The sequence below is a fragment of the Vanessa tameamea genome, chromosome 9, assembly GCF_037043105.1.
Source record: "Vanessa tameamea isolate UH-Manoa-2023 chromosome 9, ilVanTame1 primary haplotype, whole genome shotgun sequence".
Taxonomy (NCBI): Eukaryota; Metazoa; Arthropoda; class Insecta; order Lepidoptera; family Nymphalidae; genus Vanessa; species Vanessa tameamea.
Window position 1 is genome coordinate 12932511 of NC_087317.1, and position 72089 is coordinate 13004599.

The following is a 72089-nucleotide window of genomic DNA, read 5'->3' on the forward strand; positions in this document are numbered from 1 at the left end:
CGAGTACTTTTTCGAAGAAGTTCGTCGAATTTCTCTCGTTTATTCGAAATATAAATGAGCCCATTCAAAAATAAATTCATTTCAATCGAGTAATTAAAATATAATTCGAGAAAAATATCTGAGAAAAAATGTGAGGTGCCTTTTCTTGTATAAAATTTTAAAACGAACATCGAAATAAAAAGAAACGACGATTCACCATCTTAATTAATGTTTCAAAGTAAACAGATGGACGGACCAAACGAAAAAGATTTTAAATACAGCAATTAACTCTCTTAGTTATCATGGCAATGCTTAAGAAAGGAGGTCTGGGGAATATTTTTTGAAAATAATATTTATTTCCGGCCAAAAAAAAATGTACTGGTCCTAAGTGACCTTTGCCTTATTTAAGCTGGAACAGCTCGTCAGTTAAGTAACTCATTCATAAAATTCAATCAGTTTATAAAGCGACGACGTTTTGTATGGCATGATAAATTTGGTGATTATTATTTTTGGTTAAAACCATGGATAATACACACACATGTATACACTTTCTTTGTTTTAGTATTCCCGCAATCATATTCGACGTCAATTCGATTTCAAGCATCGACGATGATGACAATATCGTTCTGACCGATTTTTTACTGAAAGAAAACAACCTGTTACGCAGGACATATTAAAGTCCAACTGGTCGCGCAAACACAGGTGCACTCTCTATTCCCTTAAGTCTCATAAGAAAGTACCCTCCAGGGGTAATATAACCGAATTCTGCATCATGTTTTTTAAACAGCGACTCTCACGTACCGGACGAAACGCGGTAGCATAGCTACGCCTATTTTAAGTGAGAGAGTGGTACTTCCCCGGGCGTGCCGGCCCATTCGGCTGCAACCCGAAGGTATGCAGCGTGGCACTACCATTATATCTGATGGGACGACTAATCCGACACGACCAGTAAGAGTTCAGGCGCAAAACCAAGGGTCTTATGGTTTTTTTGTAAGTTCGAGGTAGGTTAATGACTCCATTTCACCTTATGGTAAATGATAGTGGAGTCCAAACGCGGAGACGGCAAGTACATTCAGGAAGAATGAACTACACCGCCATGCTGGCCCACAAATTCACGCCTCGTTTTGTTTAAAATGTGCTGTCCAGGCTGTTGCTGTTTTTTTTCTACGGAAAATCTCAATAAGCTATGATGCCATCTGTACATTTGTACAATGTTTGGGTAGCGTAAACGTAAGGAAATATTTGAAATATATTTTTAAAGAGCTACGTGTGTAATCAACCATACTTTGATTATATGACTAATGTATGACTTGAAATGGATCATATGTTGATCTGTGCTAACAGAACTGATGCATATGGATTTAGTGCAACTGACCTCTAAACTGACGTTAAACAAAAACAATTTGAAGCATATGAAAAATCAGTTAAACTATTAGAGATTGAACCCGCAATCTTCGCTTAATCTTTACGACATCTAACCTCCGATGTCATCTCGACTTAATAATAAATACTTAAAAAAGAGAGCAATTATAAATCAAAAACATTACCTTATAATAACGGATGAATAATTTAATTAAGCAATCTTATTACAAGAGGATGAAACTACAGATTGTATTTATAGAGCGTTGAAACAGCCTATCGGACATCTTTACGTTGTTTCGTGTTTATTCTCGTCGCTATGTTTACTAAATGGGGATGAAAGGGGAATTTTATGTAATAGGCTTAAACGTTAACCCGAATCTCGAATTAACATCGCGGTAAATTAGAAAAGCTTTATTTATATAATTAATGACCCTAATTACAACGGTTTTGATTTTGAGACGCTAACATTATAAACTTTAAACATCTCTAACGCGAATAACTTAAAGGAAAAAAATGCATCTGTTGTAAAAAAATCTGACCCCATTCTACGGGTTCAGTTAGTTGTTTTTTTAATTCTAACAGGTAAGTCGATTGATAATGGGCCTCCTTATGGGAAATCGTCATAACCGCCATACTAGACATTGGTATTGAGAGCTAAGATTCAATCTGCAAAAATTTATAGTGCCATTTGGTGGTAGAATATATTAGGTCCTTACATATGAAATTATCGTTTTGTCGTGCTGACCACTTTGATCTGAAATATCTCCTGTTAGGTCAAAAATTCCAAATTCAAATTTACAAATTCATTTAGCTGGTACATTTGAGTTTTGAAAAAAAAAGTCGTTCTCGAGTTAAACCACCAAGTGACCAAGGGAAATGAGGATTAATTTATTTATATATTCAATACATCATTGTAACCGCGATAATTTTTTGTCTTCTTGTGTCATATTTATATTAAATATAAAAGGGTGCATATACTTCTGTACGCCTTTCAGAAGTTCAACTTGTTCTTAAATAATAAATAAATATATATATATATTCGCCACTAATATAATACTCAATCCCAAATTTAAATTAACATTTACAATTTTAATTTGTAATCAAATAAACATTGTGATATTTGACGAGGCGTCAAGTTGTCCATTTCGATTTATTTGGTGGTAGGGTTTTGTGCAACCGTCTGGGTAGGTACCACCCACTCATCAGATATTCTACCGCCAAAAAACAGTACTCTGTATTGTTGTGTTCCGGTTAGAAGGGTGAGTGAGCCATTGTAATCACAGGCACAAGGGACATAACATCTTAGTTCCCAAGGTTGGTGGCGCATAGGTGATGTAAGGAATATGGTTAATATTTCTTACAGCGCCTTTGTCTATGGGCGGTGGTGACCACTTACCATCAGGTGGCCCATATGCTCGTCCGCCAACCAATGCCATAAAAAAAATAAAAATAAAATAACTTGACACCTAATGGCGGCTTAACGAGCAACTTCATCATGTAGTTTCCTGTACGCGCGCACCAATAATAGACTCATCAAATTTTCACAAAACGACTAAAAGTATAATTTTCAAAAAACATTCCTAAAATAAATAATATATAAAGATTGCTCGTCATGATTATAAATTTTTTTCAGTACGATTTAAGGAATAAAAATACACAAAGATACGCATAAAAGGTGGACCTTACATACATACGTACAAACATACATACAGGGATGATGATATATAATAATATGATGATATAATAGTTGTGAATTTATTTGCTGATAGTTAAACTTACCCAAGTAGGCAGAAAAAAAAAAAAAAAAACTTACCCAAGTAGCCTATCGTTGCGGTCTGCCAGCAGCGTTACATGGAACAGAAAAGTATTATATAACACAGGTGTTAATAACTATGACAATATATATTTTATTTATTAAAAACAGTATTATTACTTATTAAAAATTTTCTCATCGATTTTTCCATCGTATTTCGAACGTTGACTTCGAACACGGATCAAATCCTCAAAACTTAGTCATTTAATAGTCGAGTCAGAAATTTCTTTTTGTTGCAAAGGAATCCCTTGTGATTCCATTTTGTTTTGAAGTCTGTGTTTTTTTTGTTTATATTTAATATCATGTTGTTATGTACTGTACAAGTTGATACGGTGATTATTATTTTTCTATTCTTATTGATTTTCAGTCTTTATATAATTTAGTTGTTTCGTTCTACTTAAGAAGATTAACTTCGTAATTAGACATTCGTTTCAAATCAATTGGATTGCTTGGTAATATTAATATGATAATTAATACGACTTAGCTTAGCTTTATTTATTAATTTAAAATACCTTGATTTAAAATTACACGATTCTGTCTAAGTGAAATCCGGCCACTGGTTATGAGAGTTCTTGACCTAAGGCCGAATCAAAACTGATAATTATTACAACACTCACTTATTGCCTATTTCCGAACATGAATGACGTTCAACTGCTGTGACTGTTATGAATACTGGAATCTTAACCGAAGGTTACGAGTTCAAACCCGGTCAAGCTTTACTGGAATTTCAGAATATTATATGGAACATCGACTATAGTATATATATTTATAGTATTTAGGTATCAAAATGGCGTATCACCATAAAGTGGTTGTCAACATGACAACAAGAGTGAGGTGCGAAATTCTCTGATTTAGAAATATTCTGTACTAGCTGTACCCGCGACTTCGTGCGCGTTGTTTGAATTTAAGCTATTTGGATATTGTAGCGTGATTTCATTTTTATTCTATATATAATTCTAAAATAAAAGTACGCCTAAGTTACTCCTTATTACATCCGCTATCTGCCAGTGAAAGTCCCGTCGAAATCGGTTCAGCCGTTCCAGAGATTAACCGGAACAAACAGACAGACAAAAATTTAAAAAAATATGTTATTTTGGTATATGTACCGTGTATACATACATATGCATTTAGTAAAAATGGGTTATTTTAATATTACAAACAGACACTCCAATTTTGTTATATGTATAGATGAAGAAATTCGAAACTCACATAAACTGTAATAGTTAATCGTAACTGTTAATTGACTGTCAACATTACACGAGTGACATACGACGATGTACTTACAGAAAAGCACTGCAGCCGCTTTCCCAGGCGAACGCTGCATAAGCAATTGTTACACGAAAGCAATGTACGACAGATTTGCAAATCTACAACTGTTCTAGTTCTACTGTAAAATCAGCAATAACATATTATATGCTATCTTTTTAAAGTTCACCTATTATATAATTCATTTTGAATTTAATCGTATTGACGCTTTTTAAATTAAGTTCCTAGTTTTAAGAACACGGTAAATAAATAGAGACGAAATTAAGGTAAGATGGATGTGGTCTTCCTACTTGTTGTATAATAAAACATGTTTATGTCATTATTTAAAAATATATCAATATTTCATAGAACCAAAATACCCTTATGAAGTCGAGACGGGTCTCTAGTTAACAAATATTCCTAATATTGTAAATGCAAAACTTTGAATGGATGTTCGTTAGTCAATCACGCCAGAACGGCTTAACAGATCTGAATTAACTTTGCACAGATAGATTATAGTCTAGGCTAGCAGATAGGTTATTTTTCCTTGACACCCGAACAGACACCGGACACTTCACTCACACGCAAGAGAAGCCACGGGCAGAAACTAATACAATCAAATAAATATAGTACGTCATATGTAATTATTATTAAACCATAATATGTTTTAATTGAAAAGTATATAAATAGCGACGTGGGAGTAATAAGGAATATTGAATACATAGAGCATGGAAAACGTCAAAAATTTCGCCTCGGCAGGCAATTGACACACGTTAATTGGCAGACCACTTGAGCACGTCACCCAGGGGAAGCTCGTTTAATTTCTTACCGGCGCAACTTTTGATTTGCTTTTCAAATTCCTAATTCGTATACCTCGTGGAAATTAACTTTAAATTAGTAATTATATTTTTAAATTTGCCATCGCTGTTACTGCTATATATAAATATGTTATGTATTTTCACTATGTACAAACGTTATAATTATTCCAACGTTGATGGAGAGCAATTTTAATTATTTTCAGTTGTGTAATTTTAGCTCGTTATTTTGGGTGAAAATATTTTGAAATTAATTTCGAAATAATTGATTTTGGTCAAACATTATTGAAATAATTATTGAAATAATTATTGACAAAGTATGGCAATCACTGATTAAAAATTCAGGTATGTGTGACAAGTCGTGATGATGTATCATGACTTGACGTGAAGATTGATTTATTCTTAAAACTGGGCTGAACAGAGGTTTCATTTCCTCTTTAGTACAAGATTCGAGATTTATTCTACTCCTTCAAGATACCCATCTTGAACACACGCCTGGCAAAATTTCAATCAAGGCACGAATTTGAAAAATAAATAGTAATATATAAAAATCATTGAAAATCATCATGTCAAAAAATTGGTAATTTAATTTCTCAAAACAAACCGTTTTGGAAAATTTTAAAATGAGAGCCATTTCAGTCGAGACATGAAATCGTTTTATTCTTTAATATGAAGCGTTTCTAATTGGGAATTCATTAAGGGTAATGTCGTTACGTCTTTGCAAAGACGTTAGTATAGAATTCGAGTTCATTCAGTATCAAATTTACTTTGAGTTATAAAAATATCACAGGAAAAATATGTCTTTTTAAAATTACCCGCTAATGCAAGGCACTCTTTAAATATTGCAATTATTTATGTAGTATATAATTTTAGATTTAAAAGAACATTAATTTAAGCAGGATTTAAAAAAAAGAAAAATATGATTACACATTTAACTTCAATCTGTTATACAATTCAAATAACTTGGCCGTTTATTTGCATATCTTGTGATGGTAGTCAGTGACCCAGATGCTTTGGACAGCTTTCATTTTCCACACTCCATTGGCTTTGCATAGGTAAGTCTTAAAGTTTACTTTCCAGGCTTTTTTACTTAATGTTCAATCTTGGTGATTACTTTAAAAACGTATCAGTTCGTATGAGTACTATGAGTTGTTAATTTCAAATGTTTTGTGGTAAATTGAGAGTGTTACTCTCCAATAAATAAATATAAAAATTAAATCAAGACTGTCACTTGGTCTAAGGGTTTTGTGTGATCCAGTCCGGGTGGGTGACCACCCTATTCAACAATACTTTGTATTTGGGTTTCAGGTTAAGTGAAGCAAAGCAACAACAATACGAAGTAGAAAGAAGCAATCGTGTCCAAACCGCATCAAAAAGAAATATGAAAGTTGTATTTTAAATAAAACTGTTGAAAAAAAATAAACATCCCGATGAGTAAGCTCGTAAGTCTGAAATGGTTCTTTGACTGACAGACACAAGGATCATAACATCTTAGTTCCCAAGATTTGTGGTGTGGTGTAAGGGATGGTTAATATTTCTTACAGAGTGAATATCTGTAGACAATGGTGAACGCTTACCCCCAGGTACGCTATTTACCAGTGTGGGTATTTTAAATAAAAAATAAAAAGTTCATATCAAATAGAATATATTTTTATGCAAGTTGAGTAGATTATACTTGGAAAATTGAACCTCTTATAAAACCTCATTTTTAATTTAAAGAAATAAAAAAGATGTTTATCGAACATCTTTTTTAGAAAAAACTTCGGCATCCAAGTTTACTCACGATTTTCTATCGTAGCACGTGATGAATTTAAATTTTTAGTAAATCACATTTTATATAAAAGCGGGCAAAAGTGCTGTAATATGCGGTAAGAAATATTATCCATTCATTACATCACCAATACGTCACTAACCTTGCAAAGATGTTATGTTCCTTGTGTACTGTAGTTACACTGACTCACCCTTCAAACAAGAACACAACAATACAATATATTGCTGCATTGAGTGGATGGTACCTACCTACCTAGAGTGGCTTGCACAAAACCCTCCTACCAAGTACAGTATATGGCTATTTATATTATTCTAATGATAATAACCGAGGTGGCCCAGTGGTTAGAACGCGTCCATCTTAACCGATGATTTTGGGTTCAAACGGGTTCACCTCGTGCTCGGCGGTGAAGGAAAACATCGTGAGGAAACCTGCATGTGTCTAATTTCAACGAATTTATGCCACATGTGTATTCCACTAACCCGGATTTGAGCAGTTTGGTGGAATATGCTCCAATCCTTCTCCCCAAAGGGAGAGGAGGCCTTAGCCCAGCAGTGGGAAATTAACAGGCTGCTAATGTAATGTAATGTAATGTAATGATAATATGCTGTAAATATACCAAATAATTGACCTATAAACTCTTTAAAGTCATATTCTATACTCGAAGATATTCATTATTATTATCTTTTAGTTTTCTAAGGACGATAGGGGGCACCTTGTAGATATTTATTTATTTTATTTAAGCCTCATTTATTCTTTAGTATAATAATATTAATAAGAGGGCTTTTTTTTTTTTATAAATCTAATTTTAACTAAGGACCTCTCGACGAGTATTGGCCTCCTCCATCTCACTCCATTTTTTTCTGTCTTGAGCTGTTCTCATCCAGTCTTTGTTTAAGAATTTTAAAAGTCCGTCTTCCCATCTTTCAAGGGGGCGACCTCTTTTCCTTTTTCAAGGGCCAGCCCATGCAGTGATTTTTCTAGTCCATCTCTCTTTTTCCTGACGTGCAATGTGACCAGCCCACTTCCACTTTAGTTTCTTGCAGTCGGTTAAAGCATCAATAATTTTTGTCCTGTCTCTTATTTCACTGTGTCGTTTTTTGTCTCTGAGTTTCAGTTTTAGAATGCTTCTCTCCATTGCTCTTTGGCATTTTTCAATTCTTTCCTTCGTGTGCGTATTGAAGATCCAGGTTTGACTTGCATATGAGAGGCAAGGTAAAATACATGAGTCTAGGACTGTCTTTTTTAATCTTAAAGGTAGATCCGATGTTAAAATTTCTCTGTGGCTCTAGGACTTGTTCCATGTCATTTTAATGCGTCTCTTTAGTTCGTCACGGTGTCTTGATTTTGAGAAAGATATTTGTTTTCCTAGATATATGAATTCATGAACATATTCCAATTGTCGACTATCTACAAATATGGGTGTTTGAGTTTTGTTGCACATGATTTTAGTTTTTTCGACATTTAATTCAAGTCCAATGTTGCAACTGACGTAGTTAAGTTCGTTGATCATTTCTTCAAGTTATATTGCGGTTTCTGAGAACAGTACGATGTCATCTGCAAAACGTAGCGTTGCTAATGTAGCGTCCTTTAATATTTATACCTTTTTTTGGCCAATTAAGTTGTTTCATCATGTCTTGTAAAACAGTTATAAATATAAACAATGTCGGTAACCTTGCAGGTATATATGTGGGAGATAGTATTTTTTAATCAAGTACCGATCTTATAATACGGTTGTGCTATTGACTCAAAAGGACAAGTTGCTATTAAAAGACTCGACAGATGTCAACAGATCAGAAGTGGTTCAGTGTTGAACACGGCCCAATCGGTGCTCTGAACTGTAACTAACTGTAACTAAACTGAACTGTGGTGAACCCAGGTGAGCGTATCTTTGTACTTATTCTGTAATTAAACTCAATTATTTTATATATTATATCGAATTCATTGTAATCAGTGTTTAAGAATAAGTATAATTTATTGTTATCGTTTTAAATATACAATTGTTTAATTATAAATTGGTTTTACTATTTATTTAGTCACCCGTTCTCCGACATATATGAAGTTAAATATTGCGTCAATCGCTGTGCATGTCTATCTGAAATCACTTTGGTTAACCGACATACGGTGGTTTCAATTCGGATGTATTTTTGCGATGAAGTTTTACGCGGCTTACAGTAGAGTGAACTGGCAGAATCGCAATATAAGGAGAATGCGTTATGCACCCTCCAGGCGACCAAACCCTATCACTCTGGACTATTGTATATAGTTTTGTATAAAAATAATTAAACCTATTTTTTATTACCGTTGTAGTTCACACGGCTTTTTTAATTATTATTTTATTTCTTCAAATTTAATTATAGTAATAATAAATAATAATACAATAACAGAAACAATATTGTTAATCAATTTTATATAGAGCAAGCAGCTTCTTCCCAACGGGGTGTCCCACGACACATCTTATTTTACCTCAGAACTCCATCATTTATGAACGGATTTAGAAAATATTTTTTTTGTTTGGAACGATATATTCCCATTTATTTTATACTGTTCTCTTGATGTTTTATTTAGGAAAGTTCTCACTGACGTCGATAGATTCACTATAATACTTTAATATATAGATTCTATTCGACCAAAAAGCAATACTTAATACTGCCGTATATCGTACAGGCACGAGGGACAGAAGATATAAGTTCTCAAGGTCAGTGACGTATTGGTGATATGAGTATTTATTAATAATTCTTACAGTACCAATCTGCCTTACTATATGACATATATAAAAATAAACTACTTCTTACACCATTTATGCGTTAAAGGGGTCTTATATGTCGGCATATGCATTATATAACGGCATCTTATACCCACCATTGAAATTGTAATACTTAATCAGTAAAATAGTTGGTGAGTGTACGATGCCCACTCAGGTGATCCCGCACAAGCTCAAAAACAACCATTATTATTAAACTGTTTTTTATCTCGTATAATAAAGTTCAAACAAAAAAATAACTTAATAACAGTTAATATTAGTTTCGAAATTGAACGTTCTGTTTATTTTGTGAGGTTATATTTTTCGGCAGCGTCGTCGTCTAATAGAAGTTCTTTATTGTGTTTCTTACCCCACCATCCAATGAATCGAAATTTATGAAGGTTGTCCTAAAATAAATATTCTAAGCGTCCTTATGGTGTTATCAGAGTTTCTAGCTGATTAACTATAAAATAAGGTGATATCGTATTATCGTATCGAAATCATGAAGTGTCCCTTGGGAATTCAGTAAATCAACTATATTTACGAGAACGTCGTGTGAAATTTATACGCTGTTTCAATCAATCATGTGATAATTATTTCTTTTTACAGCATACAATGGCAAACGGACAAATGGTCTACCTAATGATAAATGCTCCCGCTGCCCATAAACACGGGGCTGTAAGAAATTTTTACCATCCTTTATGTGGCCCCAACCTTGGGAACTAAAATGTTATGTCCCTTGTGCCTGTAGTTATACTAACTCACTCACCCTTTAAACTGAAATACAACAATAAAAAGCATTGCTGCTTGGCAAGAATATATGATAAATATACCCAGATGGGCTTGCACGAAGCCCTGCCAAGTGCATATTCGATTTGTTTATTAAATATATATTTGTTTTGGAAAAAGAAGCCTTTGTTTGGTTAGTGCTTATATCAGGTACTAAAAGTCCCACTTGAAATCTTAATCTAATATTTAGCTTTAGAAAATCCGATTAATGGGGAATCGACTGTATATGTTTAATCTTAAACGTTTTCTTAGGATAGGCTCATACAACTGAGCACAGCAAAGTAAAACCTAAAAGTTATGCGGCGAACCGCAGGACACAGCTAGTAAAAGTACTAACTATAAATTTTACGCTATTTTTGCTAAAAAACATTTTCCGAAAATATTTTATCATTTGAAAGACTTTAATAAATTGCTCAATCAATAACAGTATTTCGGATCGCCCTTTTACGTTATAACGATTCTTCAAATAACAATAGACATTTGCGTTTCGTCCACTTTGAACCTGTGTTCTATCACATTACTCGCCTCAACGAGTGCTCAGTAAACACGACCTCACTTATCAACGATAAAGATGTTTAAACTCAATTTCGGTCATATTACTAAGTTTGGTTCCATCATTACTTTACAAATTAACTTACTCGAAGCGCTTGGGGCGAGCCCATATTGATACTGCGAAATAACAAGTAAAGGAAATTCCTGATAACTTTTACATTTTTAAATATATTTTGAAGGTAAAGTGATTCAAGATAAAAGAAAATTATTGTTCTCAACTTTTCGGCAAAAGAATTCTCATAATGTATGCCAATTGTTTTTTTCTTTAAGGACACGATGTTAAATAAAGATGGAATAATGAAACGACATATGTCAAAATTAAGAACAAAATATCCGACATATAGACAACTTCTGCAAAATGAAAAAATATATATTATCAATTTAAATACAAAACTGTACATAAAATATTGTCGTTAGACAAAGCAGAGGAGAAAAATACTGAGGATGTTCTTCTGACATATTCAGAAGTTCTAACTGATATATTTGAAAAACGACATATGAGGTATACTATTGAATATGTACGAGAAATATGCACCAAACACAATCAAACACGGAATTTGACATGTTACGTCGTAAATACCTTTAATTAAACATGGACATTCGCCATTTAAACAGGAAACCGCGATGCAATGACTGAAACTAAGCGTATGGTCCCAGTCAGGCCTGTAAATAGCCCGCCTTTTTTCTTCACCTCTGTTCGTGTTATTAAATCAGCTATAAGCTCAGATTCAAATCCGATTCGTTTGGCAATATTAGACCATACATTTTTTATACGACATTGACATCTCTGTACGTGTTTAAAGCGACCATAAAGAAAACCCTGGTATTACGGTTCAACGGCTATGCCTTTGGATATCCGCATATAGAAATATCCAAGGATACCAATTATTTATACCATTATCTTTACTAGCTGTTTGTTTGTGTACATAATCAGCCTGTAAATTTCCCACTGCTGGGCTAAGGCCTCCTCCCCCGTTAAGGAGAAGGTATGGAGCATATTCCACCATGCTGCTCCAATGCGGGTTGGTGGAATACACACGTGGCAGAATTTCGTTGAAATTAGACACATGCAGGTTTCCTCACGATGTTTTCCTTCACCGCCGAGCACGAGATGAATTATAAACAAATTAAGCACATGTAAATTCAGTGGTGCCTGCCTTGGTTTGAACCCGAAATCATCGGTTAAGATGCACGCGTTCTAACCACTGGACCATCTCGGCTCTCATCTGTTTGTGTACAATGGATTTTAATTTGTTGTAACGTAAATATACTTTAAGTTTAACAAACTTTAAACTTCAATCCTGTAAGACTAAAATCAAATTAAATGTGATGTAGATCTGACCTACAGAAAATTAAATAATAATTGATATTACACAGACATACAGATCCCAAAATAGATTTTGTTACTTTTTGTTGATATTTGTTGGAAGTGAATTACAGAATTAATGGAAGAGCTGTTCCAGATTCCAGGTATGGTTTGTATCGTAGTAAGTATAATTAATTTCTTGTGGAGCGCTTCTTCGCAATTAGATCAGGACCATAATAACTATATGTACTTATTATATCATTGCTAAGCCGAAGCCTTTCAGGATAATACATTTAATCTAATTGTATGTTACCTATATATTTTATTGTCTCGTTGGTTAGTACTAGTGGCTAGGTAACGACCTAACTTCTGTGTATCGAACAAAATTCTGCCAAATTTGTATCCACAACATCCTTGAAACAGTTTGAAATCGTTTAAATATTTGCATCTCAAATTTTTGCTTGGTGGTAGGGTAGGGTACCACCCACTCATCAGATATTCAACCGCCAAACAACAGTACTCAGTATTGTTGTTTCCCAAGGTTGGTGGCTCATTGGCGATGAATATATCTTACAACTCCATTTTCTATGGCTGGTGGTGACCACTTACCATCAGGTGGCCCATATACTCGTCCGCCAACCTATACCATAAAAAAAAATCTATATTAAATTAAAAATTTTGGAAAACAGTAACTACTAAGTTTCTTGCCGGTTTTTCTCGGTTCAATCTACATTTGGAAACGGTGGTAGCTTCACATTTAATTCAACACTGTAACGAGACGATTCAAAAGTGCTTATAAAAGCCTACTTGAATGAAGTATATTTTGATTTAGTCGTTTTCTTTGTTTAGATAATGTTTTTGTATTTAAGAGATATTTTAACGTAATTAGCAGAATCATTGCTATTGAGTTTATTTAATGTGTTTATTTAAAACTACAAACATAAATAAATTGACTATTTATCGCGTCAACATTCGCGTCTTTATTAGCTTAGCGATATTTCTGGAACCACTATTTCTAACTCTAGATGATGCCCTGTCATAAACTAATTATGCAGTTTCAGTTGTTCTCGGAACAGCGAAAGACACGTAGAACTGCCAAGCTACGTCACTTATGAGGCATAGGGTTACCATGACAAATAATAAATACGGATATTTAAATATTACAATAAGAACAAAGATATAATGAAGTTCAGGGAGCTGACTATGACTAAAGGTTGCGACGCTTCGATCTTACTTGAAGTAAACAATAACAAGCGTAAATTATCTTTATTGTACCGATCCTACTGATATATTCCGGTAATAAAATATTTTTATGAATAAAGTTACGTGAAATAAATACGGTAATGTCTCAATTTTGCAAATCTCAAACCTTCAGAGGTGAAGAGGCTCTCCTAAGGAATGGATGGTGTTCCACGAGTGTTTCATTGTGTGTATATGGCACATCCAACACAGGAGGTTTTTACAAAACATTTTCCGTTCCTTTGAGCACGAAATCTATATTAATATTATAAATGCGAAAGTCTGTTACCTCTGCACGCTTAATCCGCTGAAACAATTTTGGTGAAATTTCGTATAGAGATAGTTTGAGTTCCGGGAAAGGATATTAGCTACTTTTTATTTAATTCACCCCTTAAGGGGGTATAATGGATTTTATATGAAATTAAATTCAGATAAAGCCGCAGATTCATTTAGTTAATTATGATTATATATATAAAATATAAATAAACCAAATAGAAGTATAGTAGTACTCAACACCTGGCCTGACGTTGGATTTTAATAATATACATACTGAAAATTTACAAAAAGAATGTTCTAAAAAAAATTCACATTAATATTTGGTCTCTGAAATTTTTATATTTCGCTATAAAGATCGTCTCAGTGTAGACTAATAAACATTTTTAATTAAGTTGCACATACCAGTCTCTGTAAAACTTAATGGCAAGTTGTGAAATTAATTCAGACTTAATTTTATTTAAATTTTACATTTGTAATAGAGTTAGGTACATACATATATAATAACTAAAACTTGTCTTCTTAATATATAGTAACTTGTATATATGTATTGTTTTATGCTGTAGACATTTGTAATACCAGGAGGCTTGCAGGTGCTTCGCCGGTCTTTGAGAAATGAGTAGGCTCTTTTCTTGAAGGTTTCCAAGTCGTATCGGTCCGTAAAAACCAACAGCGAAAACTGGCCCCACATTTCCTTGAAACTAGTTTCATTACGTTTGATTCCAGACTAGTTTATATCTCCCTGCCAAACTTCATGCAAAATCGTTCAGCCGTTCTGGCGTGATTGAGTAAGTGATCGATAAAAAGGTATTATTATTTTGCAACATCAGTTTTCACCATAACAATTTTCAACTACAGACACAGCACATAATCCTGACACCCGTAACTGCAGGTGACTTTAGGTTCGGACAATTGCGCGCTTTCTCGAGTATCCACGCAGGATAATCCGATTGGACGAAAAAACCTACACGACTGGTAAGAGTTCCGGTGCAGGACGAACGGCTTTACGTGCTTCCCGAGATACAGGAGTAGGTATACGCAAATCCAACTCTCAGACTCCGGGATTTCACTGAAAATTTTTCGACAGAAAAAACCCAAAACTTTACAACAGACCGACCTGGCTCAAGAACTTCGTGACCTTATATCTAGCCACTAGACTAACGAGGCAGTCACATCATTTCAAAAACGAAGCGGGAGAAGCTGCGGCCACAGCTAGATTTATAAAAAAGAAATATCAAACATTCTGCTTACTATAAAATATAAATGAAATGTCAAAAATTAATAAGTAAGAAAATCTAATTAGTACCAGGTAACAAATTGCATTTTATTTTCACTACAAGCTCAAGTGCAATAAGAAACTTTGCGAGGCTTAGTGTCACTGGCAAAGGAAAATAATTCAATTTCGCTTCTAGGAACGATCGAGATCAGGAAATGAAGCCGTAATTAGTTCGGTAAGAAGTCGGTTGAAGCGTCCAATTTTTATGGGACTGTAAAATAATAATATTCTATCGAAAAAGGGGCGCGTCAGATTCAATGAACACTTTCGAAGTTTTTTTAATTCTTAATGCCTCATTTCTCTGGTGGCTTATAATTATGTAAAAGTTTTGTGTTTGAATTTGGAGTTGGGAGGACATATTGGATTGGTCAGATTGGCATTCCATTGGATTATTAGAATTAGACTGCATTGATAGATATATAATACTTATAAATACGTACTTAAATTATTATATTTAATTCTAAGAGGTAATTATAGAAAAAATAATATTTCCAAGATAAAATTCCGATGACTTAAACTTTATAGTGGACGATGTCAAGTGATAATAATTGACGGTTAATATTTATTATTTTTACATTACTTTTTTATGTGTTGCATTGTATGTTTAAGTAATAAATAATTAATATATACGTAGTTAATAGTGACTGGTTATATTTTTGCCGAATATCTGGAGCTATCTTATTAATCTCAAAACAGCGCCTAGTTGGATCATCATCAGATCTTCTGTTCGTCTTTTTTTTTATCTAATCATTCATATTCGTCTTTACGTATTCCTTGAATGTCGAAGCCACTAAACTGATACATGATATTACGCAGCCATAAGACGCGAAGATAATAAAATGTTCACGGTTCAGTTTACGATACTGTTAGTAATGAGAGCCACCATGTGCCAAAAGCTCAACTTTTTTTTACGACATTTCGTAATGAAATTTGAAGCGAAATTGTTTACGGAACTAGGAAATTGATAGAGCGTGGAACGAGAGGAATAATTCTAATTGTTAAGTGTGTTCCAATCTGATACCAAGATGGTGCTAATTAATAATTCATCGTTTCTGAATCACGCTGACAAGATTTTTAAGCTAAGTGTATATAGTCACGAAGTAATTTCAGTAGCTCTTTGGTTTAATTCATGATTGAATCCCTCGATTAAATTTGATGCACAAATTTTTATACTATACTATATATATATATATATATATATATATGTTGCCAATTATAAAGTACACGTAAAGTGTACATTGTTTTTTTTTATTTAATTGATTGATTAATGTTGGTCGTCGTTGGAGTTCAAATTTGCGTCATATGAAATTTCATCGAATTCAGTTCCATAGCTTAGCTGTGAAAGAGCAACAGCCAGATAGAAACTTCGAATTTATAATATTAGTATAGATTTAAGAAATAATATGTAAATAAAATTAATAAAAAAGATTAACGTTTTAATTTCATCTTGATTCGAAATTTTAATTCATCGTTATCAATAAAAAATACTTCATATCTCATTCGTGACAAAATGAAAATCGTCTTCCGGCGATACACTATTTTGACGCCTGCCTGAAATGTTATAAATATTTCAGTCAATTTCGCATATTATAACTTTCTGACGTTTCACGATCGTGTTCCGCGTCGAGTTTCGAGTTTGTTTTAACAGAATGGCTTCGCAGTTCCAGTGAACTTTATGTGGTGATGAAAATCTATCTAACACAGTTTTCAAAGCACGACGAGAATTGAGGTTGCACATTTCCTTTATATTTTCAATTCGTTTTTTTAACCCTTTTCTAAACTCTTTATTGTGAGGATTTGATTATAAAACAAAAGGCAAACGGAGCGCAACGAACATTAAAGTGAAGCAACAAATGCGAATACAAAATAAAAGTGGTTTGTTTTGGTTTGACTTCTTGTATTGGCTTTTGTTACTTCACTCTAACGTTCCGTGCGCTCCGTACGCCTTTTGTTTTATAATCTAAGAAACTAAGTGTCTTCTATAATACGAAATCCTTTCCACGTAAGTTTGACTCTCACGAGACAGGTTTTTAAGTACATAAAACACTTTATAAAACACTTTTTCATATAACCTAACCTGTCCATAGACATGGCTACAAAAAAAAAGGGGTACCTAACGCTTGTCACGCTTAGTTATAAATGCTTGCAATGACCATACATTTCGATAATTTATCGCTACGGGGTATCTCGTGATAGCTACCTTTAAATTAATTAAAAAATGTTTTTTTTTTAAATACATGACAGGTAAATTTAACAGCTATTACTATAGAACCACTAAATATATATATCCCTTTGGAAAACAATCACGTGGTCACCCCATAACCTTAGCGATTGTTTTGTAAGCTCTGTAATGCATTAAATGCAGTCGAGTTAATTCTGGAACGATACAAAATAAACAAAGTCATTTCAATCATCGATCCCTTATCTACAACAGTTCAAATTGGTCTTGGCTAGTATCCCGTCAACGGACGCCTAAAGTCTATTCAGTATATAAGTACAGACACACATACAGACGTGCAAACGTTTATTTTATAAATAGGTAACATTTCAATATTTTCAATTCACGCTTAGAAATCACAATCCTCTATTCTCGATACTCCTTCTACTTTACAGAAGATTGCGGGCTCACTCAGACCACTGAGTTTTCATGTGCTTATATTAGGTTATAATTCACCTACTTTCACTAAGCAAGCCCCTCTGGGTAGGTACCACCTACTCGTCAGATATTCTACCGCCAAACAGTATTATTTAGTCTTCATGTGTTCCAGTTTGAAGGAAGAATGTATAAGTCTAACTACAGATACAGGGGACATAGCATCTTAACTCCTAAGATTTGTGGTGCAATGTCGATGTAAAGAATCCTTGATATTTATTACAGCGCCAGTCTTAATGGGTGGTAGTGGCGCAAATTCCCGTTCACATCCCCATATAATGTTTAAAAAAATCTTAGTGCTCAATGGGGTAAAGTATGTTCATTTGTCATATGAAATTCCTTCACCAATAATAATTATTATTATTAGGTAGTGATATTTAGTGAAATATCAGTATGACTTTAACTGTAGTGACAGTGCACAGTGCACAGGTGCAAACACAGGTGAAATCTCTATTCCTACATTATCGACAGATCCGACACGACCATGCTCTCCGAAATAGGCGAGTGTACATACATCCAACTTCTAGAGTCCAGGCTCTTACTTAGAATTTTTCGACAGAACAACCCCAATATATTATATAGGCCCGTTCTGAAATTTCAACCCGAACCCCGAGATCTGTGACTTTTTATCTAGCAAGTAGACCAACGAGGCAGACACATAGAAATGAATAAATTCTAAAATATTTTTTGATCAGCGAGATTGACTTAATTTGACATTGTACGCTAAAAGTATTTATATCCAATGGATTAACATTTCTATCAAAGGTCGGATGAATAATGACTTACTCAACCGTTAAAATTGAAATAGTTTACCAAAAAAGCTTTGTCCTAGAAAACAGACAATAAAGCGAAGAAATATATACAAATATACCATCAGATTTACTGTTTATCATTTATTTAAAAGGGTTTTTTTTTAAAGAAAATATCACCGTTACAATGCACACAGATCACTACATAAAATTTTAACAAAAAATTTCAATTAAAACTCTGAATACATGAATTAAAAATAATTCGAGCTCATAAAAATATCACTCTGTATATTTTTTTTTCATTACGGCTGGTATTTTTTTCTTCAAAATGGCGCCAAACAGGTATTATACTCTACCAAACAAAAAAAGGATTTTCGAAACCGGTTCATAAATGACGGCCTTGACAGATTAAAATTTAAAAAAAATTAATCGAATTGAGAACTCCTTCTTTTTTTGAAGTCGTTTCAAAATTCAATCAAATATAGATCTATTCAAATACGAAAACGCGCCGCCCCCCCACATTAAATTATTATCGGCGTGCATTAGTATGAGTGAGTGATGCTCGTGCCTACAAGATGTCTTAATGTGCGTGAGACGACGAGTAAGGATAACAAAAAAATAGAAATTGGATTATATTTTTAAGATTATTATTAAAAGTTAATTAATTTAACGTAATGAGGCGCTTCTTCGTTAGTGAATAGATCTATAATAATATATTCTAAAGTTGTAATGGAAAGATGTTACATAACGATCAATATCCCTAGATGTGCATGTAATATATTAGTGGCGAGAATGTTAGAACTCCATTGGATTGCAAATTCTATGCGAGAGTGACTTCATTCCATAAGTTAGATGAGATGCAATTTAAATGAAAATAGTTTGTCTAGAATTGTTCAAGGCTGCACGTATCGCAATACAGCCTTTGATATTTATGAAGGACTATAAGCTTAAATTAAACTTCTGTGCCACTGACTTCGTCTAAGTGGACGTTCGTTATGGGTGTTCTGTTTGATATGTCGGCCTTCACCTGGGATAGGTTTCATGGGAATTACTTAAATAGATATTGTTTTACAGTTTCTACCAAGTTTTCAAAGTAAGTAGAATTTTTTTTTCTCGGTTAATAATCATAACTATATATTTTGTTTTTTTCTTGTAAGTTTATTTTAAATATGGATCTATACTAATATTATAAAAGCGAAAGTAACTCTGCTTATATATCTGTCTGCTGCTGACGGGCAAACTACTGAAACGAAATTGATGAAATTTACTATAAAACAAGCTTGAACTCCAAGGACATTGGCTAAAGCCGAAGCCACGGGCGACAAGTAGTTTAAAATAAGAATCGAAGCGGTACAGTGGGTTATTCATTTATAAGGTTGATTCGAATCTGTGCAAACCAGGTAAGATTTTTTTTTTTTTTTATGTCGTAGGTGGCAAACGCGCAGGAGGCTCACCTGATGGAAAGTGACTACCACCGCCCATGGACATCTGCAACACCGGGGGGCTTGCAGGTGCGTTGCCGGCCTTTCAGGAAAGAGTACGCTCTTTTCTTGAAGGTTCCCAAGTCGTATCGGTTCGGAAAAACCGTCGGCGAAAGCTGGTTCCACAGAGTGGTTGATTTAACGGAATTTCTGTTTATAATTCTAAAAAAAAAATCCTTTATCCAACGTTAGAAGATCATGGTAGAATAGGTTGCAAGGGGTCACTTCAATAGGAGACGAGGTCATTACCTAACAATGAGTTGCTTATGAACTCACTCAAACATACTTACAGCCATATTATTATCAACATGATATATTTCATAAATTCACTGAATAATAGGTCTAAATTGAATACTTTAATAATTTATCGCTACATTTCAATTATTATCGGGATAATTTTCAAAGAATTTCCCCTAAAAACCAATCGACGCGTGCCAATTTTGTGTTAAATCAACGAGCGAGTGGAACTGTGGCTTTAAAAAGATTATTGAAGATAATTGACATCTGTTTTTATCTTTTGTAATTATTTTTTAGGGAGATGAGTTTGGGGTAAAAAAATTAACTCGACCGAAAATTTTCACAATTTAATTTTACCTACAACATTCTTATTTTTGGTGTTTATCAAACAGAACAACAATATCTTTCCTCAGTTTCATCCTATCAGACTCAATATGAGCAGTGGATATAGTTCTTGTCATCATAGAGTTGGCAAAGTTGTCTACTTGATCGTTATGAGATAAATAATTTTCTCATCAGATTTCCTACGATAAACTAAATTCACGCCAGTTAGCAGAAATGTAGGTAGAGCGTATGTCGTCTACATATCTACCTACATTTCTGCTAGTATAGTCGTAAGGATAAGCTTATAACGCCAAGTTCCTGACACCGCAAAGTCAATAAATCCTTCTTGGGGCAAGGTATTTGTTTCTATACTAAAATTCCGCAGTTATTTTTAACTTTGCCGATTCATAAAGAGAGTGTATAAACGAACTGCTTCGGCATTAATTTTGAAGTGTTTAAATATACTAGAGATATAAATAGGCAAATATACAACCTGTTTGATTATAAAACAGACAGGCACATAAAAATAAAAAACTGAAAAGAAACCACCAAAGGCGCGGACAACATAACTGTGGAGACATAAATATAAAAATTAAAAAAATTTCAGTAATTTACTGCTCCTCGACTTTTTTGTGTCTTAGTTGAGATTTTAGATTTAAAAAAAAATGCAAATAAATGCAGAAAAACACTGGGCGAGCACTAGTATGTTGTAATAATGTAAAGTAAAACTAAATACAAATAATTTGATAAATCACGGCTTAAATAAACTAAAGTGTTCGACTGGAATAAGAATTAATTCATTTGTCCAAGACAACCCGAGCTCTTAGCTGTATTGGTTCCATGGCAAATGAGAAATACTCAGAAAATTGTATAAGAGTTTAATTTATCTAGGTTAATACAATCACTGACGTTAAGGTTTTTAAATGCTCATGTACTTTTTTATTTATAGAAGGTAAGGTAAGGCCTGTCATTTGAAATTGTGGTCACCATTTTTCATTGACATCAGCACTACAATTATTATTAACAGTTCATAGTACTGTTGTAGTATGAGCCGAGATGGCCCAGTGGTTAGAACGCGTGCATCTTAACCGATGATTTCGGGTTCAAACCCAGGCAGGCACCACTGAATTTTCATGTGCTTAATTTGTGTTTATAATTCATCTCGTGCTCGGCGGTGAAGGAAAACATCGTGAGGAAACCTGCATGTGTCTAATTTCAACGAAATTCTGCCACATGTGTATTCCACCAACCCGCATTGGAACAGCGTGGTGGAATATGCTCCATACCTTCTCCTCAACGGGAGAGGAGGCCTTAGCCCAGGAGTGGGAAATTTACAGGCTGATTATGTTTATTATGTAGTACTGTTGTTAGCCGGTATAATGTGTGATGATTGGGTGGTACCTAAACTGGTCTTGCAGAAAACTCTACCACCAAGATAAGAACTTCTATGTAATAGATTTTTTTTGTATCGTCGTGGTTTAAATATATAATGAGCAGGTAATTAAAGATACGTGCGGAATCATTATTTTATGTGTGCGAAATGAAAATGTAGAAGCCTTACGTTGTTAATTACCTTGACCTCGTGCTTTTTACTCGTGTTTTCCAACTATTCATGAAAATGTCGAAAGCTTGAAACTGGGCAAGCTCGAAAAACACAGAGAAAACTCTAAGCGTTCGAGAACATTTCGAAAATTTTTCATTCTAGAATACCTTTGAAAATCAAATACAGTCGCCAGTTTTGTACATAAATATTAAACGTATAATTTGTATAGAGGAACATCTGTCAGTCCGTGACAATTTTTCTCATTAAAATGAAATTATATGTCGTTTCACTTAAAATCACAATTACTAACATTGTTCAAAAGTGACTTCAAGAGATTCAAAAGTGTAAAATATTAAAATGATAATATAATAGTTAATTATTTTACACTGTCATACGAAAATTGGGCTTAATCGTTTGATGTTCCATTCGTAACCGTTGGATGTCAAAACGAATTTGTTAATAAAAAGGAACCGGACTAGCTGACTAGAGTCGGACTCACGACTGAGGGTTCCGTATCACCATATAATACTTAAAGGTATTACAGGTTATTTTAAGAGTTACACTCTAAGATTTCACTTTAAATTGTTCGTATTTTTAGGTTGTAAGTTTCATTGTTGCTACAAGATTACTTTTTGCTAAATTTTATGATTTATTTCAATTTTATAGCTAAAAAGAGTTTTGAAGAACTGACAGACATTACAGACAGATAACGATATCTTAAAAGGGTTCCTTTTTTTCTGTAGAGGTACGAAGCTCTAAAAAGGGGATGAGACACAAAAATACGTGAATTCGATGAGCTAGATAAACTGTGTCGTATTTGACTTGTTAGCAGTGATCACAAATTCCATCTTTACTAATAATAAATATTTCGATGTCGGTGTTTCTGATACCTGATACAGTGCAGAAGACACTGTATCAGGAAAACATATGAGTTACGATCGTGACGTATGTATTCGTTTGTACGTGCATTGTTTTATAAAATGCGTGTAACACGTTCCTCGTACATTTGACTGAAGCAAAATATTTCTTATCATAAACATTACACTCGACCTTGAAATTTGACAGTGAGTTCATATGAGTATCTTTATAGAGAATTTCAATGCCATCACTATTAATTGTAAACAAACTGTGACGATTAATGTAATGTAACAGTATTTGATGCTGAAAATAATAAAATTAATTCATGCGTAGGTTAAAGCATATGAGAAATACAGTTTAATTTCCCGTCTTACGCACTTAATGAAAATAGTTCAGAGTTTCGTTGCTTCTCTATTTCTAGATAGTGTTTATTTTAAACAGTTTGTTTGAGAACTAGAAATGTTTATTTTAAAATTGTGACTTCTGGATCTTAGGCAAACACAATGAATTTTTATTGCGTTCTTAATAAGACTTTTGTAGTTTATATTTGTTTGTATGGCTTTAAGAACGTCATGCAAACTCATGTCTGTACACTCCCCCCCCCCCCATAAATATTTATTGCTGGTTTTCTTGCTCATCGGTGCATTGGCCTTGTAAAAAGTACTTAATATTTCTAAAAGTGCTAATGCTTATATACAGTGGTGACCATTAACCATCGGGTGGTCCAATTGATCGTCTAGGTTCATTTTTATATCAATAAAGGTTGATAGATTAAGCTTTTCTTTCTCAACTCAATACACAGGGAATGTGTGTTACGTCCCTCTTTAACAATATATTATTGCATAGCTTTACTTTGAAATCAATACTGTAATATGACGATTCAAAAGTAATTTTATGAACATACATGAATAAAGAATATTTCGATTTTAAAGATGCTTTAAAGGTTATAATAAAACACAGATCTCCATAGGTCGACTCCATAGGACACAACCTTAATAAAGGTTTTTTGATCACCATTTAAAGTCGCTCTTTGAAATTTTTTAAGAGAAGTGAGAATAATTGTTACAATTGCTAATTCTAGTTTCTGTTTCTCGAGGCTCACCGGCAAATATATTATTTTTATCGACCCAGGAATGTATCCGGGCGAACCCTGGATGTGTATTTTTTTTTTATGGCATTTGTTGGCGGACGAGCTTATGGGCCACCTGATGGTAAGTGGTCACCACCGCCCATAGACATAGGCGCTGTAAGAAATATTAACCATTCCTTACATCAACTATGCGCCACCAACATTGGGAACTAAGATGTTTGTCCCTTGTGCCTGTGATTACACTGGCTCACTCACCCTTCTAACCGGAACACAACAATACAGAGTACTGTTATTTGGCGGTAGAATATCTGATGAGTGGGTGGTACCTACCCAGACGGGCTTGCACAAAGCCCTACCACCAAGTAAATGTATATTGAAAATTCACACAGTACAACACCATCATCAATGCTAGCGTGCCCTATCAGCCGTATTACGTATTTCCTGACCTCACAAACGATATACTACGACGCTCCTATGAATCTAACAACACTTCATTATTCCGAACAGGCTTTTAATTATTACTACATACAAACACGTAAGTTAATAACAGCGCGGTTCTAATTAAAATGATGCGGTATAAAAACCTTATGCCACAACCATCTAAATGAACTTTGCTGACACTTTTGCGGTAGATACTCTATCTCTCTGTCTGTTGCTCTTTCACGGCCAAACTACTGAACCGAATTTGTTGATATGTACACAGACTTTTCATACCAAACACCAGACAACTAGTTTAATATATCCGTTTTTCATGTTTACCCACAATGTCTATAAAAACATGACTTTACTGAATTAATGCCAAATGGCATAGGCTTCATGCCTTCACAAGATTTTTTACGGTATGTTTAGCAAACGAGCAGGGAGCTCAGCTGATGGAAAGTGACTATTACACCCCATGGATATCTGAAACAACATTACAGGTGCATTGCTTGCCTTTAAGAAATGCCGTAGTGTTGAAGGTTCCCAAGTCGTATCGGTTCGGAAAACCCTTCGGCGAAAGCTGGTTCCACAGAGTGGTTGTGCGTAATCATATGATATTTTATCTCCGGAATTTTAATATAATTGCTATCGTATAAGTTGTCTAACAATAACACAAAAGCTATAAAAACGAATGAATAATTGAATTGATGTATGGTTTCGTTCTCTTAGATTATTTTTACAAGATAATTAATTTCTCGTGAGATTTTTATATCTTCCAAGTATTCTCGGTGAAGTTATTTTAATTACTTTATTTGAATTACTTTAATAACTGATAAATTATTTTTATCTCTGTTATTAAAATCGTGTTTTAAAGTATAATAAATTTTATATCTTAATGAGCGTAATTTTACAAGAATTATTAAAAATCAATTTATCATCGGTTTGGAGTTCTACACTCTTTCTAACGAAAATAACCGATACGAAATTCGAGATTCATTCTTTGAAATTGATTATAAATATTACGATCTGTTAATATTATTAATGCGAAAGTAACTTTGTCTGTCTGTCTGTATGTCTGTTGCTCTTGCGCGGCCGAACTAGAATTTAATGCATTTTGCTATGAAGCAAGCTTGAACTCCAAAAAGGCCACTAAAACACGAGCAAAGCCACAAACGACAAATAGTTTACACTAAAATACTACACATCCTCTAGCTATGTCAATGTTGTCTTGATAGTACAGTGACAGTCAATTTGTTTTTTATTTTTTATTTTAATGGAAATTTATGTACATAAAATATAAGAGAAAACTTACTGAACCTTCAACGATTATTCATTTTTAAATATTCGTCTTAGACTTTTCAAAGACGCTCATAAAAGTTACATGAAAGTAATTTACATAAGTGAATAAGTTAATGAAGCGATATTGTTCACTAGAAAACTCTTAAAAATATTTCCGAAAAAGTCAGTCGAACTTTTTTATATGCAGAATCAATGAATTAATATAAACAGTCTAGAAGTTTGTATTTTAATGCTTTTTAGGCTTCCATCACAGGGTAAAAACGGGACCCTATTACTAAGAATGCGCTGTCGGTCCGTCCGTCTATCCGTCCGTCTGTCTATCACCAGGCTGTATCTCAAGAACGGCGATAGCTAGTCCTTTGAAGTTTTGTATTTCTATAGCTGCTATTACACAAATACTAAAATCAAAATAAAATAAATACTTAAGGGCGGCTCCCATACAAAAAACGCGAATTTTTGCCTATTTTTGCTCAATGTCAATAAATCTGTGTACCTACTGTTGTATACCTAGTCAATGGTACGGAACCCTTCGTGCGCGAGTCCAACTCGCACTTGGCCAGTTTTTAATAAATGATGTTTAAATAATATGTCCTAAAATATCTTACTTTTTAAGCCTCAGTGCATGTCCACCTGGGTAGGTACTTAGTATTAGTGTTCCAGTTCTAAAATGCGAATGAACCAGACTAACTACAGGCACAGGGAAGTTAACATCTAAGCTGCTAAGGTTGGTAGCCGAGGATGTAAGAAATGCCGACATACGCTTTAAAAATTAAATAGTATTACACTAAACTCTTTTTAACATCGTTGCAAACGCGTCTGAAGTACTTTTGAGTACGTTGTCTGCAGCAGTCTTGTACTAAAAGACGACGAAGGTACTTCAGTGACATGATATGTTACGGACCTGCTCGTATTACAGGAGATTTATTAAAAACTGAGTTTGAAATTAAGTTAGTTTTTTACAGCAAACTAATATAAAATTACTGAAATTTTCCATTTAGTCTGCAGAATGTATAATAAAAGCCAATAATTGGAAACATTTTTCGTGCTTTTTGATTTCAGTGTTCTGTGCCTCCAATGTTACGAATCTTACAAAATAACTAGCGACCCGCCCCGGCTTCGCCTAAATATACTACAGAACTTCTATACAACGTTCACAGTTTTTTAGACATTAGACTATACAAACCGCTATATCAGTGCGTTTTAAATCTGTAATATCTTCGAAAATATTTATTTAAATTACATGCTGTATAGAGCCATATTGATCTATATTAAATGCAAAATGTATTAAAGGTACTTAATTGGATAAGGATTAATGCTGTATAGCTTAAAAGTAAACGATAAAAAAACTTTTTTGAAGAGTCTTATAAGGTGTACAATACTGTAGTGCATTATTTCGATCTATCTCGCCAGTTCAGCCAGTGTTTTCAATGTAAGCGCAAAAAAATGGGTTTATTTACGACATCACTTTAGAAACTTCTAAAATAATCAGTGTTTCTCTACTATATTTTGCATGTATTATACATACAAACCTTCCTCTTGAATCAATCTATCTATTGAAAAAAAAACCGCATCAAAATTCGTTGTGTAATTTTAAACAGACAGACAGCGGTAAGCGAATTTGTTTTATATTATGTTATGATGATTATTATCTCTCTGTTACAGGTATTTTGGTAATCACTATTGAATTAATTTAATGAAATTCGTATTTAATTATGACATGGTATTCCTCGATTAAACCCGCCATCTTCGATAACGATTCACGCGTTCTTACTATCGGAGGATCTCATCTTATAAATAAAGACTTCATTGAAATTGATACAATCACCCGAGAACTACTAATGTAAAAGATCAAAAGAACCGTTTGAAACGTAATCAATGTGGATACGACTTTATAAATAAGACTCCTTCGTAGACTTGAATAATTCTTTTGGAATATTTTCATGCTTTCGTGACCAATTCCAAAGGATTGGCTGTCAATAAAATGGAGTTCTAGCTCGAATACGACTTCCATTGAAAAGAAAGTCTACTGAAAATAAAATAGCTTTAAAAATATTTGAAGCGATGCTTCTGTAAATATAAAATGCGAGTACATAAATCTCTGGTTACAGAAATTTCGAAGCATTTTCAATTAGTCTTTAGTTTTTATTTCGTCGAATAAAAGATGAATTACATATAAAGGTTTTGTATATTATTGTTCCATTAAATATTAAATCGACTTCCTTAATGATATAAAATTATGTAATTATTAAAGTTAGCAGAGCAACTTTTTGAAGTGAACATCTTATTTGAGTGTAAACCGCTTCGTTACGTAACGCGTTACGGCGCCAGTCTGTCTAACTTCCCTTTCTTTTACGCATACGGCAGCGGTAGGCCGGCTCTTCCTCTCCCATTCTAACCCACAGCGCTTGCCATATTTCGGACAGCTTAAGTTATTTGTTATAAGAACATTTTGTATTTTCCTTTAGAAATAAACATTTGTCCTTATAAACTTTAGTTTACGAATTCAGAGATCGGTGTCATGGCGATCTGTTTTTGATTGAAAGTTTAATTAGGAGAGATTCTAGGGAGGATTCCCTTTGAGGAGAAGGTTTTGGAGATAATCCAACACGCTGCTGCGACGCGGGTTGGTGGAATACACATGTAACAGAATTTCGTTGAAATTAGACACATGAATGTTGCCTCACGATGTTTTCCTTCACCGCCGAGCACGAGATGAATTATAAACACAAATTATAAACACATGAAAATTCAATGGTGGCGTTCTAACCACTGGGCCATCTCGGCTCTCATCACCACCTATCACGTTAATGTAAACTATTTATATATCTATTGTAAGTGATATAATTTAATAATATAAAACATATATATAATCAAATTCGACGGAAACCTTTGAGAAATACCTAATTATAGAATATTATTTTCTTTGGAAGCAAAATAAAAACTTATGCCCGTGTCGTGACTCAGATATTGAACGACTATAAGTACCATTTGTATTTTACACTTTATAAGGATTACTTACGACATTTTATTGATAGCGTGAACTCAAATTGAGCCTGCAATCTACGATCAAGGCTCACTTGTTCCGTTTGGGTTAATTCGTCTTTCATATATGTAAAGGGTCTTAAATTCAAACGTAAAAAATACATATTCAAATTGGTTTTAACGGGCAGTTTTTAATCGCTATGTGGCTTTCACGACTAGCTAAATGAATATTTCAAATGAAAATGGAAACATTTTTATTGAAATAAGCTGTTACAGTTTCGAACGTTCTGAGTCAGTTGTCCTATGCTTTGGAATTTTCCTACTGTAGAAATCCTACTGCAGATAGCGGCAGACCAAAAAAAGAAAAATTGTATTAATAATTTCGCAGCTGCCGTCTCCTAATCGACTCGTCTTACACGCAGCGCGCTTGTTCAACTTTGCTTGTGTAATGCCGATTTAATTTATTTTAATTTAATTTATTAAATAAAACTTAATTAACGTTTTAATCACAATTTTATTAACTCACATCAATATTGTGGTTGATTTTGTAACAGATAATTTAATAACTTCGTGATGAATTAGAGAATTTTGAATATACCTCAGGATTGGATGACAATTTAAGAAAATAAAAATTTTATGTAATTGATTGGCGGACAGGCAAATAGACCACCTGATTTTAAGTGATTTTAACCACCAACATTATTGCTGTAATCGAATACTAACCATTCCTTAGACAATGCGCCAGCAACCTTGAGAACTAAAGTGTTATGTCCCTTATACCTGTAGTTACCCACACAACAAGCAGTATTGCTTTTTGGCGGTAGAATATCTGATGATTTGTTCGTACCTACCCAGACGGGCTTGTACAAAGCCCGACCACCAAGGAACAGTTCCAATAATATCACATATACGTATATATGAGTATTTAAAATGTTGTCAATCATAATTATTGAATTGTGTCCTGACAAACTGTCTTACCGTACAACATATTATATTAATAATATACATATATTCATATAAGCTTCCATACAATATTAAATAAAGCTTTTTAATACGATATAATGAGATCTTTTGAAGTTAATTTCTATGGATGCCGTGTAATACTATCGGCTTCTTTATGATACACAGAAATGTTAAAATATTGGAAGTGTCGTTTGTCATTGGAATTACTATTTATATTATAATGATAATATATTGTGTTGCTAATAGCATATAATTTTATTAACAAGCATGCGTATGCCGTGACGGTAAACGGTATCTAAACGGTATCTCTTATATCGTAATGCCATCTTTCACCAGCCGCTCTAAACTTATATGTGTGTGTTTGGAGCGTAAATTTTTTTTTGGTAAATTGGAGGGGCAAGCCTATGGGAACGCTTGTGGCTTTACAACCGCGGTCCTGCCAGTGACAGTCGCTTTTTGCTCCTATGTTATCGATCACAAGATACTTTTATCGACATCAACATATTGAATAATATACCGGCAAAGGAACCTTCGGCTTATTTTATAATATATTTTTTATACAATTTTTTTACCTTTTTTACGTAATCGGTGCTTGTAAATCGAGTTAAAACCTCTCTGTTGATTAATATATGTACCTTTGCGGTACCAACGGACGTTGGGCTGGACAGACGTGTGACACTTTTCTGCACAAACACTGGGCACATAGGTGTGACATCTGCGCTGGTAGCATTTATTGGTAACGCCCAATCGAGCAAACCTAACGATGTATATCTAACCTCGTAATAAAACTCTTTGTTTGTACATATTTTACAAAGTATTTATTTATTGGTTTATTTATAACCATACTATTCGATTATGCCCATGTGCTTCGAATTCTGTGATCGCTGCTTTTTTTTTGTTACAACACCAAGGTCCACCTTATTGTAATACAATAACCACTAATCGTTTATATTAGAAGGAGTTTAAGTCGTTCTTTGGGCTATCATTGCGTTGCCAATTTGCATACCTTGTAATTGAACTGATTCGCTCATCTTTCGAACCGAAAAATATCACAAAATATTATTTACGTAAGCTTTGTCATGATTTCAATATTTAATGTAAAACTACGACACATTCGGAGCGTACATTGTATCGACAGACGCCTGTAATACATATCACAGTACTCATTCTATCCCATTTATTAAATAACATATATATGTCTAATACTATCAAATTTTTACTTATTATGCGAACATATATATTCATTCATTCATTTCATTAAATAAAACTCATTCCATGTTTTTTATCATCTTTATATAAACGAGTCTTTTATGGTGTAATAAGCTTATTTGTTCATAAGATTTTATTGATAGGTTAAAAATATCAGAATCTTATTATAGAATCGTATAAATTGCTCCAGATCTTTTGACTTTGCTGAGTCCAAAACTTGGTGTGTTATATATGTATGTCAACGTAAAATTCTAAATAGCGTTAAACTATAATATATCTCGCGAGATTGTGTAACCTTCTTATAATTTAACGCATTACTTTTTTTTTTAGATTATAATCTACCGTAACTAATTAAAGTTAAATTATAAAAACTCTAACCGTTAGGTTACTAACCGAAATATCATAAGATATCCAAATTTTTGACGTTTTAATTTGAGTTAAATCACTGTTCACAACATTTCGGTAGTTTACAATCTCATAGATAGAGAGACAGATAGTATCTCCCAAAGGAACATATTCAAAGTCCAGCCATAGTATAGCCTAATCTACGGCAGCCGTACACTCGAAAGTCGTAGCGTAGCAGGTTCAAATTGCGTATTACGGAAATCGCTTAGATTACTTGTTTGTGTTATAATTGATATTGTGAATGAAGAGTCTCTAAATTTAGAGAGGAAATTGATATTCAGATCAATATTGAGATGTGCTCGTTCGCGATCTGCTACTCAACTGTTACTAGAGATTATTGGATCGATTTATACTAAGTTGAAATAAATAACGGGTTTAATATCGCTTTTCTCAGCTCTGCTCTGCTCTGCTCTTAATATTTGTAATGCAAGCTAATCTGAAATACAGAATAACTAAAGTATATTGTGAGATTTATCATTTTAGACAAACAATATAAATAAATGCAATTATTATTTTTTTCTTTTATTCACTACATCTTCATATATCTTATAATTCGTCAAATAATGTTTACCTAAAATCGTTAATTATTAATTAAATGAATTTCGTTTTAAATGTAATTTAAGTTCCCCCAAAATCCAAAAATTTTGAATGTAAAATTCTTTATGAACAATGTAAATTTTCGTTTGAAACCACTTGCACAAAAATATTTCGCAGCTTCAAAACTTTATTCTATTCAACGCACAACTAGTAGCTTAGTGGACGTAGCAATTTGTAAGGGTCATACTTCAAAAGCGCCAGCACCGACTAATTGTGGGTAGATTGCAAAACTAGCTGGTAGCGTGCGAAATTGAATTTAATTGTGTGGTAGTAGAGTTCAAAATGCATTGATTTCCGTTTTGTTTTGATGGTGGAATTAATATTTATCAAAACTCGTTTTTGGTTTTCTAAGCGATTTGTGTGTTTTGTTGTATGGTTTGTTTTATTAGAACGAATTAGGTACGTATTTTTTAAACGCGCGTTTATATTATTTCGAATTGTTTTTTACCTCAATCATTTAGTTTATCAGAATTGCAGACCTATATGCCCTATGATTAATGGTCATATATAATTCCTCAAGTGCTTAATGCCTTATGTTATCTAAAATTTTAATATCCCTCGTTTCTGTAATGACACTAGCTCGCTTCTGCTTTAAGCTGGACACATCTTAGACAAATTATTTACCCCTTAAACAAGACACTGAAGTTAAGTGGATGCAAGCCGTGATGCCTTCATAATTTAGCATAACGAAATTAGCTATTTACTATAAACTACTGAAATGAAACATTATTTATTCTTAAAGCATTTTAAGGGAAAAGCGTGCGTTGTAGTTTCGCTCACAACTATTAATATAATTCCAATGTTAAATGTCCTTCATTACATCGATATCAATGCGTACATTGAGTTTGTAATTATTTAAGACGTATGTAAATAGTGAAGACAAATAAATAGTATTAAAAATAAACTCTATGTCTTAGTATTAAGGTTAAAAATTCCTTAATTAAAAAAATAGGTGTAATTCTTTTCAGATATGGTAGCTGAAGATGGAGACAGTTAATATGTGTACCACGTGCGATCCATCAAATTGTTTTTGTATATATTTTTAGTTATTTATTTTGAATAATCCAAGTGTTTTTATTCTTACGTTCGTATTCGTGATTATATTATGATTGTATTTGTTTGAATATATAGTTTAAATCAAAAACTAATACAAACTCCTTGTGTTGCGAAATGTTATGCTTTTTTTACTAACTATAGTTATCTATAAGTAACTTTAATAATTAATAATACTTTTTAATAAAAAGACGTTGTTATCACACTACCGCGATTCGTATTCGCTTTTTTTCCTTTACAAATATGGTCCGCGCGCTCCATCTATATTTAGTTTATAATCTGATCTATTGAAAAAAGCCCATACCATTAGGTATATCATTTAAAACACAGGTCACGTAAATTTATTTTTATATTCTGTACTTAAGACAATATTTTTCGATCGAGGCAATTTGAAAAATTGTAAACAACGTTTCAAGGTAAAAAGGAGCAGGAATAAAATTAACATTGGAAAATGAACTCTATGTTCTAGAGGTAGAGTTCATATCATAATCATATAACAACTTGCTATTTATATTATCTGCCATCTTGTTGATGAAAAATAATTCGTTATAAAAGTGCAGTCTTCAAAATGTAAACTAACTTTGTAAATTGAAAAAGTTTTACGTATAAAAATCTAAGGTAAAATGAGGAGCAAATTAGAATTTTTAACTAGTCGCCTCACGCAGGTCGACGTAGTCGGAATTTCCGTATGATCTTTCCAATTTAAATAAAAAGAAGGAAATTAAGATGGCGGGTTTTTGATTTGAATTATACAAGTGGCGCGTTTTGGGGCTAAGACCGACTCGTAAATCAAAAGTCGTTGCGGCTTGACACTCTCTTATGCAGTCATGGCCCTTCTCAGCCGCCGTTCTTTATACCCATGTGTCAGCATGGCGCGTATACTTTCAGCTTCGTTGCTGTTCATGACTGTAATAATAAGGAAACAAGTATTCATTTTAGTAACAACTCATTAATTAATGCTCGTTGACTTCCAGGCAGGATATATAACATATATATAATTGTATTTAACTAACATGACTGTATTTTTAGATGTTAAAAAAGAGTTACTACTGAGTTTCTTCTTGTGGTAGCTTTACTTAATATGGTTTGTTAAATAACGATTCAAAAGAGCTTGTGAAAGCCTACTTGAATAATGTATATTTTGATTTTTGATTTTGAATAAAAAGACGAGTAAGGTACATAACCTTGGTGGTAGGGCTTTGTGTAAAACCTGTCTAGGTAAGTACCATCCACTCATCAGACATTCTGCCGCCGATCAGCAATACGTGGTATTGTTGTGTTCCGGTTGGCTTCCACCCGGATGCCAGTGTAACTACAGGCACAGGGATGACCCCTGTCATCTTAGCTCCCAAGGTTGGTGGCGCATTAGAGAAGTAAGGGATGCTTAATATTTCTAACAGCGTCAATGTCTAATGTAATAACATTCAAGAAATAAATATGTTAATATTTTTAATTTTCGAACGAAGTTTCTGTACGCGGCTAACGGTAAAGGGAACTGGTAAGAAACGTCACGTAAAGAAAAAATTATGCCCTAGTTTCCCTCTCTTTCTAATACAATTTCATACGACTTTATAAGAACTTATTTTTTTGTTTTAATGCATACGGGTTTTTTTAATTACAATTCGGTCATTGACATTTGATTCTTTTCAAATGTCGTTAATTTATGTTATTTATTAAATAGGGAAATCAACTTGGTCCCATCATCTATCCTTCGGTCATATTTCATATTTATTTATTGATCGTCTTTAATTAAAAACTATATCAGTGACGATAAATTTTCAATCTAACAAATCTTCCTGGATTACCACGATGGCCACTTTTAATGACTGTGTATATATATTTAAATAATAATAATTTTATATCTATACAAATATAAATTTTCTTTACGTGTGTATCTGAACTCCTAAGCAGTTGGATCGGTTTCGATAAAAAAAGTTGAGTATATTTCAGTGGGTATCTGAATGGTTGAGATAAGATTCGATAGATGTCACTGCGATCGGGAAAAAAATAAATTATTATTAACGGCTACAAAATATGATTAATTAATACTTTTGATCTTATAAACTGATAAATTAAACTCTAGTTAACGCCCTGACAAACCGGGGATTAATTAATCACTGAGATAAGGTATATCTGTTCACAAGGCTTTAATTAAGATCAATTGTAACAGTCACCCGCCCTTTTCGTTGAACGTAAATTAAAACAACATTTTTAATATATAAATTATTGATCCGTATCGATAGGGTATGTATCAGTAGGATTTTTAGCTATGTTTTCAATTTAGGAATAAACATACAAATTGGCGCTTTTAGTGAAGATACCACATTTTCATAATGCAAATTCTACCAAGAAGAGTCGGCAAAAAAGTCAGTACTTACTCTTTGTCAACATTTAAAAATACAATGTGTTAATTAAAAATAATTATATACGTACATATATATTTGTCAGTCAGCTGGCTGGAAGTCAACAAGTATTAGCTCCACGCTTTTTTATCATCTTTATAATCGTGTATTCAATAATATGCCTTCTTTACCAATGTATTTTTTACAAATTATATGAATTTATGAATCTGCAAAGTTAAAAATATCTGCGGGGTTTTATTATAGAAACGAATACCTTGCCCCAAGAAGGATTTATTGACTTTGCGTGCACATACAATGATTATCACTAATTCTATCAAAATAATCAATTTTACTGTGAATATACACAATATTATTATAAAAATATTGTAAAGCAACAGTGATTATTTCTACTTTCTTAAAATCATCCCGAAGGGAGTCTCTAGCTCCAAGATTATAAATAGATCGGGGATTATACGAAATGTTTACAAATAAAAAGGCATTTGAAAAATCATGAGGAATTCGACAGTAAAAAGTTTATTAAATACTGTGAATTCTCTTTTTGGACGATTAAAATGAGCATTCCAATGAAAATATCGTGGACGAATTTAATTTCGGATAGCGATTCGCAAAACAAAGCCTCGTTACTATAGCAACAGTTGTTCGTCGCAAGCGAGTAAACACTTATTTTTATTACTCGTGAAAATTGACTGAGATAAAGAATTGCCGATCAGGGATATAATCAATGACATTCCAGAGATTTTATGGGATATACCTACATGATACTAATAGTTAACCGCGGCGTTTCATAGATTTTTATCAAGGATAACTGGCTTGATATATATAATTGGAATAAATTTTCGACCTTCCATCGTTTGAGCTTAATTTTGAATATGGATAAGATCCACCCAGACGGCCAACACAAAGCCATTTTTCTCTCAGAATTTTTATAATATTTAATCTAGTAATAAAGACAATAACAGTTAATCAAATTTAATAATAAATCAAGAAATATTTTTACTGTTTTAAGAACCCGCTGGGTGCCTTTCACCGGTTCTTAGGTCAGAGTAATTTCTTTTCGGAACCGGTGGTGATGTTTTATTTGAAAATCAATAACTTAGTGTATTCCTTCTATATCGAATAAAGGAATTTGATTTGATTTGTAAAGTGTAAAGTAAATCTGTCTGTCTGTCTACCTATCTAACTAATACTGACTGCATTTTATGAAATTTGGTTTGAACCAAGTTAGAACATAGACTAGAGCGAAGCCGCGAGCGACAACTACTTTTCTAGAATCGACAAAGGAAAGATTTAAAATTGATGACTTATATATTAACATCTGACATGATAAACTAAGGACAAAATAAAATTGCCTCGGATTTTTCAAATAATTACGTATTTTATCTAAACGTAATTAAACAAAGGAATCCAATAAAAATACGAGTGGAAGAAATTTGATACGTCAACTTTGAAAAAATCGTCTGTCTGAGAAAGTTATCTATGTTATTACCAAATTTATCAGTTTGAAAGTACTTGTATATTTATTAGCCAGTTATCTTATATAACTGACTAATAAAGATATAGATAAGATAAGATATATCTTATATTTTGTACTGTGTCTTAGTACCAGCCTTTCAACGTCCCACAGTTGGGCAGAGGCATCCTCTCTCTCTTTAAGGAGAAGGGTACGTATCTGCCCTTTATTGCCCCGAGACCAGTTATGGAGAGAACATACACACACCTGAGAAAAACCGGTGAAAGAAATTCAGCGGGTTTTTATAGCAATGATAAGTTTTCTTGATTTACTATTAAATTCAATTTACTTTAATATCTTTAAATACTTTAAAAATACTTAGAGGCAAATTAGGGTTTAAGTTGCCCGTCACCGTTATATCCACAAAGCTCGATATTCTGTCTTGTTGTCTTCTGTTACTGTTACACTGGCTCACTCTCCCTTCACACAGAAACTCAAAAATAATATTGTTGCTGTTTGGTGGTAGAATATATGAAGATATGGTAGAATATCATTATTATTACTTGTCTTCATTTATCCATTGAAATGCTTTGGGTTTATATTTTTCTCAAAGTTTTAACGCGTTTTTAAACATTCTTACACTTACGTTACGTCATGACTTCAAGATGGGCTTGTTTATATTTTGTGTTCGTTGGTACAGTGGCAGCTTCTGGGACAAATAAATGTCAAAAACGGTGTATAAATTTTATGTTATATCCAAAATTTTGTTCATTCAAGAAAGTTTTTGCAATGAGTCGTAAATTTCAAATTCATAAGATTTTAAAATAACCGCGTCTTGTGGTCTCAAGAGTCAAATTCGATGGATTTTAAGTGTGTATATAAATCACCTATGTACGTATGTCAGTAAATATTTTGCAATTTAGCATGAAACCGATTTTAGTATTTTTTCCTAAGTATCACTTAAGCGTAAGGCACCCACTCATCAGATTTTTTATCGCAAAACAGAAATACTTAGTATTGTTGTGGTCCGGTTTGAAGGGAAGAAGCACAGACAACATAACATCTCAGCTCCCAAGGTTGGTGGCGCATTAGCGATGTAAAAAATGGCTTATATTTCTTACAGTACCGATGTCTATGGGCTGTGGTGACTACTTACCATCAGTTCACCTATTTGTTCACCCGCTAACTTATTATACAAAAAAAAAAACTAATGGTCGGTACTAATATTATTAACAAGACGTAAAAGCTAACAATCCAATGATATATAATTAATTTCTCAATATAAAAAGTACAAGTATCCATTTTATCACGATTAATTCATTCACCTTTATAACAGCCGTTTGATAATTCATTCAAACACAGACAATTTAAAAATGTACTTGCTTTTACGTAGAAAATAATATCCTCATAGATCTTTAAATAACCATTAATATTTATAAAAGGTCACAGTTGCTCTTATCAAACACGATATTAAATATTTTTTTGTAAGATCGTTATAAGTATTAACAAAACCAGACAGACATGTTAAAAGGAATATAATTTCGATGCAATTTCCTCCGCCCGAAGATACTTTGTCGATAACAATATACATTAGCATGCAAGTGGTTTACCAGGCAATCTTTAATAATCTGCGTCGACACTCATTTTGCGTCATTTTCATTGTCCTGTCAAAGTCAAAGTCAAAGTCATTTTCATTGTCCTGTCAAAGTCAAAGTCATTTTCATTGTCCTGTATAGTGTTTGATTAATTTCTGCATTAATATAATTAATATCTTTATAATACCCTACTTTTTGTTTGAGTAGCCGAATTATTACAAATGTTTACAAATACGTACAACTGATAAATACTTCTGGATCTGTGTATCCCTGTAGACGTTTTATATATGTAGTAGTCCTTAAAAGTTTTAGTATTTACAGTAGATTTATTTTTATTAAATCTTTTTTTTTTATTTTAACACAAATTTAAATAAAAATGTTGTATCTACTAGATTTATTTTTACAGTTTTTATTCGAATGCTGATAAAATTGCGAAGAATTATTGACTCTATGCAGTCGAGTAACAGGAGTAACAAGTTTGTGTTTGTTCCTTGTACCAATGCTATGAGAATAACTTTCTCATAAAATCATTAATATTTTTCCGTACATACAAAACATTACAGAATATATATTGAGAAGCAACAGTTGATATATTGATATCTTTAAATTTATACCTTAATGATTCTTTGGCTCCTAGGTTATAGATTGCGCGAATAGCCCTTTTCTGCAGCACATATATAAATATAGTATGGATAGCGGCTGCGTTACCCCAAAGCAAAGCAACATAGCAACACGCAACAATAACCCAAGTACTGGCGATCGCACCTTCGACCTTCTTATGAATTCCATTACAAAATTTATATGTAGGTATAGTTTGTCAAATCTTCAAAAACGTTCACATCTCATAATATTAAACTTATATTTTTAGCCGTCAATATGAATTGACATTTTCAACGAAAGCGGGAAATTGCGAGATTCATCGAAAAAAATTTGAAACGTAAAGTTTCACGAGCAAAAAATTTGAGATCATTGTACAAAATCACGCACAGGAAACATTATTCGCGGTAAAGATTTATCGATAGCGTATTACAGAGGCTTAAATCAGAAAATTAAAAGGCGTGAAAGAATTGAAGCTACAGCGCTTTGTAATTTCCTCGCTGGATTGAACAACAGACGTGAATTTTATAAAAGGTTTTCCTTTACCAAGTTCGTCCATAAAAATTTCATACTTTTCCATTTTCCCCGTTTCCATCTACGCTTAGATTTATTTTCAAATTTTGTATTTCATTGAACTTTTTTCATTTAACAAAGTTATGAGATGATAAAAAAAATCATCCTGTTCCATAATAATGATAGCCAATAATTACTTGAAGAAATGATTCTCAAAACTGGGACTCTCTTACCCCACTAATGCGATGGGACCGGATAATATGACCGGAAATACTTCAGGCGCTGAGTAAACGGCTTTACGTGTCGAGGGACGGGGCTAATAACACCAAAATTCTGAACCTTTGTAACGGTCAGTAACCAAATTACATTCTTGAAGCGTTTGAAAGTTAAAAAATTGGGTCGTGAAATTTTAGTGGAAAACCATTTTTAGAAGATATAACACCTTTTCTGATATTGTCCATTCGTGACGGACAGGTTGTTTGACTTTTCATCCAAAACACCGGTATTTCAATTCAGCGAGAAATATCTACTACATTTTACCTTTTTTTCAGATAGACGCGATTTACGTTGAACTATTAATTTTGACTTGAATTAAATGCTAAGTAACAATCTTAAGGATTTACAATTTTGTCTTCAATTGAACTTTAAGAGATCAAGGCCAAGCTTGGTACTAGGTTATTTTCTTAAATTAAAATTAGTTAGTACATCTAACTTTTAATAAATTGACAATTATTTCTGAATCTATGTCCATAAAATTTACATTAAAAGGGCATATGACATAAACAAAATGCATATTAGACATATTACATTCGAATGATGAACAATTATAAGGAAATGTTTTTTTTTTAGAGTTTTAGAGATTTTAAATAGTGTTTTCGTATAATATATTTTCACTTAGATGTTTACTTTATAATTTTAATTAGCTTTTTTTTTGTTTTTGTAATTTAATTTTTCTTTAATAAGCACAGTAGTATTTTTGTCTGTTTGTTACTTTTTTTTCTGTCTTACATGATGAGTTAGCCTGTAAGAGTGATGTACATGGTAATATTTTTTGAGACTGGATGTATTTGTAGAATTAGACACTTTGTATATAATTATTGAGGTACGAAAACGTTCAAAACTAACAATACGATCGCTGATGTATCGAATAACTATGTCGGAAGAAGTTAGTAAAGCTTCCTTGCTGACGATCTTTGAGATCTGATGGCATCTTGAGTCTGCGTTAGAGATTCTGAGAATGGAATCAAAGGAGAGCGGACTAAGTACCCTGAAAATCCATAATTCGCAACGGTGTTCATTAAACTATTAAGTACAAACCCATTTCGAAGTGTAATTAGTGTATTAGTGTAATTTTTAATTATATTAGTTAACTTTAATTGTATTTTCTGTATTATATTTGAATATATGTAGGTACGAGCCAAGGTGGCCCAGTGGTTAGAACGCGTGCATCTTAACCGATGATTTCGGGTTCAAACCCAGGCAATCACCGTTGAATTTTCATGTGCTTAATTTGTGTTTATAATTCATCTCGTGCTCGGTGGTGAAGGAAAACATCGTGAGGAAACCTCCATGTGTCTAATTTAAACGAAATTCTGCCACATTTGTATTCGACCAACTCGAATTAGAGCAGCGTGGTGGAATATGCTCCAAACCTTCTCCACAAAGGGAGAGGAGGCCTTAACCCAGGAGTGGGAAATTTACAGGCTGTTAATGACAAAAAAAAATGTACGTACATAGATGTCAAATGTCATATTATAAATTCGATCATCACATTTTGGATAAACGCTGCCAAGTGACAAAAAAGGACATAAACATACCTAACACTTGATCTCCCCCACATCACATGCGAGTTTCGCGTACGAAAGTTCGATAGTACATAATGGATGTATCATTAATCACACCCGCATGGAAAATAAATAAAAATTCAAAAATATTTTCAACCCACACACGACTTATTTACATTACGGTAAGTCATTTTAAAACAACTTAAGAAAAGGGAAACATGTTAAAAAATAAAGTTCGGAAACTTTTCCATAAACTTACTGAAAGAAATAACTCAATATTCTTCGAAAAGGTAATGCTAACCCCAAGTAGGCTTTGTTCACAAAGTTTCGGACGTATTTATAATAAACATGTTTGGCGACAGTTCCGACCGCATACGAGATCGTTTAGCCTATTCCAACCACGAGAAGAGTAAATATAAATAAACATTTGACATCGAACTGATGCAATATCGGTGGCGCTTATATAATCTATGATATTCATATATTGAATCGTGAAAAAATGGCGTTTCAAATATTGACAGAGCTGTTATCGAAACTTTAAAAAGTTACAAACGTTAAGTGGAATAGTGTATTAAAAAGACAGAAATATATATCCAGAAAAGTTAGTAGTGTACAATATTGCCGTTATAAGTAAATCGTATGAAATATATTTTTTTATAATATAGATAAGCGGACGAGCAAATGAGCCACCTCGTGGTAAGTGGTCACCGTTGCCCAAAGGCTTTTCCGCTGTAAGAAATATAAACGAACCATCTGATAGCCACTGTACCCCCAAACTTGAAAGCTAAGATGTTATATCCCCTGTAGCTACACTGGCTTAATCTCCGTTCAAACCGGAACACAAGAATACTATGTATTGCTGTCTGGCGATAGACAGATTTTTTACAGCCAAACAGCAATACTTAGTATGAGTTTGAGTGGTACCAACCCAGACAGACGTGCACAAAACCCTACCACAAAGTTTTTTTTTTTTATGATATCGGTAGGCGGACGTGCAAGTGGGTTACCTGATGGTAAGTGGTCACCACCGCCCATAGACAATGGCGTTGTAAGAAATATTAACCATTCCTTACATCACCAATGCGCCTCCAACCTTGGGAACTAAGATATTACGTCCCTTGTGCCTGTAGTTGCACTGGCTCACTCACCCTTCAAACCGGAACACAACAATACTAAGTACTGCTGTTTGGCGGTAGAATATCTGATGAGTGGGTGGTACCTACCCAGACGGGCTTGCATAAAACCCTACCACAAAGTTATGAAATGTTTAATAACCCTAAAAAAACGAACACTTAAATCTTAACTGTATAAATATAACTCGATTGATGTTACAACTAGCAATTCATTTGTCAACGTAATAATCTTTGACGTCTACGTGAATAATTATTATGGCATCGTTAACTATAAATTTTATGAGGGCTATGGCATAAAACTGTTATAAACATCTAATTGTGTACAAGTTTTTAGTACCATATCACTAAACTTATACGACAAACTGCGACAAATATTATGGATAATATGATCATCTTTATCTTAGAAGAAACTTATTAGATAGATTTTTATTCATCCCATATAATATTGTAGTTATATACCAAAATCACGAATTTAATAATAAAGTCAGTAATTAATAAAATTTTAGATATAAAATCGAAATGTTTACGAATGTGTTTCCACAAACATTAACACAAATCAAAAATACAAGAACGCTAGAGTCTGTTGATTAATTAGGCCATAGGCCAATCATTAGGTAGACCGATGACCAGAATAAATGGACCCGAAAAGATATGTGGACAGTGAAATACAGGAACATTAGCGTACCTTAAAAGTGGTCAGCAGAGGTCGAATGATGATAGTAATTAAATATTTAAACAAGAAATATTATGACACAATATACCAGTAGTTGAAGTGAAGATGAAGAGTCTGTGAGTTGGTTCGAACGACATAAATTTATGTTCTGCAAGTCCCGTTTAAAAGAATTGCGCCCATTTGTTAAGAAAAAATCATATGCTATATAATTTTATACTGCAACTCAATGTGGCGGAAAATTAGATTTAATGCGGATGACACTGCGAGAAGCAGTTACTATTTAAAATGGTTCAATTGCTAAAAGGATTAAGAGGTCTGAGGACACTGGGGCAACGAAAAAAAAAAGTCACCTAATTATATTCCAAATAAATTGAACTTCCACTTGAATTGATTGTTTTCATACAACATAATTGTGCGACAAGTGAGAATAATTTAAGATGTATTTTATTTTACAATAATATAATATTAAAGTTGTTTATCCGTCAAAAAAAGCTCTATTTTGGAGGCGATATATTATATTCCGTCCACAAGAGAGGGTTCTTGTGGACGGAATATAATATATCGCCGGAATATAGTCCCGGATACCCGATAAAGGGTAACTAAGAAAAATTATTCTATCAAGCTTTCTATTACCATCATTACTTAAAGGTTTACCATACTGTTTGGTCGTACGAATCCATTCTACCGGTAAAAAAATAGTCTATAACCTTATAACAAATAACGAATTTGTTATAAGGCTATAAAAATACACTGCGACGACCGAAAAGAAATAGGACGAGGGTAAGCGAATGATGAACGGTGAAGCTCAACAAAATACGATATGTGAATATATTATAGCCAATGAAGCTCTGGCAATGTACAGTCAGCATAAAAAAATATTTATTTTAACCCACAATATTGTATGAATTAACGTCAGCAAAGCAAAATAAAACGACATTTGTTGTCGAAGAAATATTCGTCTCTATAAATTGAGTGTCAAAATAATATATGTATATAAATATAAAATACTTAAGTAGCTGACGGGAAGTAGTTAATGATGTCCTTCTGACTGACTTCGGCCTCTCGAGGCCTCAATTCGTTTGTATTTTTTTAATGTTGGTTACCCAGGATTGCGTTATTTATGAGCCGATTTAGAAAATTTTTTTTTTCTTTGGGAGGTCAACTTCAACTTTAATCCTATTTAAATATGAAAAACGGACCACCCTTAAAAAAACACAGGATGAAATTTTTGTTCATTTTGCATATTTAAAACAACTCGAGTTTCTATTATCCCGGAGCACGTCGAAATCACATCGCTGACTCATACCGACGCCGAAGCCTTAATTGCAAAGCGATTTATAGTATATTCAACACAATGCTCATGCAGCCATGCTTATTATAAGTACGCTATGAAAATTTCCACTAAGCTCGTTATAAAGTTCTTATTGTAGTGAAATACTAACTGATTCCAGTTTGGTGTTCAGAGAAACCAGCAAAGTACACCGAAATATATATTTTTATTGTAATACGAGTTTTGAGCCCAAATATACTTTAGTTCGTTCCTTATATCTTGTCATGTGCGGCTTCCGCGATTCTGATAGTGGAAACGCAGTTTCATTGAACATTTCATTTCCTCGACAGAAATTGTATTTTACAAAATGACTCATCACATATTCAACTGGCAAACACCGATACTCAATATTGTGTTACGGCTTGAAGGTTGTGTGAGATAGTAGAACTACAGGCACAGACAGACATAAAATCTTAGTTCCCAAGGTCGGTGGCGCATTGACGATCTGAGGGATAGATAATATTTCTTGCAGCGGCAATTTCAATAGGCAATGATGTCTACTTACCATTGGGTAGCCCATTTACCCGACTACCTATTTAATAAAAAAAAATCTTAGTTGTGAGGCATATTTAACACTATATTTCGAATATATACTAGGGTTTTAGCCTAACCCGTTTGGGTAGATACCACCCGCTCATCATATATTCTACTGCCAAGCAACAATTCTTCGTACGGTTGTCTTCCGGTTTTACGTGTGTAGTGTAACGGAATGCTTACTCTTATTCCGGAGCTACTCAATTAAAAAAAAAAATAAAGTGCTTGTTGATATTCCAGCTCGTTCCTTGGGGTGAAGGAAAACTTCACCAAGAAAGAAGATGTGGGGTGAAATTATTAACGTAAATAATATACACGTTTTGGTATCCACCAATCCGAAATCTTGCAGTGTTTGTTTGAAACAAAGTCCTATTTTTACTTTTATAGTGGAAGTGTAGCTCTTTGTAAAATCATGTAAAAATACTTTGACAATGAAGCCTCAATAGAGCACCAACTGCTTAGTGATCTTAAGTTATTTTCGATGATGGTCTCTTATCCGCAATTCACATTCTGAATCAATAAAAGATTTATATTAAATGTAATACTGTAACCCTACGCTAAAAAGGTCTCATGAGCCTAATTGATCAAAGCCTACTAAAAAATATTTAATAATTATTTTTTCTCGCGAGAATTTCCTTTAATAGATCAATCTATTTGTGTTTTTCATTATGTAAATATAAATGATAATGATTGGGTAGAGGCAAAAAGAAACTACACTACAATATATGTAAACGTATTTTGACTTCTTCCAAGAGGACGACAAGCTTGAAGTCCAGCGAAGATCTGCTGATGTTCAGTAAAAATATAAAACTCCAAAATGTATAAAAGTAGAATGTAAAAAAGGCACGGGCAACTGTGAGCCCGTATATGTTGTAAATAAAATAAATAAAAAAGAAACGTAATTTGACTATTGTCCGTCCGAAACATTAAACCCGAACTACGGAGCAAAAAGGTAACAAACAAACACATAAACAAACCCATTTTTACATTTAAAATATTAATTACGTTAGTTGACCTTATTAATAACATCCTTACGGGTAACAAGTCATGATTGAGTGACGAAAGTTTGTAGCTGAGGAAAAACAACAGAATCGCAAATCATGGACTAGTTATGTTCAAAAACAAGAGTCATTAAAACAATGGCTACATACAAGGCATGTAAACCAAGAACCTGGGAAACATATGGAACATTTAATATTTTGAATTTGTTTTTTCTCTGTCCTAATTCAAATTTATTCAAAAATTTCAATGTCATTTCAAGAATATAAGTCCTGTATGCATCTAAATGTGCTTTTAAAAGTCCAGTCCAAATTGATTTTGGAAGTATTATGCTTCACGTTCGAATTGCCCTTACAATTAAAAAAAAACATGCTAATGTTATTATTTGATTACATTTTAAACGTAAGTGTTAATAGACGTGACCGGAATATGAATCTTTTTCGCTCAGCAAAATATCCAAAAATTCTAAACACAAACAGCATTTCATTTTCATTCACATTGATTCATGTCACAGCATCCAACATACTCGTAACTTCATTTTCATTTTCGAAGGAACCCCGGATCATTTTATTGATCACGTTTGCCAAAAATGTTATATGACGTCTTACATCGCTCTGCTTCGAAAACATTTTCTCATATTAAGGAAAGGGATTTGCAGTTCGAATCCATTTTCTTCTTTTGTTAGATGAGCGTGAATAGAATGATCTGCGATAAATATAAGATAAATTGTAAATAAAATGTTGTAAATCTTTGTATAAACTTGTTGAAAATCGTACGAAAATCCGTTTTGTAGTATATGAGATTATCGCGTTTAGTCTAACAAATACAGCGGTAAGACTTCGAGTTATAACTTTAAGTGATAGATAACAAGACAGACTACGAAAAGACTACAAAATATACTATATATGCATATAAAAAATAAAAAAAGATGCCTCGACGTCTCAAAAGCTAATTATATACAAAATATGTCGCGAACAATATTCGCAACATACATATATTTGACCTGCATAGACAACATTTAACGACACATTGAAATATATGTAGCCCTGTTTGATAAATTTGTCAAAAGATTTCATTATTATTCTGCCTATTAGTAACAGCCCACAACGTCTCAATAGAACACCAATAAACAACACAAAAAATTATTCAGGCACTGCTTTATTGAAAAAAGCGCAGATATTTTGACGACCTCCGTGGTCGAGTAGTGTGTACATCGGTTTTCATGGGTACGCCACTCCGAGGTCCCGGGTTCGATTCCCGGTCGGGTCAATGCAGAAAAAGTTCATTAGTTTTCTATATTGTCTTGGGTCTGGGTATTTGTGGTACCGTCGTTACTTCTGATTTCCATAACACAAGTGCTTTAGCTACTTACATTGGGATCATAGTAATGTACGTGATGTTGTCCAATATTTATTTATTTAACTGATCGATTAAAAAAAAAAATCTTCTCTAACTTGTTATATCAAGAAATCAGTTTTATGTACAAATTAAGCCCTAAAAATTTAATAAATTGTTAAATTTTTAAATGCTCAAAATTTATTGTTAAAATTACAAAGCGCCTGAAATATAAATAATTCCACAACTCAAATTAGAGAAATTCAGAGAGAAATCTCATCAAAAGAACAGAATCAAATAGTACCTTATCAATCAGTAAGTCGACTTTGATGTGTGTCCCCCCCCACTCTTCGCTTCTTCATTTCGTGCCATCTATCATCGTGATTGTCAGGAGTTGTCTGAGAAACTTCTCAATCTTTTTATATCGAAGTTCACCAGTTGAGTCAACATATCAATTTGATTGAGCTGGTTGGTATTTATCTTTGATTTTGGTAATTCAATTTTGCAAATTCACTAAATAACGTACAATTTTATACTATGTTTAATTTTATTTTATTTTCAGTAGGACAACCAACGGTAGATATAACATTACAACAAAATTAAAAAAATACATTCTAAAATTATTTTGACAAATGTTCTACTATTTACAAAATAGTCTCACCATGTAGTATCACATTGCACAATTTGTTTTAAAAATATAAATTAAACATAATCAATGATTAGAGATAAGAATTATAATAACTTTTTTAACTATTATATAAAAAAATAATAACTAATAAACCCAATGTCACCATTATATATAAGAATATTTTATATTTTTTCGAAAAAATATTCTGAATTTAAAATTACTCAGAGGCTTGTGAATTTATTAGGAAAATGGTGAAATGAGATTGTTTGATTGAATATTAGATTCGGCTTCAGAATATTATGTTTCTGGCGATAAAATAAAAAAAAAGAGAAATATGAACTTCTCGGAACAAATATTTCTCATAAAGATATCTGTTGCCATTTAGGTATTTTAGTCCTGTATAACACGAGGAGTGATTTATGTCGTCGCTTGCAATTTTGTTTCAAACATAATAAAAAATACTTCGAATAGAAAACTATTTCAATCTTTACTTTTTACTTGGTGGGGCATATTCTATTGATCTCCAATTTGAAAGTTAAGTCAGCCAGTGTAGCTGATACAAGGGATATAACATTTAAATTCCCAAATAGAGCGTTGGTTGATGTATGTTATTGTTCTAGTTTTTATCATATTATATTATGAGCATTAATGACAACTTAAAATCCAATAGCCAATTCGCTAGTCTGCCTACATAATTTCAAATGAAATGAGTCTTCGAATCCGCAAAGAGTTCTAGAATTATATGTCACAAAATTTAATCAAAATGTTAAAGATCGCTAAAGATAAATAAGCTAATATAACCAAAACACTGAGAAAATTGTCTCTTAAATTGATCTTGAACTAATTGCCAAAACGCCGTCTTCAATTTATTCACGCATCGACATATGTACGAACAATTGAATTGTAAATGAGGCAGAACAATTACTTGAAGATTTCGCGAGAGTTTCACGTACGCACCCCAAAGGTTTTGTATGATACGGCGAATAACTTATGCAAAATACCTTCACTGAGTAAAGTGCAAAACAATACTTGTTAAAATGTTATCTTTAACATATCAATAAATTGTCCGATATATTCAATTGCAGGAAGTTAGGGTTTATCTGTAAATCAAAACCAAACAACATATGTTTTATCATTTTAAGTAGACTCTTAAGCTGTTTTAAATCGTCGTTTTACAAGATAACAAATGTATCACAGATTTGGATTATACATCACACGTATTGATAACTTGGAATCCAATATGCATTACTGGCTGTAACTTGGAAACCAATATGCATTAGTATAACATGCGAATGGCTTCAGTAATTACAGTAAATTAATTACCTTTCTGCCATTTAATTAGTTATTTCAAAGGGCTTTATGCTATTGATAATCTTACGTAAAAGCCATTAATAGTACTATTATGTTCTAGGATTAAATCGAATCGTTTATTATTATTTACTTTTACAGTTGCACTTCTGTTCAAGTAATGCTCACGTGTCCTTAAAATACTACATTTTCCATTGAATGATGGAAGTAATTATTTAAAGAATCTATGTATGTACTATATACTAATATTACAACTGCGAAATTGACTCTGTTTGTTACCCCTAAACGCTTAAGTCGCTGAACCAATTTAGATTAAATTTGGCATGGAGACAGTTTGAGTCCCGGAGAACAGACAATTTATTAATTCATTCTTCTTTGTTCTAGGCTTCTAAATAATATCTTATTTATTTCAAGCATCGATGCCTAATAATAATACAATACACTTGAAAAATACTAATTTACCCGAATTGTCGGTGTCATGATAAGACGTGTTATGAGACACATCATGTTCTTTTCTCAAAGCCTCCTATATACATTTGTGCTAACCGGAACACAACATTACCAGATAATGCTGTTTAGTGGTAGAACAAGTTATGAATGGGTGGTACGTAGGCAGTTAGGCTTACACAAGCCACCAAGCAACTTTGTTAAACTCGCTTTGAAAGCTGAGTGAGCTAGTGTAACAGACATAAAGGACATAACATCTTAGTTTCCAAGGTTTTTAGTGCATTGGCAATGTAATAGTTAATATTTCTTTCTGTCCCAATGCCTATGGAGGTGGTGACCACTTAACATAAGGAATTTGCCCTTCCACAATACAACATTATTATCTGCCCTTGATAAATCACGTAAGTAAACTACCGTACATAGTATAATTAACCATCAATCTCATTCCATCGCCGTTTCATTTACAAGTAAAATTGCCAAATGTTTTCCTACTCTATCATTAAGACCCGAGAGTCGTTCTGATTGGTTAATATACGAGTGTTGCTAGTTAGCCTTAGATCGCTAATGGATCTGTCAGTCAATAAACGAGGTTGAGTTTCGTTAATATCGTTATCATTATTAGAAATTATCAATGAACTTACCTGTCAAAAGACTGTGCTGACTTGTAATATCTGGGACGGAATATACTGGGCGTAATGTTTTTTTTTTTCACTTGAAGCCTCTTTTATTTTGTTCTATTTATAAGTATGGATGTTGATATGCCTTTACAATGCAAATCATTTTTTATTAATCTAAGTGATATTCGAATATAAGAACAAACACATAAACATACATAATTACTTTAAATTTATACAAATACATATATGTATATTATCATTACATAGTATAAAACAAAGTTGCTTACCGCTGTCTGTCCCTATGTATGCTTAGATCTTAAAAAATTCACAACGGATTTTGATGCGGATTTTTTAATAGTTAGATTGATTCAAGAGGAAGGTTTATATGTATAATACATGCACAATAGAAAAACACAGATAATTTTAGAGGTTTCAAAACTGATGTCGTAAATAAACACATATTTTTTCGCTTACATTGCAAACGACGGCTGAACCAATAGATCACAATAATGTAACTACCACAGTATTGTATATTTTAAAAAGGTCTTCAAAAAAGTCTGCGCTGGTATAATATATCTATCTCTTACACAATAAACATTTTTTATTCTTTACTTTTTACTAAAAATAATGGCATATTATCGAAGTGATTATAAGCAATACCTACAGCATTAATCCTTATCCAATTAAGAATCCTAAATACAGATTTAAAGTGCAGCGACGTAGCGATTTGTATTGTCTAATCGTTTGCCACCTCTAACATAAAAAAAACATGTCAAAAAACTGTGAATGTTGTAAGACATTCTGTAGTATATTCAGTACCAGCATTGCACACGTGCGGGCCCTAGTTAATATTACAAATGTGGAAGCAACTCAGCCTTACTGTCTGTCTGTTGAGCACTGAATCATCGAATCGAATCGAACCACAATAAAGCCATAGGCTATTTTTTTAAAGCAACAACCTACGACAACAAAATGGCGAAGCCTCTAGTGGAAATTGTTACATAATATACAATTTATCTGTAAGTATGTTTCACTGACCTGCTCTCAAATCGCCGGACCGATTTTGATGAAATTGTATGTTTTTTTACCAAAAAAAAACATTTTCAGTCGATGCGCGAGTATGCAATAAAAACGTATATTTTTATTAAATCTGAATTTCGAAAACTAAAACTAACATAACATTTCATTTGATAGTAGATAAATACTTAACGAAGGACATGCTTTCATTGTAAGGTCTGATAAAGATACGACGGTCCGAAGAGATTTTATTCAAGTAAACCATTTTGTATTTTTTTGTTTTTATTTATTTCTCCAAAAAAATATTTGAAACAAATCTATAAAATAGAACTGTTTATACAATACAGATTAGATAAGAAGGGTCATTGCTTTTTGGACGGGTAAAATGGCGACCCGATGGTAAGTGGTCACCACCGCCTACAGGCAATGACGCTGTAAGAATTATTAAGTATTCCTTACATTACCAATGCGCCGCCAACCTTGGGAACTGAGATATTATATTCCTTATCCCTGTAATTCCACTGGCTGACTCACTTACATGGGAACACAACAATACTGAGTGTTGCTGTTTGGCGGTAGAACATGTCACGAGTGGGTGGTACCTACCCAGAAGAGCTTGTTCGAAAACCTGCCACCAAGAGAGTCACATTTTAAATGTTCTTCTAGTTTTAACTTCATCGACTGATTTAATCCAACGAAGGGTTGTTAGATTGTGTGTATGTGAGTGTGTCCTACACTTGCATAGTTTAACTATTTCTTTTATGGTGAAATATTTCGTAAATATATATAACAAAATATAACTCCTAAATTTTATTAATATTATTTCATGTCATCCAGTCTCGAGATTTAAAAAAAAATATTTATTAAATTATATTTACATTATAATCAAGACTATTTTTACTTCGATGAAATTCAATAAAATTATCTTAACATTTCAAAACAAAATCACATCAAAGCACACAACAAATTTAACACGTTTTTTATTTTAAGAATGCTAAACAATGCATATGAAAAAAATATTTAAGCATTTCTGGAAACTTCGGTAGAGAATAGATCTTAGACGAAGTGAAGAGTGACAGCGTTTATTTTATTGATGAGTGTTAAAATCCGTAACGAATTCATTCTGAGAACCGATTACGTCACGGCAGTTTGTATGTCTTCTATTTTTCTCCGGTAACAGATCACCGGAAGGTAATATTTTAGAGAAGTACTCGCTACAATGACGTCAGCTTTTACACTACAGACTACAGCTATATATAACTAAATATATCCATCTGTACTAATATTATAAACGCAAAAGTAACACTGTCTGCTTGTGTGTCTGTTGCTCTTTCACGGCCAAACCAGTGATTAAAATTGATTGAAATTTGGTATTAAACAAGCTTGAACTGCAACTAAGGAAACAGGCTTTTTACTTTTTTCTGCCTAACACCATCGGTGGTAGTCGTCAACCAACCCCTAAAACAGGAGCGAAGTCGCGAGCAACAAATGATTGTTTTAAATGTTTTGAAATTTTTAATATCTTTCGGAGATTTCTATGCGGTTGAAACTTTTCGAAGTACGCAAAACAGCGTTCAGCATGCTGTAAGTTCAGATCATAAAGCAAAAGGCCGATGGACTGACAGAAGATTATAGTGAAACGACTAAGCGAATAGGCTGAGAGAATGAGGCGGTGTTAACTTTGACGCAGACTAAAGAGCTCGACTATATAATTTAGTATTTGTCAATTAATTCTTTGAAGTGTTTCGAAGAATTGATTTAATTATTCTCAAATAACCTCAAAAGTATGTATTAAACTACGAATTCCCGTTTTTTTATGTAAATTTAAGTTCCTCTTTGTATAATAAAATCACTAGTTCTGTTGTGACGTGTCGCATCAAAATAAATAGTTGTAATTGTGCAAGCGCTCCCATTCTTTCAACTTATGACAGTAACAACCATTCCTTATTTAAGAACATAGTGGTCCAGTTGTTATTATATAATTGCGTTACGGATATTATGTGGTACATACACGTGTAACACACATACACAAAACTCGAACTCACACATCAAAAAAATAGTTTTCATAATCTTGACACTTTAAAGTTAAGGCGAAGTTGTTTTTTTGTGAGAAGCAATTTTCTATGATACCGCATCGATCACGATCAGTTTCTGTAAATATTTTATTAGCAAACAAAAGTTTAATTGGCCAGAGGTAGTTCGACGAAAAGAAAGTGGAGTTCGAATGATAAATCCAAATAATTTTACACTACTTTTGTATTTTGTTTACACTTAATCTTCTGTAAAAGATGAAGAGAATATCTTTATTCAATATAGAAGTATCAAAAATTTATTATCGCGTCTAAAATAAACACCTCAGACCTGAGAAAAATCAACGATGGTAACTTAGCAGGATTTTCTTTTCTTCGGTTATTGTTTACAATGTTAATTGTATTTAAAATCGCCTTGAGGCAATCATTTTATACTAAAGGTGTGTTACGATGTAATAAATTATATAATTTAACTACAAACGTTCCTTAAATCATTCGACATTCGCATATCGTACCTTGAAAATCGTATGCGACTTCACGACTTCATTCCAAGTTCAAAAACTATGAACATGACTGTATACATTTTTTTCGCAATGGAAAAAAAATAATTCCCATAGTTTCTAAGAGCAAGGCATTTTCTTACCATAGCTCCGAACAGGTTATTTTATTTTCTGAACTTTTTGTAATTTCAATTGATTTGATTTGCCAGAATCAGACATCTATCTGGGACTTTAAGATCTGTGTTTAAAGTCCAGATATTATCTGTATAGTCAGGGAAAGTATGTAATCGAGTGTTGTATTTTAAAGAGACTGATTCATAAAAATAAGGGCATTATTGTATCATTGCGTCATTGATTTAATAGTATTTTAAGGCTTTACATTCCAAGGTAATGTATTTAAATACTGGATCGGATAAATAAATTGCATTTTCCTGTCAAGAAATTCTCAACACGATCAAGTTGGTGGATACCCTTGAGGTGAAATTGTACGTAAAATGTACAGATTTTATAATAATGTATTCCATCACAAAAGAGTACATTACTGATTATAAACAAAATCTATTCACATCAGAACTCGCTGCTCAATCGTGGATTATATTCTGACTTAAGTATCTAGGTGTTACGGTATAAAATTTAATTGGAGATAATTATTATATATTTTTTCTTTTTATAATAAGTTGCTACCACCGCCCATAGACAATGACGCTGTAAAAAATATTAACTATTCCTCACATCGCCAATGCGCCACCAACCTTGGCAACTAAGATGTCATGTCCCTTGTGCCTGTAGTTACACTGGCTCACTCACCTTTCAAATTGGAACACTATAATACTGAGTACTGTTATTTGGCGGTAGAATATTTGACCCAGACGGGATTGCACAGAGCCCTACCAAGATATATTATTATAAATAATATTTAGTATTTCATAATATATCACTGAGAGCCGAGATGTCCCAGTGGTTAGAACGCGTGCATCTTAACCGATGATTTCGGGTCCAACCCAGGCAAGCGCCACTGAATTTTCATGTGCTTAATTTGTGTTTATAATTAATCTCGTGCTCGGCGGTGAAGGAAAACATCGCGAGGAAACCTGCATGTGTCTAATTTCAACGATATTCTGCCACATGTGTATTCCACCAACCCGCATTGGAGCAGCGTGGTGGACTAAGCTCCAAACCTTCTCCTCAAAGGGCGAAGAGGCCTTAGCCCAGCAGTGGGAAATTTACAGGCTTTTAATGTTAATGTAACATATCACTCAATGTTAATACTAATTGTATTTAATTTTCTAGCTTTTATAATCAACAAACACAATAAAAAACTATACGAGCAATTTATTACCGCTAAGTTATATCAAAGCCTCTCATTAATATGTCGAATGTAACCTGGATTATGAGATCATTGGCGCCAGACCACGTGTTTAATAGTAGTTCATTTGACTTCATCCTTAAGAGCAACGCAATTACAGACAAGGGAGTTATACAAATAGCACTTTTTTATAAGATTTTCTTTCCTAACTATTCAATCACTTGAAAACCATTTCTCATTCATGATGCGATAAGAAAGTCATTATAAAACAATCAAGTTATGAGAGGACTTTATGTTTATATTTGTTGGATGGATTTTCTTGGAAATATACTGAATCGATTTAGCTAGGGCAAAAACCTGTAAATGTTTTACTATTGAGCAATTAAGGGAAACAGAAAGATGTGGAATATATTCTACGACCTCCGTGATCGAGTAGTGTGTACACCCGAGGTCCCGGGTTCGGTTCCCGGCCGAGTCGATGTAGAAAAAGTTCATTAGTTTTCTATGTTGTCTTGGGTCTGGGTGTTTGTGGTACCGTCGTTACTTCTGATTATCCATAACACAAGTGCTTTAGCTACTTACATTGGGATCAGAGTGATGTATGTGATGTTGTCCAATATTAATTATTTATTTATATTCGCCACAGTTCTCTAAGAGCCGAGATGGCCCAGTGGTTAGAACGCGTGCATCTTAACCGATGATTTCGGGTTCAAACCCAGGTAAGCACCACTGAATTTTCATGTGCTTAATTTGTGTTTATAATTCATCTCGTGCTCGGCGGTGAAGGAAAACATCATGAGGAAACCTGCATGTGTCTAATTTCAACGAAATTCTGCCACATGTGTATTCCACCAACCCGCATTGGAGCAGCGTGGTGGAATATGCTCCATACCTTCTCCTCAACGGGAGAGGAGGCCTTAGCCCAGCAGTGGGAAATTTACAGACTGATTATGTTATGTTATGTTATGTACAGTTCTCACTGTTAACGTCGTAAATATAATTATGGCAGTATTTTATGTAGGGCAGGTCTCTAAATTTTCTTTAACACGTAAAACTCTGAGCTACTAGCCTGTGTTTGAAACGAAACACTTCAGTTAAAATACAACCTTTCTGTGCTAGGCCATTGTACGTCTACTTTAGAAAGGAAACGAAATAAAATTATCCTTATTTTCTGATATATTCTGGTTGTAGGGATATCGGATGGTAACTTATCTGATATTCCACCGACAAACAGCAATGCTTAGTATTGTTGTGGTCCGATTTGAAGGTGAGTCACTCAGTGTAAATACAGGCACAAGAGACATAACAACTTAGTTCCCAAGGTTGGTGGCGTATGGCGATGTAGAGGAAAATTACGGACAGCCACTCACCATATCGGTAGCTAATTTTCCCTCACGCCAACCTATTTTATAAAACAATCAATAACGTTCACATAAAATGAGAAAAATGCTTCTCTTAGCAAATTACCTGATGTAAAAATACAATGAGTTGTATTGAAACGAAAAGAAACATTTTCGACGCTCTCTGTACGCACATAATTATTACATACGACCTTTCGCAGCGGCGATAAGTAGTGTAGGGATGTTTGTTCAGCTTTATTGGCTCGAGCTATCTTCGTTTTGTCTCTTTAGTACTGAGGAAACAATGCCTCGTTTAAATGCACTTAAATCTACACAAGCCTCTTTGATAATAAGATAAAAATACCAAGGTTTGTTTGCAAAATTGTATATTTTGTATGGTTAGTATAATATACAAAGTCAAAGACAAAACTCCGTATTCAATATAGAAGTGTTACGCTTGCTTATTGGTAGTCAATAATATACCTCCGGTTCGGAAATTAATACCTCGGACCTGAGAGCCGGCGAAAGAAACTGAGCAGATTTTTTTTTTATGTCCTTTTTTTCAAGTATTGCCTTCATACAAAAACAATAAATATATTTTTTTATTTAGACTGGCGTTTTCCAATTATTCTTAATATTACTCCTATTCAATACGTTTACGTATTTAATCATTAATCATTAAGACTATGTATAGCAAGATACTAATCTTAGCTTTGTAGGGAAATGTTAAAGTTGACATTAGAAGAAAACATCGATTAGCACACTCCAGGATTCGAAGCTGCAATTTTCGGTTAAAATACACACGTTTTAGCCATTGGGCCAATCCGAATCTTTAATGTAATATAGTATATATCTAAATATGTAATTATTTTTTGTTAGATCCCTCTCTAATTGTCCAAATCGGTTCGGAGGTAAGGTAAAATTGAATTGAGAACCTCATTTTGTACTGTCGTTTGAAAAGGATATATTAAATTAAGTTCCAAAACATAAGACGAAATTATTTAAGGGTATTTTAATAGACGTTCGTGAGGCAAAAACTGCATTTGAAAATTATTTGTTATGGAGATTTGCTCGTTGCAGCTAAATCTGAATGGTTATCCTTTTAGTTTCCTTTCCACGTTATGTAGGGCTACAGTTATATGTTCATCGTTATATCTCAGTTTAGTATAATATAGTAGATTTAAAAAAGTACCTACTCAAAAAATATTCAAATCAAAACATTGTTTTTTTTTCAATGAATCTCTTAAAAGGACCTTTGAACCTTTAACTATGAATTTTTGACTTTGAATATTTAATTAAAAAAAAAAAAAGTATTTATACACTGTTTTGACTCTAGGATCGTTGGTAAAATTTCACGTACCTTATTTGACGATCTCGGTTGTATGATAAAGCTTTATTACGTATGTTGTAACAGTTAGGCAATGAACAAATAAGATTAGGCGGGATTTATTTCAGCTCCACTGTTTATCTTTTATTAACCGTATAAGGGTCTTGTGTTTACGAAATCATTAGAAATGTGTCTATTTGAGCGCTATTATTATTGTGCGATTCAACGCGGAAAGCCTGCTAGCATTCTTCAAGATTTAATATGTCATATTTGTATATAGTTAAGGTCTTAATATTAATAATGGTTTTTATATCAGTTAAGTTAGTAAGTTAATAAAATTTGTATTTATAAATATAATTTCACCTAACTGGTAGAGCCAAAGATTTATTACTCATCGTGACACAGGAGGAATGTATTCTAAATTTGAAACTATACTGGTCAGTTTTTGGTACCAAAAATAGTAGACTAGTTAGCCAACTATTGGTAAAATATATTCGTCAGAGTCCGTTAAAGGTCTAAATCGAGACTTCGAGCAGTGGAGGCCTTAATTATTATTTTAGAAATGAATTTGAATATTTTCCTTTTTGTCAATGAGGTTTGTCAACAATATAGTTCCCTTGTATTAGTAACTTTTAAATAGTTATTAGTAATATTATTATAATTTGATTATATCTAGATATTCAAATATGCTACATTATAATTATGAACTCGTAATCTCTATCCCTCCCCTAAACCTGGCCCGGATATCCGTTCGAGACGTAATAAGGAAAGGATTAAACAACTAATTTGTATTTAAATACATTCATGAATATTTCGTTAAATATCTATAAAATTTTAATTTCAGACGTTACTTGAAATCGTTTATAATAATAATAAAAATAACAATAAACAATATTTTATTTTGATATTATTTTATTATAACAAGGATATGAAATTTAAACTAAATTTAAAGTTATTGAAACCGCCAAGTTTACTATTTAGATAATAATATTATATTCTCCGGAATACGCTTCTTATTTTTGTATATTACGTTATATATATTTATATAACGTGTTTCGGAAAAGGTTTTAGTATAATAGTTTACTCAGTTAGACATTACAAAACAAAAGTATAATAATTTATTATTAAATATAAACTATTATAATATCATTGTTAAAATATCATTATGTGTTGATTTGACTCAACATTGAAGCGTAGTCTGTAATAATTTATTTTTAATTTAGAAATACACTTAATTATTATTCGTTATTTAATATTAAGGAAAAAATAGCTAAAATAAAATAAAAATAATAATAATTAAAAAAAAACACAAAAAAGTAAATAAACAAAGGAAAAAAACATATTAAAAATAAAATTAATAGTTACTAAATATAAAATAAGTGGGGACATAAATACTCTATTTAATCTTGGAGATCGGGGCGGAGTATTTATTAAAATCGACTGAAACGTCGAGACTGTACAGACGTGATGTACTAAATAATCTATATCTATACTAATATATAAAGCGGAAGAGTTTGTTTGTTTGTTTGTTTAAACGCGCTAATCTCAGGAACTACTGGTCCGATTTGAAAAATTCTTTTTTTGTTGAATAGTCCAATTATAGAGGAAGGCTTTAGGCTATATAACATTACGCTGCGACCAATAGGAGCGCAGCGACAGTGAGAAATGTTGCAAAAACGGGGAAAATTATTCACATTTATGGACTTTCGATGCGTGCGCAGCATAAACGTTTTAAGTTACTCAAAAAATGTGTGTAGATATATTCCTCTTTTAATAATAAAAAAAAAGTCCGTGACACTATATGTCTATTTGTTAAGAGTGTGCTAGCAGGCGGGGCGCGGCGGCGGCTGAGGGGGAGGCGGGTCAGCCCCGCCGCCGCGCTCGCCACTCTCACCCGCGGGTGTAGTTCTGCGAAGTAGCACATAACGACTTAAAAAAATTAACATTCTTAATAGTTAAATTATTTATCAAAATTAGGTTTTGTTATCAGCTTATTTGCTCATTATTTTTTATCGTTTAAAATCGGTCACATTTAAATCATAATCTGCTGTAGTTTTAACTTACGATATAAGATAAAATTTCAATGAACATTCCTTCGTACTTTGCAAGTAAACAATTCAAACGTTTCACGGTATAAATAAGGTATAAAAATTACATTACACACGTAAAAAAGTTCAAAATGGCGAGCGATACTTTCACCGATGCAGATTAATCATCACTGAGAAAATAAATTATGCAAATAAGCAAATAGGTGAATATCTTTTAAAATGACTACACAAATAAATTAGTAGTTCAATATTTCAAGTAATTTCTATTACGTTCAAGAATATTCAACACGGTTGTACTATAATCACCTTATGAAATAATAACACCAAAGGAGAAACAATCTAAACTTCTTATTGTTCGGTTTGTTTATCTTATTACGTTTAAGTTAATATTGTTTGTTTTCAACCGACTTCAAAAAGGAGGAGGTTATCAATTCGTCTGTATTTTTTTGTTTTTTATATGTTTGTTACCTCATAACTTTTCACTGGATTTTGATAAATTTTTTTTGTTTGAAAGGTAGTGCTTCCCGTGGGGCCCCATTTTAATTTTATCCTGTTACGATGATGGTATCCTTATGAAAACGATATAAGTCTTAAATGTGCATTATGTATGTGCGCGATAAATAGGTGAATAACTCAAAATTGTGCCAACCAATTTTAATGATTCTTTTTTTATTATAAAGGATATACTTCAAGGGTACTATGGTGAAAGTTTGGTAAGGTTCTGAGCATAGGATCCATGACAAAGTAACGGTACGGAAGGGAACGGAACAATTCTAAGGAGCACGTTAGCGATACTCGGCCGAATCTTTTAGAAACAAAAATTTTGACAAAAAAAAACCGACTTCAAAAGAGAAAAAAAATAATATGCTCTAAAAAGTAAAAAATAATTGCTTATTATTCTACAACTTAATAATCAAGTAACTTATTCTACTTACCAATATGTAGGTACGTTCTGTGTTTCCACGCAAGGAGATAAGTATGTACCTACCCACTTTAAATCTAACTTAACACAAACCTATGAATAAGAAACAATGATCACAATATTTTTTAGATTTATACTATGTAAAATGAAATTAAAAATATTTAGACTATTTAAAAGTCAGCAAAGTTATTACGATAATATATTATAGTTAAAATTATTGTTATTTTTGGAGGCGGTGTCAGCCAAGGTAGGTTTGTAAATATATGATATACTCCAAATTTGTAAATCTGGTCTATCGATAAATACACTTCTTCTTGATGTTTTTTTAAACCCTATACGTACATAGTGGTCCTATATAATGACAGAAAATTGGAATCAAAATTGAGTGTTTAAGCAAACATGTCTACCGTCAGGTATTAGAATTCATGAACTTTTCTCCTAATCCAAGACAAAGAAAAGTCATTCAGATTTACTATTACATTTCCTGTTGAACGTTTTGTTTGTTTTGGCAGAGTATGAATTTTGTTTGTGATTTATTTATTTACAATTGACTTTTTCTTTTGTCTTACATCCAGATGTCGATACACCTGCATCGAATTGTTAACAAAAAAAATATTCGCAATCGTACACTATTGTACAATATTTCTTTTATGTTTAAGAAAAGGGTTGTCATAATTGACCGTATAACAATAAGCAATAAAAACACAGATGTTGGTAATTTATTTAGACAAACTTTACCGGTAATTTTAAGAGGAACTAGAGCAGACATTGTAAGGTCTTGCCTTAAAAGTTCACCGTTATGGAAATTTGTCCATACCTTAAAACTATCTACGAATATGAGAGCACATTTGGAGGGAGGAAGTACAAATTTTCCTTCAAAGTTACTTTTAATAGGAGATGGAAAAGTACCTCATTCTGAAAAAAAAAATTGAAATTGATCGCGATTTAGGAGAAAAAGTGACTAGCATAGAGGATTTAATATCAAAAGTTTACCCTAATATCGTCGAAATAGAAAATAAAGATTACCAATGGATGTGTCAAAGGGCAATATTGGCGGCGAGAAATAGTAGCGTTGACGAAATTAACGACCTAATTTTAACCAAACTTCCAGGCGATATAACTACCTACACATCTATTGATAATGTAATGGATCAAGAAGATGCTGTCCATTACCCACAAGAGTTTCTCAATTCTTTAAACCCGAGCGGCCTTCTACCACATTCCCTGAAGTTAAAAATAGGTGCTGCGATAATTTTACTCAGAAATCTTAAACCACCAAATTTATGTAACGGGACCCGCCTTTAAGTAAAATTCCTTCGCAATAACGTGATCGTTGCAACAGTTTTGACTGGTCCGGCAGTTGGTCAAACAGTGCTTATACCTCGCATCCCAATGATTCCAAATGATTTACCTTTTAATTTTAAAAGAATTCAATTTCCCATTAAGTTATCTTTTGCCGTAACCATTAATAAATCACAGGGCCAAACATTTAAACACGTAGGAATCGATTTACGTCAAGACTGCTTTTTACACGGCCAACTATATGTCGCGTTGTCAAGATCAGGTTGCGGGCAAAATCAGTATGTTCTTCTACCACAAGAAAATAAAACTAAAAATATAATCTACGCTAAAGTACTGTAAAACATATTATTAAATCTTATTGACGATTATAATAACAAAAACCAACGTGAGCAATCAAACGATAATCATGATAGTGTTTCCGACAACTACGCGAACGAAGTCGCGGGCACAGCTAGTATATAATATAATTGTTAATGTATTTAATACTTTATACTATATAAATAAAACTGTCTCGTATTCAAAACCAGTCACGATAGAGTGAAAAAAGCGAATTTCTCGCGTCGGAAACTTCGACTACCAACGCGTTTGACTGATTGTAGAGTTTTATAATTGACTAAAAGAATTATATAGTTTTTACGAGTGTGTGACAACTTCTTTATGTTGAAATCAAAATATACTGTATTGAAATAGTCACTTACCAGTACTGAATCGATTTTACAATATTAATTAGAGTTTCCAACGTGTTAAACGCACAAAAAACATCATCTTTTCCTACAGTTTTGTGTATTTACAATAGTGATAGTAAAATCATCCGGAATGGAAACTAACGAATTTAGAATCCTTTTCACAGTTCAAAATAAATCTGTAAAGGGTTGGATCAATTTAACTCAAACATATATTACGAATAGAATATAATAGAAAATGCTTTATACGGCAAAGGAATAAAAATAATTCTAAGGTCCGAATTGCTATTGGTGGTCTCATTGCTAAGAATACGAGAACTTCCATACATAAAAATATATCTAGAAACACGACATTCATACTTGGTACGTTAATAGCGTAAATTTAAAGCGAGTGAAATTGCGGAGCGCAACTACTATATTAGATACGAAAACATTTTCCGAAAGGCGGTTACAATAGTGGCTCAGTAGTTTTTCAGTTTTACAAAAAAAAAAATATTTTATCAAATATGTGTATAGATTTTAATTCTCGTTTTAATTGATGTATTTATTGTATTCAACAATTGCGTGTTTTAAATTTAATTTAATTTTATTAATAAAATGTTTAAATAAATAACTAGTTTATATGCTTTAAAATTACTAAAATGTTTGAGTGTTTGATAACATGAAGTATGATAGGACGATAAAACGTTAAGTGTGATATTGAGATGATAATAATGTTAAGATTATTATTTTTCTCATCACATTTACATTTTATCATTAAAACAATTTTAAATTAAAAAAAAAAAAAAAAAAATACTAAGACAGGTGATCTTCTTCCATTTTCCTAACTGATTCGGCGATGATAAATAAAAAAATTAAAAAAAACCCAAAGGGGCCGCAATCGGACGTTTGAAGCAACTTCCAAACTTCGGACTTCTACTCAGATTTTTGTAAATGAAACTCAAATAAATTCCCGTGGATTGACCAAAGTACCTTGAGATCTGAAGCCGCGTACGCTAGCTACTGTACTAGTGAACTTAAGAGTATATTTCCCGTTATTAAAAGTTACAATTGGGTTGTTTCGTATGTTACATATAAATTACATGTCAAAGTGTCGTTACCGTGTGATACCCGCCAGTGAAAAGCCTCCGTCACGCCTTCTCACACACAGTTGACAGTTTTCATCATAGTTTCATACACAAAAACGGCGAACGATATTTTTACCGTCACGTTATATTCAATTCGTACCACTAAACTACGTAAAAAGTTATTTTAATATTATACATTAATAATTATAGATTAAATTATTTTTAAATTAAAATAATAATAATGCACAAAACTTATTTTAACAGCTTAATAAATATTATTTATTTTTATTTTCAAATGTAGCGCGTGCGTACGGGCGGAGTTCAACGGGAACATCAACCATCCCATACGGAATCAGAAACTTGACTGGCTCGCACGGGAGACCGACGGGAACTATGGAACGATAACAGTTCGTGCACATATAACAGTTTTAAAATCAAAAGTTCTCTATTACAGATTTCTTGAAAATATTCGAGACAATGAAAACAAATTATTCGATAGACGCGTTCATTATATTACGTGTGGTACTTGTAAATTTTAAGAAAACTCATGTATTTTTTTTTATGTTTCGAACCTTTTTCTATTATTTTACCAATTAAAAAAAGTACTGAACTATTTGGTATTTGTAAATTTATATAATAAATAGATAGATAGATACATAATTAAAAAAAAATTATCAACAGTTCAAAAATAAACCAAAAAGTTTTTTTTTTTTACAAAGACGCTGGTATTCTATGCATGAATGTACGAGAACAATAATTGTAAATATTTTAGGAGAACAACTATGCGAGTTTCGTGCCATTTCTCGCGCTGGAGGCTACTTTCCGAAACGAAGGTAGAGTTGAAATATTGATGATTAAAAAATGCTGTATTGTAAAGTTTATTTGAGTAAAATTTATTTAATTTAATTTGATTGCAATATGTACAAACTTAATACGAATCGCAGAAAGAAACTGAGCGGGCTATAATTTTTGTTTATTATTGACCTGAGATGGCCCAGTGATCAGAGAGTATCTTAACTGATTATTGCGGGTTCAAGCCCAAGCAAACAACACCGAATTTTCATGTGCTTAATTTGTGTATATAATTCATCTCGTGCTCGGCAATGAAAGAAGACATCGTAAGGAAACCTGCATGTGTGTAATTTAATTTAATTTCTGCCACTTTTTTATCGCATTGGAGTACCGCTGTGGAACCAAACATACCCCTCAAAGGGAAAGGAGGCCTCAGTCTAGCAATTGATCATTTATAGACTGATACTTCATTAATTATTACTTTTTTTTTTTAAACGGCCTTGAAATGATTGTGTGTTATCAAATATAATGTAGTTTAGTCTTGTTGTTTGCCGCAAATACGCCGTAATTATACAACTAATATAACATAGGTATACTGTTTTGTTTAATCTGTTGCAAGAGCGTAAGTTTTAACGCCGCATTTTAGGTGTTAATTTAAATTAAAGTTAACTTCGCCGACAATTTAGAGTGATTATTGTTTTAGCTAGTATTAAGTATTAAACGTACTTTAAATAAAAAAATATATATATTTTATTATATTTATAATATAATAATATTTTTTTGTTTATATTATTGATGAAACAAAATAAGTGAAGTAAATAATTGAAGTCCAGAATTGCCAGCTGTCACATGTCCATTAAACGAAAATTTGAAAAAAAAAAAAAAATGCCTCTCAAATTCTGTATATGAATTTGAAGCCAGAATTTTGCAGTCGATCTCGTAACTTACCGCATAAGTCGATCGTGAACTCGTTCGGTCGGAAAGTTATTAACTATAACAATTACAGCATTTAACGGATACGAACGGATCTAGTATCCGTGTATCCGTCAGTACGATTCTATGAGAATTTAAATCGTATCTCTCTCGTGAAATGGTGACAACCGACGTACGGTAATACGCCATTTATGTATCATATACATTTCTGACATTACACGATCGTGTTCTGCGGTACTACGAGTTTCTTCTTACAGAATACAGACCCATAATATGGTATGGCAGTACGTTCCTTTTTTATTTACTAATTCAGTTTATAGACAATACTATTGCAGTTCTACGTAACCGATTCTGCAAAAGTATTACTTATTGTTAGTATGATATTTTTTAACATTAATGATGCTCTTTTTTTTATTTCAAAAAGGTTTATGGTCTTAAGCGTATTTAGATCAAAATTCTTCCAAATGTTCGGAAAAACTCGGCTTTTTAATCCTGAAACTTAGATAGAGATGTTGCCAGGTGATAAAAACATGTAGACACATTAAAATAACACTATTACAAATAAACTAAAGGTACATGTACCTGAGCAGATATATATATATATTTTATCAAATTATTTCACAAGTCGACACGAATCTGCTACAGTGATTCGGAAGGCGGATTATACCGGAGAAAACCGGTTCGAAAATCAACAGTAACTTATAATAAATAAAGTAAATAATAATTATTTACAATTATATACAATCTTGCGTGAAAGTAAATTGATATAAAGTCTGTTATCGTCTTGAACATCTCTTGTAGTCTAATTTTAAGAGTCTTGTATATATTCTTATGAATTTAATTATTATGATTAGTGAAGGAATTTTCGTGAGCTAAAGGATATTAGCATATATTTTATTGTATCCGATTTCATAAAAATAATTGTTATCAATTACAGAAAGTCATTCTTATAACTAACAGTTTTTATAACGGGATATTTACCATGTTTTTTATTTTTATTTGATGGAGCTCGATATTTCTCGTCTCTATTCGTCTATTCTTCGTCGTCTATTGTCTCGTGAACAAGACATTCGTAGATAATGTCGAAATATCGAGCTCCACCAAATAAAAAATAAAAAACATGGTAAATATCCCGTTATAAATACTGTTAGTAATAAAAATAAACATGTTAATTTAAAAGTCATTCTTATAGCTTTGAAAATTAAAAATCTTCTGTCGGTGGTGACCATTTACCATCAGGTGGTAAATTTGCCCGTCCGCTTACCTGTAGTATAAAAAAAATCATTTTCGTGATGTTTAACTTTACCATCGAACGTCAGAATTTAAAACCAATTATTATTAATTATAAACGTATAATTAAATCACTCTGAATCCCCTGCATTTGTCATCGCGAATTATAAATTTTAATGGTTAAGGAAATCTCGCCTGTCTCAAGGCAGATAGGCTGCCAGGATAATTAATTGACTTACATCTGAATATGATTACGTCACGCATTTAGACGCCGTTTAATCAATCACGAATGTAATTTTCATTTAAAATTTTTATTATTGTATTTTCGCAGTCGGAGTAAAATATGTTATAATTTTATAATTTTTTTTTATTGCCATATAAAGATTTATATTTAAAAGGTAGTGAATAAAATTATATTCTACAGACAAAAAGCAGTAGAGATACTTGATAGGTTTTACTCTTTTTAAACTCGGAGGCATAAAATGTTATAACTTTAACGTGTGTATGTGTGTCTGACTGCGCCGTGTGACTAAGAAGTTCCCGAAATCTCGGTCGGGCAGATGAAAACTGAGCTTTTTTATTTTTAATTGAATGTTTGCTTTAAAGCTATACCATCTTCATGATTTTTATCTATACTAATATTATATATATATATACATATATATATATATGAAAATAGCTCTGTCTTTCTGTCCGTTGCTCTTTTCCGAAATCGAATTTGATGAAATCGTTATGAAGCCAGCTAGAACTTCAAGGACCATAGACCTTTTTTGCCTAAACCCTAAAATGCGAGCGAAACTGCGAGCGACAACCAGTCATCTGCAAAGTCTTGTATAATATTATGCTCCTTAATTATTACAATTTTTTGGGATAAGATTTGAAATTAATTGCCAAAGTTAATAATGCGCGGGATTTTATTAAAGGAACAATTACCTTTACCCAGAAAACTTGGTATTATTAATTAATCTTGTCGTGTTTATGCTAAGTTTTATCAATGATTCTATAAAAAAATAAAATAATATTTAATATCATAAACAGTATATAATATTTTCAATGTTTATGCACATTAGACATTCTACCGCCAAACAATAGTAGGTACTCAGTATTGTTGTGTTCCGGTTTGAAGGGTGGGTGAGCCAGTGTAACTACAGGCGCAAGATAGAGACGTAACATCTTAGTTCCCAAAGTTGGTGGCGCATTGGCGATGTAAGGAATGGTTAATATTTCGTACAGCGCCATTGTCTATGGGCGGTGGTGACCACAAACCATCAGGTGGCCCATATGCTCATGAGCTAACCATATAAAATATATTTATACTTGTGCAGTTGCGGTTCGAAAATTGCCTAATACGGCGCGGAATTTTTTGACACGCAATGACACGCTTATTTGACACGCAAATTGCTGAAAATTTAGAAATTAATGTAGCGTTTATTACAATTACCATTACTAACATTTGAACTATTTATTTATTTCATTATTTAAAAATATATTACGTAAGATTTCAACATAGAAACCGAATGCAAGTTTTTAAAAGTCGGTTATATATTGAAGTTATTGTTTTTCATAAATAACCTTTGTTTAGATTCATATATGACATGACGACCTCCGTGGTCGAGTAGTGTGTACACCTGTTTTCGTGGGTACGCCACTGCGAGGTCCCGGGTTCGATTCCCAGCCGAGTCGATGTTGAAAAAGTTCAATAGTTTTCTATGTTGTTTTGAGTCTGGGTGTATGTGATACCATCGTTACTTCTGATTTTCCATAACGCAATTGCTTCAGCTACTTACATTGGGATCAGAGTAACGTATGTGATGTTGTCCAATATTTATTTATTTATACATAGCTCTGTGGATGAATTAATTGTCAGGCACGAGACGCAGCCGACGCGTCCAATGAAAAGACGTGGGAGGAACAGAGGCACGAATAAAATCTAAGGCTGCCATTAGACGACAGTTTTGCAGTCACTTTCTCGATAGCTGACTCACTTACTTAGTTAGCATTGACTGATGAATAGCTCTCCATATCTCTCCATAGTATAAAACAAAGTCGCTTCCTGCCGTATTTACACTTAGATCTTTGTAGATTTCATTAATAAATAGAGTGATTTAATAGGAACGTGTATATCACATTCATATTATAGTAAAGAAAATCAGAGAACTTAAATCCTGGATCCGATAGACATTTTGATTATAAATGTTAGTTAGAATGCGTCTACATTGTAATAATATAATTATAACTTATAATTAATGTCACGATTGCTCGACCGTGTGGTTGACGCCTAAGACTTAAAATGATTTAATTAAATTCACTTTATAATTCACTAGCTGTGCTGCGGTATCGCCTACGTTATATGTTAAATATAACGTGGGCGATATATTTTCAAACTATATATAAATTTCAATGTATTTAATTCATTTTATACTATATTTTGACGGCCGGGTAAGTGCCGCCACCTGATAAGCGGTCAACACCGCTCATAGATATTGGCGCTACATTTAAAACTTTTTACATAGCCAATGCGCCGCCAACCTTGGCCACAAAAATGTTATGTTCGTTGTCCGAGTAATTACACTGACTCACGCACCCATCAAATCGGAACCCAACAATACTAAGTTTACTGTTTGGAGGTAGAATACGTAATGGGTGTACATATCCAGATGCGCCACCAAGCTATTGACATATCTATATTATTTGATTTGTGGAAAAGAGACTAGAAAAATAATAATCTGCTTACTGTTTTTTCTTCATAGTAACTAGATTGGGAACAGAGTGTATGGATTATCGTGTCGTCTGGAAGACGTCCACTGCTGGACTAATGCCTCCACCACAAGGATTTTCACGATGTCCGTTCTTGCGATTTCCGAAACCAAAAACTTCACGCAACCCATACAAGATCATCGGTCCAGCTCGTACCCACGCCACTCGAGGGACTTGCGGCCCCAGTGGCTGTCACTTTTGCGAGCGATATGCTCCGCCCAGTGTAACTTCATCATGATTGAATGTAATAATTACTATAACCACATTAAATATTAATCTATAAAAATATGATTCTAAATTATTTAGAAAAGCCTACGTGAATAAAATTCATATATTATTTATACATTTTATAGTGCCTTAATAACTGGATTATCAAACATATAAAATAATTATTTAACGAGTTGCTAGTTCTTGTGATTAGAGCGCTCATTCACACGAAATTCTCTAGCTTAACACTATAAATATAGACACAGATATATCTTCAGGTGGCACTCGGCTCCTTCTCTAAAATTAGACAAAGTTACATAACTTTATCTAGGGTAATAATAATTAATTATAAACTCTTGACGAGATGTAGAGAACATTGTCGGGTCCGGCTACATATAATGAGAAACAGTAATTTAATAGTATATCGCGAACAACTTTTATGTCAGAGCGACCCTCATTGGCCATTTCGGGAAACGCTTGTTAGGGGCCAGGTTACAGTTTGTTAGGGGCCAGTGGTCACTTACCGTGAAATTATCTATCCCATGGCTGATACTAGGAATGAGGTACAGAAAAATGTATCCCGAGTGCTTCCGTAGCAAATCTTAAAGTGGCACTGATTCAGTCTGATTTTAATTTTTCATGGGCTCAGGGTGATTTGATATAACTTGTATGGTTATTGCACCATATATATTTATTTACAAAGCAAATAATACTACAGAATTCACCGCAGTTCATTACTTTAAAAAATAAGAATGAATAATGAGACATTACCTCTTTATTACAGTACAATATATTAAAATCTCGAATATGCAACTTCACTGGCTCATTCGGTATTTATTCTGGCTCATAATACCTACAATACCTAACGCTAGAAACACCTTGGAGTAGTAGTGCAAAAACCATAATCAAGTATAAAATATCGATTTATTACCTCTACTGGCTATTGGTTCATTTTTTGCAAATGCTGCCACAAATCCACTCGGTCATGATCTGCATTATGCAGCATGACGTATGTAAAGGTATGATTTGTTGTTTTAAATTTTCGATTCCCAAAACAAAACCGCGCAATAATTACAAAGTCAATTTAACCCGTCAAAGTAAAACTTACTGTATAATTGTGTACCAACTCTACTAATATTATAAATGCAAAAGTAATTACGTCTGTCTGTCTGCTACGGTTCGCGGCGAATTTAATGAAGCTTAGTATGAAACATGCTCGAACCCCAAGGAAGAGCTACTTTTTTATACCTAACACCCAATACCCCTAAGACTCGAACAAAGCCATGGCGACAACTAGTTTAAAATAAATAGGATTTACACAAATTGTTGCATCAAATAACGAAATACGCAACACGACAGCCATTTCCCCGTCACATATTTTGAATAACTACAATGCATCCAATATTAACTGTAATAACAAAGCATTATACCAAATACGTAACAATATTCATAGAATTTTCCACTCTTGTTTATTTTAAATTATTTGTAATGTTCTTGTTTTGAAATATGTTTCAAATTACCCACGCGACCGACTTTTGAACGTTGTATATGTTTTATTATTTATAATTTTTTATAACATATATTATATGTCACGTTTATATTATTATTGAATAAATTTGCTGCACGAGTTTGACAATCACAAATAAAACGTTGTACATAAATACGATATTTAATTTTTATTCTCATCCTAAGAGAAATTATTAATTAAGATCTCGCTTTATAATCTTCTTAACCTCCATATATATGTTCGGTTATTAATAAATTTAATTCTGAAACGTAAGAATACATTCATATCAACGATAATTAATTATTCAAAATATTACATAGATATTTGAAAGGAAATGAAATGATTATTAATTTATATATTGCGGTTCAGTTCATATTTATATATTCATTCATCACTAAAACCGAATGTTATTTAAATATTTTCAAGAAACCCTCTTTGTATCTGTTTGCTCATATGTCTTTTAATCAAAGGGTTAGCTTCCTTTTACCCAAATCATAATATTTTAATAGGTAAATATCTATCGAGATTACGTTTGTATAGGGTTTTCCATTAAGGGCGCTTGATCTTTGAAATGCAAAAAAAAATACATGTAGGAGAGATATTTGCGAATTTTTTTTTTTATTTGGAAGGTCTATCGACCCCATTATGTATGGAATATGACATCATTCAAATGACCGTCACGGCTTCGGTTGGTGGCGCGCACACGAAAGGTCCAATTTTCGATGACTCTGGCGCACAAATCGGGCTGTATTTGATCGATGAGGTGGCGTATGTTGACTTTGAGGGCATCGG